The sequence below is a fragment of the Schistosoma mansoni genome, chromosome 4 (genome assembly GCF_000237925.1).
Source record: "Schistosoma mansoni strain Puerto Rico chromosome 4, complete genome".
Classification (NCBI taxonomy): Eukaryota; Metazoa; Platyhelminthes; class Trematoda; order Strigeidida; family Schistosomatidae; genus Schistosoma; species Schistosoma mansoni.
Genome location: NC_031498.1, coordinates 28,907,028 through 28,979,116, shown reverse-complemented (window position 1 = coordinate 28,979,116; position 72,089 = coordinate 28,907,028). Strand labels below are relative to the sequence as shown.

General features: G+C 36.5%; 3 protein-coding genes across 3 annotated transcripts; 1 reads left to right on the top strand and 2 right to left on the bottom strand.

Moving 5' to 3' along the window:
- Positions 1–13,342: 13,342 nt before the first annotated feature.
- Positions 13,343–21,827, bottom strand: Smp_151830 (CD92-like protein; the record flags this gene model as incomplete). Its single annotated transcript, XM_018797416.1, has 5 exons — positions 13,343–13,374; positions 15,383–15,573; positions 21,378–21,539; positions 21,569–21,708; positions 21,747–21,827. The coding sequence occupies 5 exons, from the start codon at positions 21,825–21,827 to the stop codon at positions 13,343–13,345; spliced, it is 606 nt and encodes a 201-aa protein (XP_018652460.1).
- Positions 21,828–35,239: 13,412 nt separating this feature from the next.
- Smp_055670 (putative rab-2,4,14) lies at positions 35,240–42,602 on the top strand. The gene is made up of 4 exons (XM_018797415.1): positions 35,240–35,277; positions 37,343–37,628; positions 40,168–40,349; positions 42,069–42,602. Exons 2-4 carry the CDS (start codon positions 37,427–37,429, stop codon positions 42,354–42,356), a joined length of 672 nt encoding a protein of 223 aa, XP_018652459.1. The 5' UTR covers positions 35,240–35,277; positions 37,343–37,426; the 3' UTR covers positions 42,357–42,602.
- A 2,590-nt stretch (positions 42,603–45,192) lies between these two features.
- Smp_151820 (putative microtubule-associated protein 9 (Aster-associated protein)) lies at positions 45,193–64,511 on the bottom strand (the record flags this gene model as incomplete). Its single annotated transcript, XM_018797414.1, has 9 exons — positions 45,193–45,309; positions 47,734–47,878; positions 51,824–51,969; positions 57,169–57,327; positions 58,049–58,295; positions 61,171–61,260; positions 62,795–63,017; positions 64,079–64,174; positions 64,379–64,511. 9 exons carry the CDS (start codon positions 64,509–64,511, stop codon positions 45,193–45,195), a joined length of 1,356 nt encoding a protein of 451 aa, XP_018652458.1.
- Between the last annotated feature and the right edge of the window lie 7,578 nt (positions 64,512–72,089).

The following is a 72,089-nucleotide window of genomic DNA, read 5'->3' as shown; positions in this document are numbered from 1 at the left end:
AAGCCGGTTACTACAATTGATTGAATCGTGAATACATTTCGATGCAGGTTACCTAATGTAAGCTTCCTAAACATTCTTCATTTTTTTAATTCAATAGATGAATGAGATCGCATATAGGAAACTTATATATCAATATCAAACTCTGTAGACCTCTTAATAAAACAAGAACACAGGTGAGTAATCAACCAGTTCGAAATCGTGTGCAATATGTATCTTGAATTTCACTGTTACGTAATATAGATAAATACGAAAATCACATAAGTGTAGATAACTCTAAGGTATATCCATCTGTTCATAAAGGTCAGTTATAAGTATCAAACATGAAAAAAAGAGTACAGTAATCTGTTACTGGGAACATATCAATGAAGAGCATTGTAAATATAAATGAGTATACATTATATAACTTACTAAAATAAATAAACAAATGAGTAGTATAATTGTAAATGTTGTATGACTTAATAAATGACTTTGATTGAATACATCATTTCTCCACCAATATGTATATTTCAAACTCATTATATGTATCCATAGTCGTACCATTAAAAAGATTATTAATACTATTATTCCATGGTAACATGTTATCATCATTGAAAAAAGAAAAAAAAAACAACATTTGAAGATAAACTGAGTAAACACATATGAGCAAACAGTATAAGTATCATTTTAATTTATATTTATTGATTGTTTGGACTACTCAACTGATGTTTAGGACTGATATTGATCAATCTTTTTTGGTACATGTACATTCCGTACAGTTTGACTCTATGGTGGTTAGCAGGTACATCTAACTAACAAGTCTTGAATAAGACGAGACGAGCATCCTGGACTCCACTGTTAGCCACCATCTATCTCTGCTTAAAAATATCGGTTTCCGTAAGATCTTAACCAGGCTTTGCTCTAATAAACAGTATTATTTTTATGCATAGATGAAAATATTAAACTAATCAAAGCAGTTTATAAGTTAATGAAAACAGTGGATAGTGTAATGACAGTTGTACTAGTTGTGACAAACATTATAAAGGCTTGAGTCAATGTTTTTTCTTAACAGGAAGTAGGTCAGAAACCTAGAAAAGTAGACATGGACATAATTCCTTGAAAAAAAGAAAATACTGAATTTACGTAATAACAAATGTTCAAGTAATTGTACATTGAAAAATATATTTGAAAAAGTGGTGAAGACAAATGGGGGGACAAACGGTGTGGAAAATAAGTAAAATTATTTCTAAGACTATATCGACCAAGAAAGAGATAAGATTGTTACAAATTTCTTATGGACACAAAGGCCTGGGTAGTTGGCTCGAATCCTTTCAGCTTCTGCCGTGTATAAGATACAAGATCAAACCCTGTAAGGAAATGTAGGAGATAGAAGATAAATTATTCTAAATTATTATTCTATCGACTAACTGAGGATTATCGATCAAATGCGACAGAACAAAACTGCGTATAATATTGACTAAACTCTTTGCCAATCGTAAAATGTGTCCACTAACTAACTCCTCAGGAACAGCTGACTTTGTAAATGTACATGGCTGCGGCAAAGTCAGATAATATATCCTATAGCTGAGGAATCACTATAGGTTGGTGAGAAAATGATAGACAGAAATGAAAAGATCCTTTTCATTATTTTAATCAGCCTATCTGGTATTATTCCATACACATAGTTCCCTTTATCATCTTGAAGAGAGCAGAACAAAACGAATTCATTTAATTTCTCTTTGTTCTCTTCAGCTGTTTACAATTTCTGGCATTCGAAAATCATAATTACAAACCCAGTACCTTTCGCTTCAAACGCCATCGCGTTATCCACTCGGCTACTGAGTCCTGATAGCCACTTGCTTGTGCAATGGGGTAAAGTTTAAATTTAATCTCGTAATACATAGCTGCGTCAGGAAGAGCAGTTTCACATGAGCTGTCGGTGAAACTATTTTATCAATAACTACATACAAAGATTTCTTCGAAACCCTTGAGTGTAACCCGTTTCAATAAACTCTGGTACATTGTTTATTGAGCATTTCTTCCCAGCTCTACTGCTCAAGTATCTAACAAGGTTTCTCTGGTAAAGAATGGGTAAATTCTAGAGAAATGTTTGCAATTTCATACACAATTCTACTGATATAGTTGTTCCCCTTTGATTTAACAAAACTTCAAGGACACACGATTTGTTATCAAGTTCATCCTCACATGTAAATCTCATTGCTGAGTGCACATTGTTAAATCTTCATATATTCTTACAGATATCACTAGAATATACTAGAGTTAATTCTGATGAAGATCTAGCTGGAAGCAATATTGTTCACTTATATATATATGTTGATCTAACCAAAAAACAGTGTTTGTAGGATGTTCATTTTGTTTAGTTCAGGTTAAATCTGATGCAACCAGGAACCAAAGGATTTCATGTCCCATACAAATTCAGCGTCGTATTTTTTAGAGGACTGACATCTTCTGAGGGGTCAACTGCCCTGAATTTTCGACGTAAAGGCCAAAACCACGAGGTGTTAAAGTAGCTTTAGGAGAGGGCAGTCAGTCAGTCAGCTACAACGTAGGACCAGGCACATATATGCATCGGTCCAAGTTGCCATACCTCGTTAGCACAACAAGATCAACACCGGATTCATAGTAGTTAATTTAGTGTTGGTAGTAGTATATAAATTATAGGTTGTATATAGGGATATAGTACAGGAAGGAAGAGAGATATGAAGCAATTTTAGTCTCAAGGTTTAAGGGAAGATAAAGAGTGTATACACCTACGCCATTGTGATCGATTCTGAGCCATGTCACACAGAGTCTCCAACCATTGGTTACGATAGTCACGCGGACCCCAACCAGGTAGTCTGCATCTGCCAACATGGCTCAGACTAGAAGTTAGTGACTTCAAGCACTGATGCCATGTTTTGGTTTGGCCGCCCCTAACTCTCTTCCAACCGTCCCCAATACTAGTCATCATAGCGCGTCGTGGTAATCGGTGTTCAGGCATACGTAACACATGGCCCAACCATCTCAGTCGATGAAGATTCATCACCTCATCAACTGATTTACCATCGTTCCCTAATACCCTGCGTCTAACCTCACTATTACTTACCCGGTTATCCCAGCAGATGCGAGCAATATTTCTAAGGCATCTGTGGTCAAATACTAGTAACCTACGAGTATCTTCTACTCTTAATGGCCATGTTTCACAGCCGTAAAGTAGAACAGAACGAACTGATGCGCAGTATACTCGTCCCTTAATTGATAGACGGATATCTCGTCTACGCCATAGGTGACGTAAGTTGGCAAAAGCCAAACGAGCTTTTTGAATCCGTGCAGAGATTTCGTCAGACACCAACCCATTAGGGCTGATCAGACTTCCAAGATAAGTGAAGTTGTCGACGCGTTCGACTACTTCACTCCCTATCCTTAGTTCGGGTGTTGACGCAGGCCAGTCCTGGAGTAACAATTTACATTTGGATGGGGAGAAACGCATCCCAAACATCCTGGCATTATTACTCAGTTCCAACAGAAGACTCTGCATTTTGCCAGCGTCTTCACCAAACAGGACTATGTCATCTGCGTATTCTAAGTCGCTTAGTGGTCCCCCTGGTAGGAGATCAATTCCTGTAGATTCAGTCGAAGAGAGTGTTATTTGCAGCAACAGGTCTATAATGAAGTTAAACAAAAACGGGGATAGTGGACAACCTTGACGGACACCACTTGAGGTTGTAAAATCATATGACAGTTCGCCATAAGCTCTCACTCGACTGGTAGTGTTCGAGTAAAGAGCCTTCAAAAGGTTTATGTACTTCTCAGGTACACCTTTCAATGACAGACACTGCCACAGAACCTCTCGGTCTACAGAGTCAAATGCTGCTTTCAAGTCAAGAAAAACTATCATTGTCGGACGCCGATAAGCAGTAACCGATAATCGATTTATACACACTATGTCATTTGTTCTGGAGCCCATGTACACTAATGGTTTGGTATCAGGGTTTCCCAACTATCCTGGATAAACTTTCTGTATATACCAAACCGACTAAAGTGCTGGATATCCACCATTTGTGATTTCACTTTTGATCATTCTAAGGCATTTTGGGAGCTTGAGAAGATGTACCTAAATCCATGTTGTTGTCCATACTGAGAATTGAATGAATATTCAACTAATCAAAAATTAACTTGTTAAGCCTATTTTCCAAGTATGCCTGCTATTCACTCAGACAGTATTATTTACTCGCTAATTATCAACAGTATATTCATTTATGTATTTTACAAATACCTCAATTGTGGTGTGGGCTACTTATATTCACATATGATGATGGTCAGACATAGAATGTATTTTAGCAGAAGATCGATAAGCAAAGAACAAGAACGAAGTGCAATCGATATGAAAATGCATAAACAATCAAATCAGAGATGATTTGATATTTAAAGAAAGAATGGTCAAGATTGAGTCGATTGATTGTTATTATACAAATTAACCGTTTACTGTATGGTTATCAGAATTTAGTGAGATAGTTTGTAATTTGTGCTTAAATACATTCGATTGTCCCCACCCGTGTTCTTATTCACTAGATTTGGTGTCACTGCCAACCAGGACGAGTAAGGGTGCTGTTCTGCGGATGCCGCTGTGGGTTTGGAGTTGAGGTGCTAGTTAGGGCAGTCTGGTGAGGAGAAGTGACGTCGAGTGGAGTGTTCTAGCAAGGCAGCATTGGCTGTAGCAGGAGCTATCGACGGAGAGGAGCATTGAGAAGTGCGACTACTGGGAGGACATCAGATGTAGATGGCTCAGCAGGCCGGTGGAGTGTGGGTATTGAACGTCCCAGGTGTCGGGTGGATGTCGGATGTTGGTGCCCTGGCAGGTCGACGGAGCTATGGAGGTCAGCGCGACGCAGACTCAACATTCTGATGGAGATTTTGGCACAGACTGCAGCGAAAGAAGAAAGTCGTATGGCGAGCAGAACCACCGCATGAACGAATGCTTTAAAGGGGGGACGAATGTGGTGTGGTCTACTTATATCCTCATAAGTAGTATATGGTGATGGTCAGACATATAATGTATTTTGGCAGAAGACCAACAACGAAAGAACAGAAACGAAGCTCAATCGATATGAAAATGCATGAACAATGAAATCAGAGAATTTGGACTCATATTTACAGAAGAAATGGTCAAGATTGAGTCCATTGATTGTTATTTTGCAAATGTCTGTTATTTTCCTTAGACTAAACACTTTAATTATATTAGTTTTATTAGAAAAAAAAAACAAGTTTAATTAAGCATAATATCTATGTATTTTTCCCCTTTGATGTTAACTCTCATTTTTATTGCCGACAAATTGAAAAAAAAAGAAACAAAAACAGAAACAAGACAAAACCTATCAACTAGAATCCTAGTGACATCACTTTCTGTGCATACGTTCCTCCCTCTCTCCCCCCCTCTCTCTCTTTCTCTTTCTTTGTCTTATCTGTTCTCCATACCCCTTTCCTTGTAAATAACTTTGTATTTGTACGCTGTCTAATTGTTACATATTAGAATGTAATTCTTTTTTAATATACATTTCTACTCATTATAATTCTGTATAGAAAGAAGATAATGTCTTAGTTTATCAGTATAATTTCATAGTAATAACTATTAACAGTATAGTAGGCATTGAATGTATCAAATCAATACAGCTTATAGTAACATCAACAACAACAGCAACAAAACTTATTTTATTAACTATTACACCTTATAAATGATTATTGGTTGTAACGAAATGAATATTGTGAAAGTTGTAAATTGGAAATAAGTATTGTCATTTAATAGTTGAATTCATGAGTCAAATCAAGATAGACCACCATGGAAAACTTGGAAACACTGAACGATCGTTTTGTCCTAGTACGAGACTCATCAGTAATGCGTATTCACTACCCGGCCCACGGGATTCGAACCCAGGACTCACTGGTCTCGAGGGCGAATGCTTAACCTCTAGACTATTAAGACTGTATCCGACGGTGTTAATGTCTTACTTCAACCAATCCACGATATTGTTCCACCTTCCGCTATTGTCTTCACTGAGTAACTGCCTTGACAACAGATACAATTGAACTCCAATGATCGCATACTCAGACAAAACTGCCATCTAGTGCTTCCAAGTTTACCATGAAGATCTAGCTTTAATCGACTCATAAATTCAACTATTAAAAATTACTACAATCCCCACAAACCCCTATTCCGAAAATAAATTATATATGAGTCAATTGAAGCTAGACCACCATAGAAAGCCTCGAAGCACTGGAAAGCCATTCCATCCTATTGTGGGACTCCTTAGTAGTGTTCATCCACAAGAAGTCCATGAGAGGGTGAATGAATCCATAAATAGATTTTTTCACCACAATAATATAAACCTTCTTTTTTAAAACAAACAAACAATGTCATTGTATTATATTGAACACTTTGATAACTTACATGAATAGGCAGATATTGTATAACCAAATATATATGTACAAAATCCAACTGGTACAAAACGTACAGCACCAATGACTAGAAGACTAAGAACTTTAAAAATAATAATAATAAAGGTAGAAAACATTCATTTAGAACTAATCAATCATTAATTGACAATTATCAGAACTGATATATAACAAGTTAATAAATCACTTTCATGGTGGAGAAGATTTGTAGCTCAGGTGGATGATTTTGATGGAGGTTTGTTCTCTGAGCTGGATGATTTGGTTGTAGAGCTTTCATCGTCCTCCTGAACGACATCATCAGCACAAACTTCCGGTAGAAGTGAAGTGTTTGAATTTATACACATGTGGTTCACAGCTTGTCCTTGTTCTTGTTGAACCAATCAACATCGAGGTGTACAGAACAAGCTGTGAACCACATGTGGAGAAATTCGAATACTTCACTTCTACCCGAAGACTGATCAATTTTAGTCCTAAAAATCAATGGGAATATTCAAACAAACAATACTAAGTGAATTCAAACTTTACCCCATTGCACAAGCAAGTGGCTATCAGGACTCGGTAGCTGAGTGGATAACGCGATGGCGTTTAAAGAGAAAGGTACTGAGTTCGAGTCACACAGTAAACATCAACTCTGAGATGCAGGTACATCCAGTTGACGAGTCCCAAATAGAACGAAACGCGCGTCAAACTGGATTCCACTGTTAGCCACTATCCATCTTTGCTTATAATGCTTGTGACTTAAGTCAATATCGGGGCAATACGCACAGTATGCACATATGCCAATAAGAGACTGACCAGTTGCAGTCCTAAAAATCAATGGGAAGATTCATACAAACAATAACAAGTGTATTTCTCATGATATTTTGATTTGGTCCTTAGTTGGATTGATTATACTACTGGCAAGTTAATCAACTCATTGTATTCAAGTAGTTTACTGATATTTATAAGGTCAAGAATATATAAAAGTCAAATAACTATGAATAAGAGGGTCACATGTTTGATTTCTATCTTAAATCTATTATTTGATTGGAAGGTTTTATATTAAGATGATTGAGATATTTTTATATCTTTCTGTTGATCTATTAACTTATTCTTCACAAAAGTATTTCCGATAGTATGTTCTCTACGTTTATTTGATAAGATCGTTTTGACCCCTACCCCTTTTGATGGAAATCTTGTAACCCAGTAACATAATTTTTCTGACTTCCACCTCATAGGTGATAAAGTTGTTTTAGATTTCACTGTTTCGAATCTCCATATTGTTTCCAATGCCGAAATTGTTGCACTCAAAATCTATCATCAGCCCTGATGTATTTGAACTTAACACCCTATTGTTTTTTACACATTAGCTCCTTCATTCCCATCTTATTTGATTTAAAAAATCAATTTCTCTGATCCGTAGAAACATATTCCTTTCAAGTGATAACTTGTGTACTATAGCTCAATGAGTTAATGTCCTATAACTTTCATTATTAACCTCTTCCCTTTCTTCTGGGTGGCTATTTATCATCGTGTTGATAAAATGTTTTTATACAGTCAATTAGACGTAGATTGGTACAAGCACAATGTTTGATTTCATTTTCTCTTCAGCACTTTATGGAACTACTCAAAGTTAATATTAGTTCAATAAGAGGAAACAGTAGTCTATGGAAACCCAAATTGACTACAGACTTTATACCATTTCGAAAAACCATCGATAAAAATTACAAATCTATTTTCTCTGAAGTGATCAAGTAAACTTCATGTTGAAAATAAATTTTTCAGGTACTGGACATCAACTGTAGTCCGTTTTATTAGATAGATTTATTGATCATATGTATTTTGGTGGCTTTTCAAAATAATTATTAGAATATGAATACAGTGATCTTGAGTGCTGTTAGAGGTAGGAGTGAAGTTATCACTTCCCGGTTGCCCACACCATGGAAGGGTACTTCTAGATGTAGCTGAAAATGAAATCGGGTTAGAAGTGGTCTTAATGACCTGAGAGCGTGACCGCAGTGCCCAAGGGACAACTGCTTGAGGTCGTTCACACATGACCTTTTTGTGGGTAGTTTTTGTGTTAGCTCCGTACTTGTTGGGACCTTACCACCGGAGACGGATATCCGTGGGATAAGGCGGGGTGTGCATTTTTCCAATCCCACACCTCCTTGTGGGGTTGAATATAATGAGTAGTATATAAGTAGTATGGTCGATCAAATCACTGTTGAAATAAATTCCTTGTGATATGTTTGTAAATAAAATCCATAATGTCACTTATCCAGACTGGGTTTTATAATGTTTTTTGTCAATCGGGGATATTCTCTTATGGTCAAGTCATTGTGAGATATGTCAGTTATTAATAATCCGATATTGTGAAACAGATGCTTTTAGGTTATCTGAAAGCAATGGAATATCTTCAAATCACATAGCAACTATAATGAAACCAACAAATGGAAATCTAGGAAGTTAAATATGATATTCAAATTAGTGACTGAATTCCACTTTGAGAATTTTAAGCCAATCTGGTATAAATTACAATACTATCTGTATTAACATTGTATTAAAGGAAACCTCATTTAAGTATGAGGTACACTCATTTAGTTAATGACTATCGATTTTAGTTACTAATTATAACTCCTGTTGATTTTTGTTATATCTGAAGCCGTTACGAGTTCACTTAGTCTGCGAACGGAACAAAGACTTATGACCAGAGACCAGTAAGCTAGCTATTCTGACGCGTCCCAGACCCGCTAACTAGAGTGAGAAGTCCAAGTTGGAAGTGGGGAATATATATATATATATATATATATATATATATATATATATATATTCCGTAAGCCTCCAGAAGCACAAGAAATCGCAACACGAAGAAATTAAACACATATATACAGCGAAAAATTGTCCCTGGGAAAGCGTTACAAAATAGGACACTAAATGATACAACGAACCGATAGCATTTAAGATTTCTCCAAGTAGGAAATACGACTCGGAGGTGAAGAAAGCGCTTTTGGCGCGAAAACAGCGACATTCAAACTTCCAAAATAAAATTACAAAAATAAGTCATTTATCAAGTGAGTTCTGAGGATTTAACATCCTCAACAATTTTATCCACATAATTCAGTAACTTACACATTCAGTTATTCAAATCACATTACAAACTCTACAGATTTCCTTTGACTGATTTCTTCTTTTGCTTATTCATGTGATGGTGGAGTCTAACAACTTGAATTTATTCTACTTTGATGAAGATTCTACGTCGTTATATCAACTAAACTGCAGTCTATTCAATCATAACAATAAATCAGAAAAGGCCCGCCCAACTGCTTATATGTTGTAATGAAATTTTCCTATTTTGGATTTGTTTTAATCCATTATTTTACAATCAAAATGAATAGCGCTGGGGTCGGTATATTTTTTCTCTTTGTTTAACTTGTAGGGGATGGAACGGCGATGACTTTGAATTTTTTATGGGTTAAGTAAATTTTGATAAAACAAAAAAAAACTATTGTAATGATAGATATGACCGGAAGATTTTGTGGATAATGGTGAGTGGCGGGAAAAGGTTGTTAATGTTTTCATTAAGTTAAATGACCATAAGGGAGAAAGTTTTGTTTACAAGATATTTTGTGGTGAAAATGATTTTGTTGTACCTAAACATTTGGTATGGTGGAGAAGATTTGTAACTCAGGTGGATGATTTTGATGGAGTTTTGTTCTCTGAACTCGAATGTTTGGTCATGGAGCTTTCATCATCCTCTTGAATGACATCATCAGAACAAACTTCGGGTAGAAGTGAAGTGTTTGAATTTATACACATGTGGTTCACAGCTTGTCTTGTTCACCTCGATGTCAAGGTCAACAAGAACCAATCAACATCGAGGTGTACAGAACTAGCTGTGAACCACATGTAGAGAAATTCAAACACTTCACTTCTAATCGAAGTTTGTTCTGATGATGTCGTTCACGAGGACGATGAAAGCTCCACAACCAAACCATCCAGTTCAGAGAACAAAACTCCATCAAAAACATTTGGCATTGAGTAAAACGGTTATTTTTCATAGTTGAAATCATGAGTCAATTGAAGCTAGACCACCATGGAAAACCTAGAAGCACTGGACGGCCGTTTCGTCCTATTGTCGGACTCCTCAACAGTGCGCATCCACGATCCCGCCTCGTGAGATTCGAATGGTTATTGTCATAACTAGTATACTCCTATCATTCTCAGCATCTTGACAACTCCATAATTAAATACGGCATCATACAAAAATGCCTTATTCTATTGATCTGAGATTTCTTCACCAACTTTCAACAACTTAAATAAGAAAAACCCTAAGTTTGTTCTGATGATGTCGTTCAGAAGAACGATGTAAGCTCCACGACGAAACCATTCAACTCAGAGAACAAAACTCCATAAAAAAAATCTGTATGCTTACCGCGAGACAATTTGTGTTCAACAGTTAATCTACTAAGGTTTCAGTATTTTACAAGCCTAAATTCTCAAGTAAACACACACAACATGAAACATACTACACATATATGCATATTGTTGTGATTGATGTTGCTCATTTTACATGACCGTAATTCAAACTTAATGTATTAATATACATTTTTTATGCAGTAAAACAGATGAAATAATCAGAGCATGAAATGAAAACATCTAAACAAAATTACACTACTTACAAGTAGCGAAATATATTAAATCGACAGTAGTGCCTTGAAGGTTGTCATTATTGATTTATTCCTTATATTAGTATCGATAACAGTTAGTCATTGAAGAACCTTGCTTGTTAAGTAACGGTTATACACTTAAAGTTATCAAGTTATTCATTGTTTACAATTATAATTTTACTGAACTAAGATGGCAAGTTATAAGTTAAATGAAAAGCTAACGTTACATTCTACTGTCAACAACAATAAAAGATCGTGTGTGTGTGTGTATAGTAGTAATCTTTTTCTTTCTAGTACTGTGGTGTGGAAAATTGGATTGGATCTACATTGGATTCAAAGTATTTACCAAATAAAATCATTGAAAGATGAGTATACAATATCATGGTATGGCAACTTGGACCGAGGCATATATGTGCCTGGTCCTACGTTTATTTATTTAAACACATAAATATTGGTACAAGGAAGCACCAGATACATATGCGCCGCACAAATCTCATTTGATTTGTGTGAGGGCTGTGATACTGCCCAGGTGCCCAGACTGAAACAGGTGGTTTTCTTAAGGGGCCACACCCAGAGCCTTTGACCTAAGGTCTGATCCACAAGGCAGTGGAGCATCGTAAGGAGATGCAGTCCCATGGTAGCCGGTGACCAACAGCAGGTTCATACGCCATTTGTTCCTTCAGGATACTGGAGCCCATGTACACCATTGGTTTGGAATCAGGATTTTCCAACTCCCCTAGGTGGACTCGCCGTATCCACCAACCCGGTTAAAGCACCGGACATTCACTTTTCGTCCTCTCAATTTCGTAAACAACACCGGTGCCACGAGGAGGCAGTTAGTAGGACTTCCCTGGCAGAGGTTGTATATTCGCGTGGCCATGTGAGAGCATTTGGAGAGGGAGAGTGGACTGTCCCCACTCTCGGCCGTACCAGGGCATTTGGGGGCGGTTCTACGTTGTAGATGACTGACTGATACAATATCACGAATTGATTTAATTTAAACATAGATATCTACTCATTAGTCTAAAGGTTTAACTTTCAACTCTTGACATCAAAATTATTTTAATTAGCTCTTTAGTAGAGTTGTTAATGTATTCTACTGAGGAGTTTTATACTGAGGCAAAATAATCATTCAATGTATTCTAGCTTCTAATGGTTATCTAATTAAGATCATTCTATGACATAAACTAGAAATTTATTTCGACTATAGATAACATAATTACAATACTTAACTCTGTTATAATCAGTGTTTCCTTTAGTAGTTAACAACAAAATTAATAGTATCTAGGGAATGTAGTTGAAATGTAACAAAAGTTTATGTCCTTGAACGATATATATATTACCTACTTACTTACGCCTGTTACCCCTCGTTGAGGAGCATAGGCCAAACAACAGTATTCCCCATCTAACCCCATCCTGGACAATCCTTTCAACTTCTTTCCAGTTAACATTCATCCTTTTCATATCTGCTTCTATTTCCCAAAGCAATATGTTCTTTGCCCTTCCTTCTTTCTGCTTCCCTTCAGGATTCCAAGTAAGCGATTGCCTCGTGATGCAGTTTGGTGATTTACTTAATGTGTGTCCTATCCACTTCCAACGTCTTTTCCTAATTTCATCTTCAGCTGGAATCTGGTTTGTCCTCTTCCACAGACGGCTGCTATTGATGGTATCCGGCCAGTGAATGTTGTATATTTTGCATAGACAACTGTTTATAAATACTTGTACCTTCTTGACGATGATTGTAGTAGTTCTGGAAGTTTTAACTCCATATAGTAGGACTGTTTTGACGTTCGTATTGAAGATTCTCACTTTGATGTTGGCTTGTCAACAGTTATTTTGAGTTCCATATGTTCTTCAATCGTAGAAATGCTGTCCTTGCTCTGCCAATCTTCGTCTTCACATCTGCATCCGATCCTCCTTGCTTATCAATGATGCTTCCCAAGTATGTGAATGATTTCGCTTCTTCCAGAGTTTCTCCGTCAAGTGTGAATGGGTTGGTGTTCTCTGTGTTGTATTTGAGAATCTTGCTTTTTCCTTTGTGTATGTTGAGGCCCAACTGATGCAGAAGCTGTTGCTACATTTGTTGTCTTTATCTGTATTTGTTTGCGTGTATGGGATAAGAGAGCTAAGTCATCTTCGGAGTCGAAATCATCTAATTGATTCTGACCTGTCCATTGTATACCGTGCTTCGTGTGAGATATCGAAGTTTTCATAATCCAGTCAATCACCAGATATATATATACATATACAATTATTATTCAACGTCTTGATTAATCTTTAACTTGATAAATAACTAAAGAGACTATAGATAAGTTTCAATAAAGGGCGTATTACTCTTCTTATTCTTTATTATACGTAAGTATACTCAAAAATATGTATATTATCATTGGTTATTCAAGGTTAAGTAATCATCATTCAAGGATAATAAAAATTTTTTATATAGTTGTCATAATATCATTGATAAAATATAAAGAAGAAAAAAAAGGGAAAAGAAAAACTTCCTGAAAATAATTGATTTTTCAAATTTGTACTTTAAAATGGGTTAATGTCTTAGTAACTAAATTATTCATGATAAAATTTTATTGACCAACAACTAATGAATATTCATTATTATTATTATTATTATTATTATTATTATTATTATTGATGTTAAATGGTTAAAAGAAAGGAATCTGCAAGGAATCCTTGATATTGATTCTGTGGTTTTTTACTGTTCATAGATTGGTTCATAGTTTCAAAATACTAGACAATCTCAATTGATTGATCACTGGATGGTGATCAATGTCATGTGTGTGTCAAGTGCTTCTTAGTGCTGATCGAATGCCATCGATCAAGTTGCAATGTGGTCACCAGTCTAGGTGGCTTAACACTGCATGTACTATGTTGAGATAAGATGGTGGTTGAAGGTGGTCAACAGGAAACCCTGAACCCGGATTTCCTTCTACTTGGCACTCGTCAGCAAGGTATACCTGTAATCTTGAGGAAACGGATGCCCATTGACGGATTCGATCCCGTGTCACCCAGCTTCACAGTCAGAGACGTTACCACTGAGCTATTCAGGTGAAACCGGTTGATATGGGATCGAATCCGTCTGGGAGCACCAGTTCCTACAAGATTACAGGTACACCTTACTGACGAGTGTCAAGTAGCACGAAACCCGGATCCAGGGTTTCCTGTTGACCACCTCCAACCACCATCTTATACTAGACAATCTATAGAACATTATATTGACAATTATTATGTACTCAGTAATGATTAGATTCGAGAAGAAAGTTCCAGATTTTCAAAGAGAAGTTATGACCAGAAAGTTTCAAACGTGTTGGGTGTGTTGAAGGTATTCACCGGGAAAAAATGGGAGATAGTCATACAATATTATAGATTGTTTGAATTAAGACTCATATACTTTTAGAATTCGGTTAAGTAATCTATAGGTTAAGGTTTCGCGCACAAAACATAAAGTCTTGTTTTCTATTCTAAGTTGTGGTTATTAATTGTTGTCTGAATTGAATTGGTTTATGACTTCAATAAGATTAAACAATCTCTGCAACTCCATAGTGACTACTCATATTTCTCTGAGATGTTTTTTCTATCTCTTGTTGCTAAACAACCTTTAGCTATCAAGTTGTAACTATCTTATATCTACAGCTAATTGATCACAACTTGAATAACTCAGTGGAAAAAAAAGTACCAGAATAAGAAGCTTGTTGATTTAGTTTTGAATTTCTCAACAGTTATCAGTTTTTTTAAGATTATAGGCAGGTTCTGTTGGTGAGTGGTAACTAGCTAGAAACCTGAATCAACCTGTCGATCACTTCCAATCACAATAAATTCATTTATTTATAGCCCCCAAATGCCCTGGTACGGCCGTGAGTGGGGAGAGTCCACTCTCCTTCTCGAAATTCTCTCATGTGGCCACGCGTATATAGCCTCTGCCAGAGAAGTCCTACTAACTGCCTCCTCGTGGCACCGGTGTTGTTTACGAAATTGAGAAGACGAAAGGTGAATGTCCGGTGCTTTAACCGGGTTGGTGGACACGGCGAGTCCACCTAGGGGAGTTGGAAAATCCTGATTCCAAACCAATGGTGTACATGGGCTCCAGTATCCTGAAGGAACAAATGGCGTATGAACCTGCTGTTGGTCACCGGCTACCATGGGACTGCATCTCCTTACGATGCTCCACTGCCTTGTGGATCAGACCTTAGGTCAAAGGCTCTGGGTGTGCCCCCATAAGAAAACCATCTACTTCGGTTTGGGCACCGGGGCCCATTTATTTATATCAAAAATCAAAAAAACAAAAACAATAAATTTACCTGATCCCATTAAACCACATATTATTATTTGATATAATGATAAACTGAATTCTGAATCAGCATTATATTGTAAATTAGCAAAATTGCTATGATTTATAAAATTAATTGGTATACAAACACCACCAATTGGTATAGTAGGATATAATGGTAATGTTGGACATAATGATACATTGAATATATGCGGTTGTGATCTAAATTAAAATAATTCATCATTAAATAGATTATTAAGATTGAATGCTTTGACATAGAAATTAAATCAAATATAACTGTGTATTTTGTTATTTGACATTATTATGTCAAACCTGGCAGCACTTGATGGCCGTCTCATCTTAGTACGGGACACCTCAGCAGTGTGATTCCACGATCCCGCCCCCGAAGGATTCGAACCCGTGACTTATCGGTCTTGCTTGCGAATGCTTAACGTCTAGATCACTGAGCCGGCATCTAACAGTGTTAATGTCTGACTTCAACCAATCCACGAAATTGAGCGACACACCCACCATTGTCTTCAGTGAGTTATTAACTCACAACAGACCCAGTTGAACGCCACTAGTCACTGCTTATCACTAAAACTTCAGGAAATATATCTTGAAGCCAGTCACTAGTGAGGATATGGTCATTTAGTGAAGATACTTTACATAGTATTAGGTCACATTTCCGATATGAGGATTAATGATACTAACTAGTCATATAAGCAGAAATGTATGAGATGGATTTTGAACTTCCCATTTAGTAACTAATATCTAAATGATTTGACTATTAAAGCGTATGACCTGTTCTGTAACTTCTGACTATGATGGTGAGGATTGCATTGGAACTTGGTGACAGTGGACTCACTTTACAGTTATCATTGTAATATTTATATAAAATAATGAATGTCAGTAATCTGTCGGGGTAAAAAAATAGATGGTTTCTAGTGTTTGATGAATATAATTAATTATAACTTACAATTCTACTAATGAATACTTGCTATTTATACTACTTTTAATAATAAATGTAAGTCATTCCACAACAATAAGGTTTACAGAATAGAAAAATTATATAATAAAGACAAAGAGAGTAGCTTCCACCAGGTCTTCCGAACACATTCTTGTGAGCCTATATCTGGAAGATTGTAGTATTATACAAGCGTCACCGCCTGACACCTAGCGGGTAGTTGACATAAAGTTGAACTTAGTTGTTCATTGAAGTTAAATGACGAACAACTGATATTCCATTTGTTTTCGAAATGACCCATGTTTATATAAAGATAACCTAAGAAGCTTTTCTCCACCATAGTGACTACGGTCGCAGTTGGACAATCCATTCTAACTATTTTGTCTTTTGACCCTTTATTTCATACATAATGTTATTGTTCCTCATATATTATTTTGTTTTATGTTCTATTTGTGTAGAGTAATCACATGATTATTTGCTATTTTCATAACAATTCCTTAATCAGAAAGGGGATTTTGTGGAGATCTTAGTAATTTTATATAGTTGAGATCATGAGTCAATTGAAGCTAGACCACCATGGAAAACCTGGAAGCATTGGATGGCTGAGTTCTAGTGAGAAGCAGTAACCAGTGGAGTTCAACCAGGTCTGTTAGAAGATATCAACTCACTGAAGACAATGATGAATGGTTGCCCAACTTCGTGAATCGGTTGAAGTTAGACATTAACACTATTGGATGCCGGCTCAGTGGTCTAGTGGTCAAGCGCTCGCGTGGGAAACTGAGAAGTCTTGGGTTCGAATCTCTTGAGGTGGGATCATGGATGCGCACTGCTGAGGAGTCCCACAATAGGACGAAACGGTCTTCCAGTGCTTACAAATTTTCCATGGTGGTCTAGCTTCAAATAACTCATGATCTCATCTATATAAAATTCCTTAATCATTTTTTATTAAATTTGATAATCAGTAACTTTTACATCATCATCTTTTCTATTCTGTGTTGTTACTATTCTCAACATATAAATACTATGGTTAATCATATACTTAGTATTCTTTCCTCCTTCTTCTTCTTATGATTTTTGCTTCCTTTAAGAAAGTATTCATATAAACTTCATTCACTAAAGTATGTGTAATCTTAGTGTATATTTATGTTATTCATAGTTATTTTAAGGTGTTTACAACTAATGAAAGGCTATAAAATAGAACTTTTGAAACGTCTAAACGTTTTCCCCTTGTCTTATCGTAGGACACGAGGTGACCTTATACTGGCATTTCGTATCTTTAATTATGATTTAGGCGTTAATATATCTTATCTTTTTTCTCCCTACAGCACTGGTAATCTCCGGGGTCATAGCAAGAAGGTTCACAAACCGCGATCTAATAAACTGAAGGTGGGGTTTCGTTTTTCTCATCGAGTGGTCAATGACTGGAACGCATAACCCGAACAAGTGATATCAGTCCCATCAGTGAACATTTTCAAGGAGAAGCTGAACCTTCACTGGAAGGTAATCTGTCAGGATTAACACAAGTTCATCAACCTACTATCCTTATCACTGAAGACTAGTTTCATTTTAGAGAAATCCACAATTTCAAAGACAAACTTCTACACCTAGTTGAGGCACTACACTCATTATACAAATCGTGTTCATAATTCAATAGAAACAAAATACCAATACTTGACATATATATATATGATGTTTTAGAATTCTACATAGTTTGTTCAAGGTTCGAGTCTCAGTACGAATATTATAAATGGGGTCTTGAATTATTCAGCTGATTGGTTCTGCAAACAGGATAAAGTCCATGCTTTTTATTCACCTGATAGTTATTATCCAGGATATACTGTAATTACTAACTATTCAGTAAATAACAAAAGATTATGTAAGTAGGAAAATGAATGACCGTAAAGCAACCCCACTTTTACTAGTCATATCAACAGCGTTCCAAATAGGGAGATTACTTTTTAATGAATAAATAATCCTACTTCTTCTTAAATAAGTTTCAAAGTTGCTAGTATGTTTATCTGTAAATAGGTGCATGCCTATGATCAAAACGAGTACCAATATATAAAGTGGATGATAAGCTATAGACACCTTTTTTCAGAATTACTGATACCATAAGTTTACGTATGTATGTTTTATAAACTAAGAGTTGAGGAATGAGACTTAATTGATTGGACTATTGAACTATATCTTTAAAACGATTAGGTCTTAAAAGTAAATAAGTCCATGTGAATTTCACAATTTTCAATATTCACAGGAAACACTTTGTACGACGTGACAATCACAAAAATTGAAATCGATCAAATATTCATTTTTTTAAACTTAATGAAGACCTGAATTAACATAAACCATTGATTTGTATAGTTAACTCCATCAAGAGACTGGTAGGTCCTGGGTTCAAATCCCGCGAGGCGAGGTCGTGGATGAGCACTGCTGAGGAGTCTCACAACAGGACGTAACGGCCGTCCAGTGCTTCCAGGTTTTCCCTGGTGGTCTAGCTTGAATTGACTCACGCTTTCAACTGTCAAAGATAATAACCTGGATGTAAATGTGTAGCCAGTTTCATATTATAGCTCTAATAAATGGTCAGCATGTAGACCAGTTACATGTAAGAACATAAGTTCTGTTGACGCCTTATATACAAGCGTCTACAGTTCACTTAATCATCTTAAAAATCAAAAACGATACCTCTTAGTATTTTCATACAAGATAAATGCAGAAGTATAAAACCTGTTTAAGGATTGTGATAATAGTTACCTATGAGTGATTAATTTTTACTACCTATTTCCTCTGTAAAAAAAACCAATATCTTCCTTACATAGTACTTAGTTGAATATTAATCCAGTTAGACTGTGATTGAGTACTGTGAAATTCCATTCAATGATTTGGAGATATCAAATGATAAGATTAATTTCTAAAAGAATTAAAAGTCCATTCATTCCACATTATTAAAGTCGTTTGAATAAGTTTTCTTAAGTAGGCACTTCACACCAAATTGGGTATTCACTTTTAGTTCACATAGCCCGTGATGATGTTTTATCACACAACTAAGTGGTCAACTTGCATAAATTCAATTATCATATGACGAAAGTGCAAGAAGAACTGTAGTGTTTGTATGAACTAATAATTGTACTTGATGACTGCCTGACTTCGAATTCCAAATGCAATACGCTCGTCCGTGCTCACCTAGTTATTCTTGGTTAAATCGCATTATTTCTGGGATTCCTAGTTTGTACAATAATTCAAATATTCCTAATCATCATAGAACTTTACAGCATAATCCATCTTAGTAACTGAACTCTATAATCTAAGAAAGACATATAGGGTGGGTTCACGTGAAACATTGTCGCCATTTTTAGGCCATGTCACCCAACATCTTCAGCGTCTGATTATGATTATCATGTGGATCTTAATCAGGTAACCAGCATTTAGCTATATAGCTCAGGTTAATAGTCGATAAACTAATGGACTAATGTTATATTATGGGTTTGAGGGTCTTTAAATTACTTCTAACTTACCTCTACGCCGTAAAGATGAGTGGTGGTTGGATATATGAAATATATGTCCCAACCATTTCAGTAGATGAAAATTCTAAACCTTATCAACCAGTTATCCTTTTTTAGCCATCCCTAATCTTAACTACCTCACTCTAAATGATAATAAAACTGGTTCTGAAGTAGAATTTTATACTATGAGAAAGAGAAATAAACCTCAAATATGCTTGGACAGTTACTAAATGTGTTCAGAAGACTCTGCACTATGCTAGTATTGTAGGGATGTTTCAACTAACTAAAAAAACCTAGCACATCAACTTACTTTTGAATGACAAAAATTATTGAAAGATTCGAATACTGAGTAAAGACTAATGAAATAAGGAGTTCTAGTTGTAAGTTGTATCACATATTTAAAACCTATGAAGTTGTTCTAAACACAGCATTAAATGTCTCGCATATATTTATATAGAGAGAAAACACAAAACTCTCATGAAATAGTACAGTACAGTTTTTACAACAAACATATATACCATTAAATATTTTGGTCTGAAAATATTATACATAGTAAAACGGATTCTATAAATTGTTCTGTTCATATGACTGTCCTGTATTATTTCATACCTACGTTATAATGGTCAACCGAAAAAATATCCTCCGAATAAGCAAGCCTAGAGTATCGCTCATAACCGAAATAAGCTAAGTGATGCTTAGTGAGTTTTTGCAACAAGTTGAGATGAAAATGGTTGTTATAAATATATAAATCTATAAAAATAATCAGTTTTTAAAAAGAGTAGAGGACAAAAGGTAGACAAAAACCTAGCTTTTTTGCTGTCACCACAATGCACAAATCTCACTACTAAGTAAACATACTAAGTAAACACTACCTATATCATGATAATTATGAGATGGTTTAAAATCTCGGATTGAAAACCGACTTTTAACAATGGCTAGTAGCCGTTAATCCTCGTTTATAAGCGTCTTTGATCACCTTTAGTCTTATAATGCGCTCTTTCATTGAACGATACATTTAATGTTCCAATCTTTTGTAATCGCATTATAACACTCCAAACTAAAGACGTTGGTGTTCTTTTAATTTTCCTGGATAGCTTCTTTCATGACTTTATTTTACAGAGTGAGCCACCAACCCATACCTAACCCTCTCTTTTTACTAAGGCCTGGGACCGGCAGTTACCACAGAAGGACTCCAGGTGGAGTACAAACGATAAAATATTTCAATTACTGTGACAGTTCCTCTTGAATTTCGCAACAATTAACTTTATAATAGATTGAAAGTACTTTCATAAAGACAAGTTTGTAGATGTTATGTAGATATTATATACAATTATTTGACTGAAACAAATAAAAATTGGTGACTTTATTGAAATTTTTGAAGACTTAGTAAACAGAATTTTCAACCAACATGTTGAATACGTATAACCCTGCATATACATCGTATAGATAATATGTTTTTGAAAAAAACGTTTCTAACTGATGAAGTAAGAGCAACGACTAGGTCTTACATCGAAAATTTCGTAGAAAAAATGTTAAATAAATGTTGTTCAACTTACTCATAAAGCAGAGGAGGGATCCTTGGATCACACAACAATACACCAGTTGAGTTTATAAAGTTTGCGAGCCGTTTAGAAGAGTTTATGTAGTGGTCCGGACATCTTTGAACACAAACAGGTACAGATAATACCTTGTCTTCAAAATTAGTGTGAAGCAAGTATCTATAAATAAACTATATTCTGTCCCTTACTTATACTTTGAAACGTTGAATTTCATAAACAAAAGTGGTTTGAGATTCTTTTCACTGCCACAAACGTTACCATTACAGTCGTAATTGCTGAAAAGTATTTCTAAATCTGATAATACTATCACGTAAACCCAAAGACCAATCTATTGTACGTTTGTTAAAATACAAACAAGAACCTTACTATGACGAAGCTAAGTGAGACGAATATAACACCAAATATTTTATCTGTAAATTTGGATTCAAGCGATTCCTCATTGTACATCGTATTACCGCTGCCTCATAATTGACCTTAAATTTGACCCTTCCGCAAATATGATCTATGGAAATTAGTACACAAAAAGTAGAGACTTTGAAAACTCCAAAGGATTAGTCATTAAAAACACTTTCAGAGCATACATTCTCTTATTTTAGTTCGTCGCAGATGAAAACATAGGATTCTTATTTTAATTTGAGTGGGCAAATTATCGGTATCAGTCTTCAGTCTTAGGTAAGAAAGATAGTAGGATGGTGTATCTACGTTAATCCTTACAGTTTGCTTTCCAGTGATGGTTCGGCTTCTCCCTGAAAATGTTCACTGATGTGGCTGATACCAGTTGATCGGGTAAGGGGTTGTAGTCATCGGTCACTATGAGAAAAACGGAACCCCACTTTAAGTTCATGAGATCGCGGTTTTTGAACTTTCTTGATGTGACCTCGAAGATTATTAGTGCTAGATAGAACAACAGGATAAGATATTAAAGCTTAAATCTCAGTTAAAAAAACCAAATGTCAATATAAGGTTACCTTGCGTCCTACGATACGACAACCGGAATAGGTTTAAGCGTTTTAAGTGCTAATCAAAGGGGAATTTAGAAAGACCTTTCACTAATTTTGTTCCCACACACTGAACACGCTTAGGTGAGTTAGTACCCTTAACCACACATGGGCTAGCTACTTGGGTACAGTACTGTATGTGTGGTCTTAGATGAATTTGAATGCTCGGCGAGGTGACCGTAACTCACAAAAACGCTTTACAGCTAGTGCATTGTAGTGCGTAGTTGTTTTCAAATAGTGACTCACTACTACCCCTAGGTCTTTGTGTTCCTGTGTGGATGGATTAGGTGTACCGTTGATAGTATACTGATTAATGTTTTCATATCAGATGTTCATGAGCACACTCTTTCTAGAATTAAGTTTAAGCCCCAGAATTGAGACCATCGAACCAATTTGTCTAGGTCAGCTTGAGGATCGAAACGATCAGCCCCACTTCTGACTGTTCTCCAAATTGTGACATCATCTGCACACAATAATACCGATGACTTAGGGAACAGCGGTAATTCATTGACGTAGAGAAGTAAGAGTAGGAAACCTAAGATGGTGCCTTCAATTACGCCACTTTTGACCATCTTCCATTCGGATGGCATTCCATCAACCCCCACTCTCCGTCTGTGATCACATAAGAAGTTTCCTGTTCATTCATATACGGCATATATTATTCCTAAGAGCGGTACCTTCTGTATAAGAATGAATGCTTATTTCGAAACCCGTGTTGCTTGGAGGTCAACAGATTGTATGATTCCATGTAACTTAGTAACTTAACCCGAATTATTTTTTCAAGTGACCAAACGACTATGCTGATCAGACTGACAGGTCGGTAGTTAGACAAGATTTGTCTCTGACCATCTTTAAACATCGGACCGACCGTAGAATCTATCCAATTTCTAGAGTGTTGAGTGTGGGAAAGGTAGGTGTTGAAGGGGATCGTGAGCGGTTTTGAAATAATGTCTGAGAGGGATGACAGTTCGTGGATACAACCAATCAGGGAACGACATCTTACTAGGTTTAAGGTTAGTGATCGATTGAAAAGCAATTTCCCGTATCCAAACGGTGTGATTATGATGTAGGACATCAACGTTAACGATCTATATCGAGGCCTACTCGAGTAAGACGGGGACGGTGTAAGGAACGAGCTAACTTCGAAGTCACACCTCGCAACCAGCACCTTACGTGGATTGCCTCATCGACGTATCAAGGGATCATGGATGCTCTGAAGACTGTACAACACAAAGGACGTTATTACAAAAATATATTAATTAAATTAGATACAAGCGAAAGTAGAACCACTGCCGCATGGTCAGTCCACGGTATATGATTAACTGATGCGCGTTGACTGTCCTTGACCTTGACAGGAATCGATGATCTGTTCCATATTCAGTGACCCAACTGCCGGATGATTTGGCTAGGGTTCAGTGACATTTCACTGCTCCTACAATGGCAAGTATTTCTAACAATACCAAGCCAGTAAACTTCGCCGAAATAGTTCGAAAAAGTCTTAGCTTTTGCCAAATCTGATTCATCTGGTACATCTAAATTTTCGTTTAACAGTAATGGAGAGATACCATCACTACGGTTTGTCCTTTGTTTTACTCTCGAAAACAATCGTTTCCGGCAAGTACGACTATCAAATGCCAACTATCTTTCGTAAATGGTACGTCATCTAGCTATGGCGTTTTTACACATTCCGGATTTGTCTATATTCACACTTAAATGATTCTTGTCCTTTTCATAAGAATAACACCCAAAAGTGTTTCAACAGTGTTAGTGGGATATAGATTGGATTAAAGCATGTTTTATGCATGATGGTGTTGCTGCGCGCTGATTGGCTAATTTTAAACCGATCAGCCCGGGCATATTATTGCAGAAAAATCTATAAGCTTCTTATGTATATACTATAAATATATGAACGTTATTTAAACTAGTGATTGCTGTTCACCTATCATTATTATTTTGAATACAATTTCATTCCTGTTCAACGTGTTCTGATTTGTGGGTCTTGTCGAGTGTCATTGTATAAGAATACTAAGCAATAAGAATAGCTGGGTCGTTTATTAGCAAAATACAATTATAACAAACAGCTTTCGGGTTTCCTTGTTAGTTAATAGCGGGTAATTTGATAGCCTACGTGTTGACCATAGGATAAAAGGCGATGTTACGGGATCAAATGTAGCTTCAAGCTTATCTTATTCATCTTCTATCGATCCATCAGCATCGACTGACCAGTCAGTCGAGATAGCACAGTCTCTGGTTGCCCGAATATTAGCTCGGCAGCTATTGAGATGGGGTGGAGCAGATACAAATTGTATACCATGTGTTCGAAACTTAAAGTAAAGTGCAACGTGATCACTACTCGCTATTGAGGTACGGTGCTGAATGTCAATGACACCATCACAAAGGTCTAGCAATGACGGATCATGTTCTAAGTCAATATGTATCGGTTTTGCGATGCAATGTACACCGAATAATGGTTGATAGAAGGTTGCTATCGATACATCCATCTGAAGCCGTAAGCTCTATCCAGCTGATATGCGGTGCGTTGAAGTCTTCAATGATGAGACAACATTCGTCCTTACTCCAAGAATAGATTTGGCTAAAGGTAAGGTCGTCAGCAAGACAACGTGGACGATGATATGTTCCCTCAATTGTCGCTAAACCGCGTTCAGACTGAATTGTACAGCAAGCTACCTCACATGTAGCACCAACATACTCCTCCTTTGTGATTGATTGTATACAAAAGTGATCCCTAACACATAACATTGTGCTTTCTCCTTTACTTTCTTTTGTGAACCACCGAAACCCCTTCTGGCAATACATTTCTGATGGGAGCTTCTACTAAATCAAGATCGTTTGCATGCCTTCTAGCAAGGTCATTGTCTTTCGACTCCTCCAGATCCCAAACAATTGAATTGGAACGGATTTAACTCCTTTGAAAGTTCCATTCACGGCTTTCAATAGTGACGTCATATTCTGCCTGTTAACTACTGGGAGCTCACCATTGGTTTTTCTTGAGACGGAGTCGTGTGAGTTGAGTGAATTACTCACGACAATGTTTGATGTGGACGAACGTTTTTCATCTATGATATAGTTAAATATTGTCTTACGTTAGGAATTTGGTGGGGTAATCTGCAACTCAGACTGTGTGTCCACCATGGACTTTTCGGTTGAACAGGCGCCGTCTGGGGATATCTTTCCTTCTCTTCTTTGTTCCCGAACTATCCAATACCCATCAGTTACAGTATCCACACTGGGACTACCAAGGATGTTGACGGTTTTATCTGGGTCATCAGTCGCTGCTGTAGCAATTTAATGATCATTATCAAGTGTTTCACACTTTTGCTGTTTTAAGAGATAAATCCCCATTGCACGTTTAACAGTCGGGCGTCTGGCGAGTAGCAGCACTGATAACACCGACACATTCTTCGCTATCAGCACCTATGTTACCATTGTTGGACAGAACCAGAAGCCTAATTGTCTCTTGGATATGTAATGCCTTGCTCGAACAGCGGAACATACCATGCTAATGAGTGTCGGGCTCTGGTCACCTCTTGTATACGGTGGGATTTAAGTGGGTATAAATCTTAAAGAACTTTATTATTATTATTATTCACAAACACCTTATGGGTACATAAGTGCTGTGAAGAAACCATTTCGGGTTTCTTCAAAAATGCAATAATACACAATTTTCAATAATGTTAACAATACATATGCCATGTTTGAGAAAGGAAGGAAAAGGAAAATAAAATATTAATAATAGAATAGTAATAATAAATGAGGTTCTGTGTAATTAGCAAGAATTTTGAATTGATTTTGAAGGAGGAAAGGAAGAAACTAAGGAAATAGAAATAAAGGAGACGCGGAAGACGTAAATACCTTAACGCAGAACAAGAATAAACAACTATGTATGTATAGCAAAAACGAGTAATAAAAATAAAATAAAACAGAATAAATTAATAAGTAAATGACTTATTATTGCGGTAAGATATGACGTTAGAATAAGTGTTTGTGCGAGCACAGTCATAGTTTTGGGTGATGCTCTGAAAGTTTCAATTAAGTGCAAAAGATAATCAATGTGTATGAGGTGTATATACATAGTGAAGATAAAAAGAGACTGATAAGTTGATTTCAGCGTAACACAAGTTATTGCCTTAATCCAAAGCTTCGTAATCTTAAGAATAATATTTATTTAGAAGGAAAAAAAGAGGAGAGAGTAAAGAAATGAACACATAGTGAAAGGGTTCAACCATGATCATAATAGTGTAATGGATATAGACTTTTGAAATGAACGAATAATTTTAAAATAATAATAACAATAGTAACAATAATAATAAACCTTTACTGCACTCGGATAAATACGTGTAGAATTATGTAACAGTATACAGAGTGAAACCGGGTATTAGTATAAACATTAGTGCAATAATAATAATTTAGAATGATGCTATCATAGTCATAATTAATTGCAAAGAATAATTAAATATAAATTTTTATATGTTATATGTTGTGAATATTTTGAAAAAAATTATTTGTTTAAGTGGAACATAGGGGTTTTTTGTTTTTAATTGTAGACTTTGGATAAAATATGTTTAGAAGGACAAGAAGAGATGAAATGAATATCTAATGTGTCGAAAGACCAATAATGATATTAATAACAGTAATAATTATAAATACGAACATAAGCAGACTTTGTATATTCAGATAAATATAAAATAAAGTGAAATAGACGTGAAAAGTTTCAAAGGTTTCACTTTGCTTTTCAGTCAGTTAGATAGATGACGGACCATTTTTGTATAAATCGTTGTTAAGCACGTTAATATTCAAAAGGTGACACAATCCACTTTCGGAAAGAAAGTCATCAAGAAGACTTCGGAACCGGATTATAGTTTCACTGCATCGGAGGTTCATTGGTAGTCTATTCCAGATGGTTGAGTAGCGAATAACGAAAAAATTCTGGCGTAAATTTGTGTGGGTTTTTGGAATCACTAGAATATTTTCCTTATTGCGTAGATTTTGGGACGGTATCATAGAGTATGGTGGGGTAGATAACGAAGAGTAAGAAATACCGTTAAGAAGCCGGTAGAGAAAGATAAGGTTTAGTTTGATACGCCTGATCCAGACAGGTTCTAGTTTGAGTTGTTGACATCTTTGGTGATAGTCTTTGTTGTCAGAATACCCCAAAACAGCTTCAGTGAATCTTCTTTGAACACCTTCAATTTTAATCAGGTCATTATGCCTGCAGTTACTGTAAACTAAGATACCATATTCAAGAATTGGTAAGATACATTTTCTGTATAATAATAATCTCGATTCGGTATTGTTGAAATTAATCATTATGAATCCGATGAGCTTTCTAGCTTTGGATACTTGAGATGCAATGAGTTCCGAAAAGTTCAAACTGTCGCTGTATCTTAAACCCAAGTCACGAACAGTGTTGAGAGGTTTCAGTGAATGTTTGTGTATAGCCAGATTTAAGTTAAGGCAACGGCCAATGTTAATAAATCCACTTTTGTCAACATTAAGTGGCAAATTCCACGAAATAGTCCATTCGTACAACTTGTTTATTTCTTCTTGGATTACTGTTGAAATATAGCTTTCTTTTGTGGGAGATGAGAATGAATAAACCACTTTTAGACCATCGGCAAAAAGAAAAGGTTTACCATATTGAAAGAGGGAACAAACATCATTGATAAAAAGGAGAAATAGTAATGGACCAATTACACTTCCTTGTATAACCCCACTGGTTACATTCACAGGTTTGGAGTAGCAAGATCCAAAGCGGACAATTTGGCTACGTTCTTCTAAAAATGACTTGAGCCAAGATAAAAGGGGATTCTGTATTCCATATGAAGAGAGTTTTAGGAGAAGAAGCTTGTGTAGGACGCTGTCGAAGGCCTTACTAAAGTCGAAGTACAAAATTATCACAGACTGACCAACATCTCTTCTCTGGGTAATTTGATCAAAAAATTCCAGATGCGATGTGAAACAGGAGCGTTTGGTCATAAACCCGTGTTGCGATGGGCTGATCAGATTAGCCGAAAGCAAAAATGATAATAGCTGTTTGTGGACTATTTTTTCCATAGTTCTTGACAGCACGGATGTCAAATTAATTGGTCTGTAGTTAGCAATATCACTGCGTGATCCGGTTTTGAATCTGGGAGTGATAAGAGATGTTCTCCATGCAGATGGATAGGCCCCATATTCCATAGATAGGTTGAAAAGTTTTAAACAAAATAATGGGAATTCTCTACTACCATATTTCACAAATGATGAGGGAATTCCGTCAGGTCCACCGTCATAAGACTTTTTCAAGGCAGTTATGGCCTGCTTGATGTTGGAGGGTACAAAATCAATTTTCGAAAGGTGTCTGCACGTCAGCATTGGAAATGTATTGATACAGCTTTCAGTTCTAGTGTTATAGCACTGCGAGAAATACTGACTGAATTCTTCGCAAATAATATCGGGGTCATCAATAATTCTTCCGTTAACTATGAAGAATTTGGTCACGCCAAGAGAATTTGACTTCACACGCGATTTAAAAAGCCGAAGTATTGATAATTCTGGGTTCTTATTACCTAGGGCTTTATTTTCTATATTTATAAAATACTTGCGTTTAGATGAAGCACTCTTGTCAATTAACTTAAGTATACTCTGTAGTGTATACAAGTCATTATGCTTGTGGTAACGGTGTTTTGATTTCCTCAGTTTTCTTTTAAAAGTTTTAAAATTATTCTGGCCCCTATTGGCGTTATAAGCCACATGGCTAACAATTGGAGCAGTGCAGTCGAGGCAGTGTATCAAGTTGTGGTATAGATCAGAGATCGCAATGTCAATATTATTTGTGGTAAAATAAGTTTCCCATGGCAGACAACGAATAAGACTTTCAGTCCGTTTCCAGGTTTGTTGATCAAAATGTCTACTCTTGTACATCATTCCAGCTTTAGAATTCAATTGTATGGCGTCGAAAGAATGAATGATACACAATATTACTCTGTGATCACTCTTAAAAAACTCCTGACCAATATGCACTGAGATAGAATCTATGTTGATTGTAAATAGTAAATCAAGTATATTATTCCTTCTAGTCGGTTGTCGGACCTGTTGGACCCATCCATAAAGTTCTAGCGTTTCAACTAACTTGTCATGTCGGCCTGAAACCGGAGTCGAATCCCATGTGATGTTTGGCAGATTAAAATCACCTCCGATGATTTTAAAAGTATGCGGTTGGAGTGAAGCAATGGAAAAGATGTTTGTTAGTAATCTGTCAAACCTAGAGTCTGCATGTGGTGGTCTGTATATGCATCCCACCAGTAGATAATTCCGAGATCTACAGTTTACAGTCACCCAGGTGGAGTCATCTATAGCATTAAGAGATTTATCCTCAAATTTGCAGGCCTGAATATCCGAACGGACATAGATAAGTGTACCGCCCCCTAATCCATTACATCTATCGGTTCTAAAGAAAACATAGTTATCTATATGCAGGGAGTGATCAGATACAGATGAATTGCACCACGTTTCCGTAATAAGTACAATAGTTGGATTTACAAGCAATAAAAGGGTTTTGAGGTGAGTAATTTTATTGGGCAGAGAGCGGGAATTGAACGAAAGAATAAGAAATTGAGATTTACCATGGTGAATCAGGTTGGAGTATAAATCACAATCGGTATTTACATGAATACTCGTAGGATTGGCTAAGGTGAGAGTTGTGTTGCGATCGGAAATAGATTCAACAACTTTGTCATCGTTTGAAGTATGTGTATTGTTGCCGGCAGAAAAGCCGGGGGAAGTACAAAAAAAGTCTTCTCACTATTATTGGATATAACATTTGGTAAAGGAATAGTATTAACATTAGGAGCCGGACCAAGAAGACTATCAGGTCTATGTGTGCGACCAAGTGGCCGTTTACAATTTAGATTGCTATTTATACCTGACGTATAGGGAACATGTTCTAAACTCTTATTTCCAAGGTTTGTGGTTGATTTTGGCTCCTTCGTAATTTGAGGGGGGTCGTGTGTTGTTAAAGATGCTTGAGATGGTTTGCTAGGTTCGAGTATATCGACGTTAAGAGTGTGGTCAGGCAGATAAATTTTATGACCAGTTTTCCAGTTATCCGTTGCACAGTCACTATAACTGGTTGTTGCACTAACAGCGACTTGGACTGTGTTATCCCATTCGAAATCAGTACAACTACTTAGGGTTGAATCTAAGTCAACATTCTTAAAAGGATGGGCATCACCTACATTGGGACTACTTTCTTTTGGGCTTTGAACATTAGGAGATTCAGGAGAGTTTTCCGGTGGTTGCATATTCGTAAAGTTAGATGTCCGCTTAATATCGGACTTAATTTTATGACCTTTAGGATTATGATACGCTTGGGTGTTTGATGCTGGTAGTCTGTGGTTGTCTCGGCCTGCTTTTCGTTGGCATGGTGTTCTATCTGGTAGAATCTTAATATCTTTGAAAATCTGTTTCTGTTTCAATGAATTGGAGGAATTTAAAAACTCACTAGCGTCTACAGATGAGTTGAATTTGAACAAGATCGGTGGGTGCATATCAGGGTGACTTCTTTTTAATCTTGAGCATACACATGGTACGTGTGTCATATTGCTGGCTCTAAGCAGACTAGTTTTGATATTTTTAAGGGCATATGAGTCCGGTATATTAAACACAATTGCATTGCTAGATCGCCTTATTCTTTCAAATACCTCTGATGCAACACGATCTAAGAAGTTATTTATGTCATTCATTTGATCTGGAGTTTCTGTGAGGTTAGGGTTGATGAGATACTTGAGGGGATTGAGAATGTTCATGTCAACTTGCAGCCTTTTTATATCATTCGTATGGTTGCAGTTGTGATTATCATCATTGTTTGCCAACAGAGTCTTCAACACGTCTGGAATGGAGACAACTGGTAAAAGCTTGTCTGCTTCCGGATGAACGGAGTAGCTCGTCTCATTGAAACTGTCAGTAGCAATTTTAGATTGCGTAGTTTTCCTACGTTTGGCTGGACGCCTACAAGCAGGGGCCTTTATTTTCTTTTGTTGCATGATAAAAAAGTGACGTATAGCAGGCGGATTGAACAAAATATTGGAAATAGAGATGAAAGAAAGAAAAAATCAATGCCGAGGACTGAAGTCTAATCAAAACCTATGCTTAACACAAGGGTGGATGTATCGAGAGGATCGGTGAAAGTGTAGAAAAACAATGGATAAGAATAGCAGGAAGGTATTAGTGGTGACAAAATATACTGTCATAAAAAATAAATAAATAAACGTATGACAGACTCACTGAATTGGACAGGTGATTCCAGAAATTAAGTGAGTTATATTATCCAAATACGATTTTAATGAAAGTATATGGAATAATGAGTACAGTGCTTTGTCATACACGATTATATATATTTCTAGATATTAGGTAGAGATCCGAATAGATCCTGTAAATACATAAAGTACGTGTGTTGTAGCATACAAACACGATATAATGAATAGAATACAAATATGAAATTATATTCCTCGCCGAATAAGATTATATACGGTTTTTGGAATGACAGAGGAAGGTTATATCGTATAGCCAAAATGAATATACAATTATTTGATTATGAGTTATTGTATGAATATGATCATATATACCATCAATAAGTTAAAATTAAGATCTTATCGTATAGCATAAAATTTGCAGCTTAAACGTGAACAGATCAGAATTGAGTTGTCTTCCGTAATTCCAAGGAAAGATAATCCATCCAGCTCAGTGAGAATCCTAGAAAAAAGAAAAAATGCAGACCACGGCCAAAAAGTAACGACCCCTACAAAGTCACTACTCCTTTTGAAGCGCGCGCTCTGGCTGAAGACAGTGATCTAGAGGCACCCACATCTCATGGAAAATTAAATATTCGAACTGCGAACTTGGTTAAGTAATGCTGGAAGGCTAGTGTGAATCATTGAGCTTCAGATAATAAAAGGTGAATCGAAATTCTGTCTCTATTGTTTTCGTACTTGAAGTAAAAACACGGCTGTGTGACATTTTTACCTATGATGAGACTCATTTCCTAGGTCACTCGGTAAATTCAGTCTAGTGGGTATCTAAACCGTCACTATTTAATAATGTTGTTTGAAGGAGGGTTATTCTGTGACCATTTTTATCCTGTTTCTCAGTGCTTAATAAGTTTTTTCCCTAAAAATATTTCCTTATGGGGTGATAACACCTGTTTCAACAGACGACAGCTAGGTTAGAAAATCAGAATCTTCCTCTTAGTGTATCTGATGTGGATTTTTGAAGGATGCTTCTTGGTTTTGGGACTAGATACTACAAATTTTGGGGACACTGACACCTACATCTTCAATAAGATGAGAACTTGCCGCCCGAATACAATAATTAAATTGAGGTCTGAAGACATTACATGTATACGGTACTTGCCAACACTGTCAGTAAAAACTAGTGGAACCAGAAGTTGGGGGTGAAAGGGTTTGAAAATGTCTTTCAACGATATTCAATGTGTTGAGCTGTGTTTAATCCAGCTGACTTGTCATCGCGAAGCATGCGCAACATGAAGTACTGAGGCGTGGTCTGACTGTTATGCCTGACTCAATACCTTCAGCAAATAGTGTGCCCAGTAAAACCAATGGAGCAGCACCAATCTCTGAGACTTGCAAACTATTTCTTATGAGGATTTGATTGCAGCTACAAGTCTTGTATATGTAGGGTATAAAATCAGAAATATTTACTCAAGTCATTTGTAAGCTCTACGAAGCAAATATATTTACTGTTCAAGTTAGACTGACAGATGGGTGATTAATCAACAGCTGTCTCTTTCTATTCCAACACATTGGGCCGAATATAGCACCCTCCAATTCCTTTAGAAACAGATTAAGAAAGGGACTGAAGGATCAAAACTGCGTGTTTCCTTAAGAATTTATGTGGGAGATCAGTGAAACTGGGGATGTAACCCATCAGGGCTTGATGAGAGAACACTAATAAACCCATAACTGCTTGGCGGCACATAACACCAGTAAGATGGTTAATATCTCACCAGCGTCGCTGGGCGATGTAACAACCTTAATTTCCCCTATATAGGCCTCGTTGAAGTAGTCTGTTAAACTTTGAGCGTTGGATTCATCTGACTCTAATAGCTCATGTGAATCCTTTTATAAGCGTAGGGATGAAGTCCTATCACGTCGTTTAGCTCGGCCCCTAATATGGAGAATATTTGTTCTAAACAAGTTTAAAGATGCCACAGGTATTCGGAGTTTGGGAACATCTTTACACATAACACTTTTACGATCGAAGTATACCAACCCAGTCAAATCCGAAGGCAGAAATTAAGAGGTTAGAAGATATATTTGAAAGGCTGTTGATATATTGAGAATCGTTTTATCTAGGTTGGCTAGTAGTTAAGAAAGATGCGTAGCACAGCGTACCCACTCGTGGTCTGTGCGGATGTGTGACTGAGAGCCTAGATGTGTCTAGATGAGCTAGACGTGTCCATTAAAACTAGTGAGGCCAGCATCGAATGTCGAAGAATTATATATCTCTTTATTTCGGAGATTTATTTACCGCTACAAGTTCGTTTCTCATGCATCAATTACTTTTCATAATTAGTGTGAGACGTGGCTGTGGAAATTCTGCGGATGTTTTTAACGTGATGTTTCTATGCTCCAAACCAGTTAGTACGAGTTCGAAAGTTCCACACAACCGGTTGTTATATAAGGTAAGAAATGTCGGGATTCTAGGCAATCTATTGATGCAGATAAAAGAGTATGGGTGAACTTCAATTTGTCTCGCTGGGAAACTGTGTTCAGTGGAGCCCCCCTGGGAATAGTTTTGGGGCCAGTGTTATTCCTCTTGTACCTTCCTCGTTTATTATTGTCATCGGTCTTGCTATATGTTGACGATGTCAATATATGGAGGGTAAGGATGATAGCTTAGAACTCCAAAACGACCTGGGGAAATTGTTTGAATAGTCCCAAACCTGGCAGTTGCCGATAAATACTTCCAAGTGTATTGTGATGCATATTTGTCATCAAGGTGCAGATACATACACGATGAATAACACTGAACTACCTATTGTCCAGACACACAATGACTTGGGAGTCATCGTTAGCCAAGACTTAAAGACTACTTCACACTGTCGTGCAATAGCCGCCAAAGGTTTTCGAACTTTATGTCAATAAGAAGGGCTTTTAGTCATATGGGCGCTAGAACGTTTTTGACTTTGTATACAGTGTTCGTGCGTCCTCAACTTGAGTACTGCATACAAGTGGCTAGACCCTGCTTAAAAAATGACAGTGAGCTTTTGGAAAAGGGTCCAGAGAACAGCAACTAAGCTGATTCCTGGAATAGCGAAGCTCCCGTATGATGCTAGACTGACCAAGCTAAACATGTTCCCGCTGTAATATGGAAGAATCAGAGGAGACTTGATTACAGTTTTTGAATAGCTTAGTGATAAATTTGCAGCTGATATGCACTCATTTTTCTTATCTTCACAAACAGAGCATTTACGAAGACCCTCCAAAAATCTTCACAAACCTAGAACGAATTACTTGTCAGCTGACTACCGACTTTCCCATCGAATCATCAACGAGTAGAATTCATTACCTCAGCACGTAGCTGAGGCTCCATCCGTCGACTCTTTCAAAAGAAAGTTTGATCAACTGAGAGACTATCATTGGCAGGACTAACACAGGCCATCAAGCTTCCCGTCCTTTCCAAACTGAAACTGATTTAAGAGATTCCTAAGAATTACTTGAGTTTTGTCTCTTTTTATCTAGTAACCAGGCACTGCAATTTAAATACGTATTAGAAAAGAATTATTTCACTATACCTCCTAGAGAAAGTTGAACTTTGTATTCCTGCCAACAAACATATCTGCAAGCGCGAGCGCTTGCTTGGATTTAGTTTTCCCTCAGGTGCGTACTGGGAGTGCGTGTGGTCTGAGCGTTTCCGTACGAATAATATTCCTTGACAGTAATCTGGGACTGATTTTTGTCCTTTCTAAATATTTCGCTATTATCACCTTGTTTTTAGGGATTACGGTTACTTGAACTTAGTTGATGTATATGTTACATGTTGCAATATGGGTACTGATTGTCAGTATACCGAACAAAAATTTGTAATCCTGTGGAGATTTTAAGTCAGGCTTTACCACCTCAGGGTTTTGGCTCTTATAATTAATAGCCAATGACGGAAACGCATTTCCCGAAAAAGCGCTAGCCACAATGCTTTCGACAAGAAACGGTTAAACAATACAAGAACTAAGGTAAACAGATTGACATACTGTCCTCATCCCTGTTGATTAAACGCCAAAATATCGATGCTAAAATACTGACAAAGCTATATGAAGGTGGTTGCTTCCATAAATACGCAAATAAGTCTGAGAATAATTTTTAGTAGATATAGCACGTTACCCGCAAATGAATAATAAATCCGGCAAGTAGTCGAAGACTCGCCAATCAGGACTTACCATCATTTGGGATTATATGGGTGATGATCTATCGAACTGTGGTATATTATCAACAAATAGTTACTTCCTGGTTCATATCTAGTCATATTCCACTCCCCGGTATTTTCTAATGCCAGGACTAACACAGGCCATCAAGCCTCCTGTCCTTTCCAAACCGAATGGGTTAGTATTGCTCTGTGGTTAGTTGAGTTCATTAATTAGGTATATAGTCAGAATTATTCATAGTCTGTTTTCCAATATATAATAGGTTCTATTGATTGTCCCACACTCTACCTTTTTAATGGTTAGATTCTATTGACATACGTAGGATTTCTGAATTGCTAGCCAATGAACTAACCCTTCAGACAGTCTGCTTACTATAACTTCCAATACTATAGTCCACTTTTATGTACGAAATACAATAATGTCCTTAGTGCCTTTATCCAGTTAGTATGAAATTTCGACCCACCCTGCGTCAATTTATTGTTTGGTGTATAATTGCCAGCTCAGCACCCTATTCTATATCCTAATCGCTGTTTGCTCGTGGATTTCCAATGCTTTATGAGGATTGTTGTCCAAGCCACCTTTCTAAATTTTCTGATGATATGACCCGAGGTGGGTTGTGATGGGCAAAATATACTAGGTGTCGCTTGCTATGTTGGCTAGGGCAGTAATATCCTGTAAGAAATTTTGAGTAGTTCATGGAATATTCAGTTGTTTGAGTAATCTAAACTTTTAACTACATGCTTCTGTTTCGAGTTAAGTAAGACAAAGTATTGCTAGTTAAATACTGTGGTTCGTTTCGCTCGGAATAACTTGTTACTACTGTTCTCTATTACATAATTGTTCTGTTATTTCAAACTTTTCGAACACTTTGTTCACGCTTTTATTTATTTGTAAAAAGTAACTCAGATCTATCCGTAGTTGTCCTAGACTGTTTTTATTATTTATTTACTTAAACATAAATATTGGTACAAGGAAGCATCAGATACATATGCGCCGCACAAATCTCATTCGATTTGTGTGAGGATTGTGATACTGCCCAGGTGTCCAAACTGAAGCAGATGGTTTACTTAGGGGGTCACATCCGGAGCCTTCGACCTAAAGGTCTGATCCACAAGGCAGTGGAGCATCGTGAGGAGATGCAGTCCCATGGTAGCCGGTGACCAACGATTGATTCATACACCATTTGTTCTCCCAGGATACTGGAGCCCATGTTCACCATTGGTTTGGAATCAGGGTTTTCCAACTCCCCTAGGTGGACTCGCCGTGTCCACCAACCCGGTTAAAGCACCAGGCATTCACTTTTCGTCCTCTCAATTTCGTAAACAACAGTATTGCAACGAGAAGGCAGTGAGTAGGACTTCCGTGGCAGAGTCTATATACGCGTGGCCATATGAGAGCATTTGGAGAGGGAGAGTGGACTCTTCCCACTCTGCCGTACCAGGGTATTTTGGAGTAGATTATTAACTGCTGATTACACAGCGACTACAGATCGTATAGACCAATTTCTGTTTTACCACAATTTTTAGGTTTGAAAGAAACTAATCATCTCAATAATAATTCAATTCTGTTCATGCATTGCCAATCACCTAACATATAATCATTTGTACTAGATGGATATACCAGAGAATTACAAGTATCTGTTCAAGTTTTTGATTATTGGAGCTTCAGGCTCTGGGAAAACATGCATTTTACGAAGATATACAGAAGGAAAATTTATACCTAATATGCCCCATACAATTGGAGCAGAATTTGGTAGTAAGATCATAAATGTAGATGGGACAACCGTTAAAATTCAGATATGGGATACTGCAGGTAGTTATTTTCAGATTTGTACGTTCACACTTTTATAGTATGTTTTATCACCATCAAAGTACCTGTTCAATGTGTGCCATCTTATGTTTAAACAGCAAATACTAAATACTGATTTCTATTATGTTCATATATTATATATTTGCGTTCGATTGTTAAACTTGTTCACACGATAAACATCGTATTTAAAATCAAACGGATACATGCTGTCAGACCTTGGGCCGTGTCTGTTAGAGATATCACTAAATTAATTTATTTTATTTATTTATTTAAACACATAAACATTGGTACAGAGAGACACCAAATGTATATGCGATACACAAACCAAATAATTTGTGTGAAGGCTGAGATACTTCCCGGGGGCCTAAACCGAGGCAGGAATTATTTGGTTTCTTGAGCATAACCTCAATACACCAGGGTCAGACAATACTGGCACGCAAGTTTCCTCGCAAGAGATTACCCTAAAACGAAGGGAAATCGCGATGGCTGTGATGAATAATATATTCGTTTACAGAGGTAGCGTAATGTTTCTAGACAGAGCATCCAGAGCAAATAAAATGCTCCACTGGTCACCGCGTGATCTGGTGTGGATGTCTGACTGAGCGCCTCCAGTTAGTCAGTGTGCAGTAAGATTAACAAGGTTAGCATCAATGTCAGGTACCAACCTATCTATTGTGAGCACTATTAAGTGGGGATCCGAAGACTTTATCAACTAGAGGTTTAAAACCAAAGAGTTTGACGTTGGCAAACTATCTTTTTACGGCTTAGTACATTTATTAACGTTCGGTCGTCAATCCGCACGCTAATAAGTTGTATGACAAACTCATATGTATAGGTCGAAGGAGATAGGGTTACTTTTTAAGTGTAAGGCTTTTAGTCTGTCTATTCCGAATTTTCCATCAGTCTCATTATTGTCGATAAATTGGTACTTTGAATTCCGACTCCAACGTTTTTAAGTTCGTTTGTAAACCGCATTGAGAGGTCAGCATATTGAATCAGGATGTATAAATATATGTATAACACACCGTAAGCCTGGTTATATGAAGATGTCAGTTGATTGGGGTTGGGTGGGATCAGGCTTGATTGAATGCATAGTTTGTAAATCGGCTCGCGTAGAGTCTGAGATCCGTATTCAATAGTGATGAAGGGTATATGAATGTTCCTAGAAGTCGAAGAGTTGTGACATACAAAAGTTCATTTGCAGTGAATCCAGAGTCATCTTGAAATGCATTACGAATTACGAGTAAGACAAGTGGAAGTGTGTCCGTTCATTGTGGAGTGTTTATACTTGAGATAGAAGCTTTCAACTATCTATGGAGTTGTCCTGCCATATCGATAACTTGTAAGGGGTGGACAGTTCGGAATAGTATGAGTGTAAAGAGTTTATATAGGGCATGGAGTTATTCAGATCCTAATTGGCGTCGATTGTCTGCTTTAATTGCTGATGTGTAACCTCAATGTATAATCTATCATTCGATGAGAGCGCACACCATCCCTTTAGCAGTAATGTTCTTGTTAACCACTGCTTCTGGCAATCGTGTGGAAAAAGTCACGTATGTTAGTAGGTAAGTGTCCATTCGATTCTGGTGGAGATTTACCGGATCAAGATTGATGTGATGGAAACGAGTGTCAGGATTTTCAGAAGAAAATGAGGGATATTGACTGTATGGCTACCTTTTGTCAAAACACCAAAAGGCAAGCTTCCACTCGAAAACAACTATACTGTATAGCTACCTTTAATTTTTTTACCTCTTAAATATGTTGATCATCTTATCTCATTCAGGTGTTGAACCACCATCAAGCACATCGCACAACTGTCTTGCTGACCTTCAATGAATAAGGAACTAGGCATTCCCATGTTTGAGTGAACTATACATAAATTTCCCCTAGGTTTTTTTACGACCCACGACGCTCGTTTCAACCACCTCCATCTTTGCCTTTGGGGTTATTCCGTCAGACCAATACTGTTCGATTATGTTATATCCAGATCGTCCCTATTTTGAATAGTTATACAAATGCCCAGTTTTTAACTAATAATATCGCTAGATAAACAGTGTTTTAACCTAGCAATTTAGGTATATAACAACAGACTATTAAGTTCTGATTGGTGTAAGATGATTGGAGGGATAATATACCAATAGTGTCAACATATGCATATTTTCATGTTTCAGTTAAATAAATTGCTGATCACTTGATGATGCTAAGCAATACAATGCAGCCGACTGATAATGACTCATAAGACTAAATCGACTGTGAAATGAATTGAGTTTCAAATATAAGGACATTACAGATAGTAGTATTTTTCGCCTAGCAAAACAAAACTTCATAAAGGCAGAGAATTTACATATAATATGATGTATCAGGATGTAGTAACATTTTAAGATTATTAGACATCCAGTCGGTCAGTTTTCTGTCTGTTGCGATAGTAAGCTATTTGCAAAATCTAGATGTGATTCTTTGGGAGTCCTCATATATTCTTACGTTATATTGCATCCTCTAATTAATATTTTAATTAGAACAGTACTTTCAATTTTAATTAAAGGTCAGGAACGTTTTCGATCAGTGGCTCGTTCATATTACCATGATGCTGTTGGAGCATTGCTAGTCTATGATATTACTAGTAGAGATTCGTTTAATGAACTGGCCTCCTGGTTGTCCGATGCACGAACGCTTGCTTCGCCTGATATCATGATTGTACTAGTTGGAAATAAAAAAGATTTGCAGGTAATAAACACATTTTTATTTCCTGCGTTTTTTATCATACACTATAATTCTGTGATTTGTGCATTACTTCCATAATAATCAGATCTCTCTTTTAACTAGATTGACAAATTAAGTCAGTTAAAACAAGTTACATACTATGACAGAATCATTTTATCTAACTTGTTTATTACATCCAGATTGAATAAAACAAATGATTACTATATAAACTACTCAAGGTGTATGACCGTATTACTGTTAGATATATGGGAGCTCTAGTCATTTGGCGGTTGTTCATGCCGTGGAAAGGTACTTCTTGTGATGCCTGACAAAGAAACTAGATCAGAGATAGTCCTGACTATTTGGGACGTAACCACAGGGCCCAAGTAATAACTATTTAAGTTCGGTCACACACGGCTTTTTTGTGGGTAGCTTTTGGTACATTTAATTCGTACTTACCTGACCGTCCTCACCAGTCTGTGGTTTGGGTGAAATATGTTATCTTAAGGGTCAATTTTTTTTAGTCCCTCTTGTTTCGGGAACTCAGCATCTCCAGAGATACCGTTTACGTTTGGGAAACATTACACCGTTCTCAAACCCCAGTAAAACTACTAGTATTACCCCCATTGAACCGTAAATTTGCTGCTTTTGATCCAATTGCTCTCGAAAAGACCTCCCTAGCATATAAGGACCTCAATGAACAAGTATCCGAACTTGAAAGAAGTGGCTTACATTGAGTCACTAAACGTCAGAAATACAATTTTATAGTTATTGGAATATCACAATAGAATTATTAAGTATTCCAGTTGTTATGACTTATTTATTTATTTGAACATAATTATTGGTACAAGTGGGCACCAGATATATATGCGCCACACAAAAAATGTCATTTCATTTTAATTGTGTTAGAGCTATGATACTGCCCCGGTGCCCAGACCGAAGCAGGTGGTTTTCTTAGGGGGGCACATCCGGAGCCTTTGACCTAAAGGTCTGACCCCACAGGGCAGTGGAGCATCGTGAGGAGATGCAGCCTCATGGTAGCCGGTGACCGACAATGGGTTAATACGCCATTTGTTCCCTCAGGGTACTGGAGCCCATGTGCACCATTGGTTTGGAATCAGGATTTTCCAACTCCCGTAGGTGGACTTTCTGTGTCCACCAATCCGGTTAAAGCTCCGGGCATTCGCTTTTCGTCCTCTCAATTTCGTAAACATTACCCCCACCACGAGAAGTCAGTGCGTAAGACTTCCGTAGCGGAGGCTGTATACGCGTGGTCATATGAGAGCATTTCGAGAGAGGGCGGACTCTCCCCCTCTCGGCCGTACCAAGGCATTTGGGGGCATTGTTATGAATATTGGGTCACCACAATAAACAAGCAACCCGACCATCACTTCAAAGTGACAGCGACGTTCATACCTTTTAAATCGCGTCCACTGTTTAGTTTTTCGCACTATCATTTATGCTATTGTTATTTAAATCCTATAGTGTTCAGTTTTGTTCATATCATCTCACATGCACATTTATCCTAGGCTCTGTGTCGATTATTAGTGACTCAGGACTACTAAATTCTCAATGTATGTTATTTAAATAAAACTTTGAAAACGCCTTTATCCCAGATTTGAAAATCAGTAACAATAAAATTCAGCTGATGTTGATGCATATATCTAAGTAGAATGATATGTTCCATCAAATCTTTTGATAAGCTTTTTAACATGATAGTATAATGAGTTTTTTATATTGTAGGATAGTGATGGACACGTAACCAATTGGGAGGCTAGCGCATTCGCTCAAGATAATGATCTTCATTTCTTGGAGACATCAGCACTTACTGGAGAAAATATCGAAGAAGCTTTTACTCAATGTGTCCGAAAACTTGTCTTTAAAATTAGAAATGGTGAATTAGATCTAGATCGCTTAAAATGTAATCGACAATCATCTAGTTTAACTTTTAATGAACGTCCAAAGTTTGGTTCTATTCCACAGGTTCATGTACAAAATGATTCAACACTTTCATATGAATGTAATTGTTGATTTAATTATTTTAATAAGATTTTAAAATTTTCATCTTATGCATTATTACTGCTTAAAGATCCATTCATCATTTATTCTTATATATATATGTATCAATAAACAACTGATTTCATGTATGGTTCTCTTTTATTTCGTCCTGTTTTTTTTTTTGTTTTTCAACTTTTTTGTGTATTCCAAAATCCATCCGATTAGTTTTACTTACTTTTTTCCATAATTCAACTTGCATTTCAATGATTGATTTAATGTATATTCTATAGATCTTCTGTTTAAAAGGAATTCAATCTTTAAATGACAGGTTTTCTATTTGTTCTTTATGTCATTTTGTTTTGAAACATTTGATTTAATATCATTTATTTTCATACAAAAGTCTTTATGCATAACTAATGGGTTTTAGTTGTGTTATGATTCTCTTCACTTTGGTTTCTCAGGTTTTCTTTTCTATCTCCGAGAAGCTCAGTTCTAATTTGTCTTATCTCCTTGAATAAATTAATAATTCGTAGCTATTATGCGTATTGCTTTTGTTTGGTGATACGTGTTGTGATACAAGTTGTATTTCACTTGTTAAATCATTGAGTTGCCATGTTGACACAAAATAAAACTTTTCAAAACTTTACTAATTTTCAGTCTGATAAAATTTATGTCGTTAGGACGACTAGTTATTAGTCAAGTTATTTCAAATAATCACTGATAGTGAGCTCTTACATCGTTGGGGGGTATGACAATGTAGACTAAATATCTGTCTTCTCAAAACCAAGTATGGGTCATTATATTCGGCCTCAAGCTACATTTTGTATGAAATTCGATAATAATATTCGTATGACCAAGGTGAGACAGATAGAAACGAGTTTGAACGTAGTCAGCTTAGTAGTCCATGGTTAGCAGTGGGCTAAATTATCACTAAATCAACTTAAAGTCATTAATTTAGTTTATAGATATTCTTGTCATTTTAGGCAATTTTTGTTTTGGTACTGTTTAATATTATCTAACTAAATCCACTAAAATGAATGTAACTTAATGACAGTACAATCTTCTGCATTGACATAACAGATAAGTGGCTTTATGACAGTGATTTAAGCATCTGTTTTCTGACGCCAGCTTGGTAGATTCGAACACTGATCTAACAACTTCAAACTGGACTATCGGCTGATATAGTACAAAGCAGAATATGTTATATTGTGATAATGGCGTCATGTAATTTATGAATGTTTACTTCAGTATATTTCATACGGATGGTGGGTGGTAGAGTTGAATATATAGGGGATTTAGGAGTTAGAGCTTATAGTATTTAGCGAACCTAATCAATAATGAGATGACTCGATTGTTTTAGCTATATAAAGTAGGTACAGTTTCACCTGTATTCAGGAAATTATACTAAAAAGATGAGACTTAACGAAATATTCTTAATTATGTATTTATCTTTAGTAATTCGCGTCACTTTATTGCTATTTATGTCCCGATAAGGATTATGAATGGTAACTTTTGAGAACTATTTATGGACCAATATTATATGAAGATTTCCTATTGTATAATTGCTAAGTAACTAAACTATTCGTATTCGTTTCCCTCTCATTATAGGCTTTATTTTGACTTATAAACTGTTATTATATGATTTACTATTCTTGAGTTATACCCAGTCTATTGATTACTGTTCCCCTTATTCACAGCCACATTTAGCAGAATCTTGTACAAATGTTATTTTATGGTACGATGTGGTTAGTTTGGTATATAAGCTCAGTATGTTTGAAATATTATGGTTCATACCGCAGAGGCTGAGGTACGTGTTCTGGACTTAACTGGCTTGGTTAGGCGGAAAGCAGAACCGATAAGGACTCTAGTCTGCTCTCACGGGCTTACGTGTCATTGGTCCAATCGATAATTCACTGCTCTCAAATTGGCAGTATTATCACGTTATACATTACTAGGGCAGCCACACAAGTTATGACACTGTTATCACGAAATCAATCAAGATGTAACATTTCTCCTCTTATGTATTGTATTCATGTAATTCTACTCCATCAGTTTTAATCCATCACTCATGCACAACATCTATTAGCTTAATCAAAACTTCTATATACATAATGTGTATTGCTACTTATAGGTTTGTAACTGTATAGCCTAAAATATGTTTAAAAAACAAATGTTCTCTTGAACAGTCTTTGTTCTTTAAATATTTCATAGTGATTTTTAAATTACTTATTTACACAGCATTTAGATGATCTACTAACAAACAAGCTTCCAATGGAACTTCGAATTAAGTCAGTCAGTCAGTTACAACGCAGAACTTCGCACGTACGTACGTACATCAGTTCGAGTTGCCATACCACATTAGCACACAGATGCGGCTGTCAAATTAAGGTGAAAAAATTAACTATTTCAGAAAATAATTGTATTTGATTATATGTTTATTTACACCTATGAGTTATTATTTTTTTTTTTACAAAATATGGTTAAACACTATGAAAACTACTCATGACAATATTTAAGTAGTATGTTTTGAAAAGAAGGAAATCATGTTATTTAATACAGCTCTCTTTTAAAACATTCTCCTACCATTAAATTAAGTAATTCTTGCAAAAAAATGGTGTGCTGAAAATTGTGTTCTAAAAAATATGATAACTTCTTGATCTGTTTGAGTTAGTCGACATCATATAGTAAAATAAAATTGGAAGAGTACAAGGCTTTCTTCAATGACAAGAAAACAAACGGGAAGTAGCAATGGAATTGTAGTAATGACTTTTTTTTGCTAATTCGAAAATAGACTCTTTTCACTTAAGTAGACAGATATATACACGTGATTGAAGTGCGAAATTAACAAATGGTAACGGAATGCTTATTTTTAATACATTCTATGTGCGTAATTTGGAGAGATTGTCTTCGACGGAGGCCTCCATGGTCTTCTATTTGTTTTATTTGAATGGTCGATGCTGATAACAAGATTCTCTAGTGATGCAACCTTGGTTCATGACAAGAAGACAATTATTTATCATTAGTATAGCGGCTTTATAGACATAGTTGAGTTCTCGTGGCTTCACACATAACAGATTGATCTTAGATGACCATTGAAAAGCAGGAAGCACTAGATAGCTATTTCACCTTAGTATGGTGTTCCCTGACTAGATCATGGATACGCACTTCCGGGGCGTCTCGAACTTAGACAAAACAACCGCTCAATGTTTCCCGGTTTTGAACGGTTGTCCAATTAAGATTAATCCCCAGTTTAAAAGTGTGGAAGTTATTTATTATTAATATTATTGTTACTTCTCATAATATAGTTTTGTTCAAAAGAGTGGAAACTATTACGCAAATTATCTTTGTCATATACCAGATTACTGGGTGAAATAGTTTGATGACTATTTTGTTTGTGGTTTCGATCACAGACTGACTATCAGAAAACTGCCTGACCTCCATTATACACGATCTTTCTGCTATTGGTTCTTAATGTGTTAGCTTTGTATCAGAAGTCTGTTAGGCGATTAGGTGGTGTGTTATTTATAGGGACCAACTTCTTAACTGGTTGTATTAGATGCACTGTATAAATGAGATTCAAGGAAGGGCCGGACAAATACTTTGTTTTCAGGATTCTAGTTGATATCAGGCGATAAAAAAACTATTTTTAAACTAAATAGACAAACTCTATAAACCACGATTCATTCAAAATATTTCCATGGAAAGTTTCGTAGAATTCAATTTATTTATTCTAATGAGTCACATTAGCTAATACTTATTTTCAATGTAACGATTACTAGAAATAGCCACTCAACATCATAATTGCGAATCTTTTTTTCCAATGTACAATTATGTGAAATATTTCAGTTTTTGATGTGGGTTTGTTCTCTGAGCTGGATGGTTTGGTCGTGAAGCTTTCATCGTCCTTCTGAACAACATCATCAGTGATTTAAATAGACCGACTGAATGATAAAGTTAATTTATGCACTGTTCTATGAATATTAGATAAATTAAAGGCCTGAAGTTGGTTTTCATCACGGAATGACAGCAGCTAGATGAATATTAGATACTAGGATGCAATTGACAGATGTTTCTGTTCTAGCCACAGAATCCTTATTAATGCAGAAACATGACCCTGCTGATGTTAGTCTTTGATAAAAACTAACTTCAAACGGAAGAAACTTCTCAAAAACCTCATTTCATTACTAATAGTTATGAGGTTACTAATGTTATGGGTTCCCGAAGTTCTACAGAGAAACTATGATCAGTGCAGTTCGACCATGTAAGAAGTGAGAAAAATATAAGTGTCATTAAATGGTAGTTACATAATATCACAAGTCGACTAGAGTAATAAACATAGACCACGACATTTTAAATCACTGATCAAAATGTGTAATTTTCACTGTGAAACCCAAGGGTTTAACTTAGATATCATGCGTGATCGTGGATACTCAATACTCATAAGTTCAAAAATACGACGAAATAGCTATTTACTACTGATTATTGGCTTTTAATGTTCCTTGAGCTCATATCAGTCCATAATCAAAATAACTTCTTATCGGAGTATCTGCACGAATGCTATATAGATATTAAAACTCAAGACCTGAAAATTGAGGGTTTGATCCTATATGGATTCGTGGTAAATAATAATTTCAGGCTCCAAAATAGGACGAATCAGTTGTCCAACACTCCATAGCTTTAAATGGTTGTCGGTTCTCAACTCAGACATGGTTTCGCGTAGTAGTTTGCATTTTGTTCGGATTGTTCTTCGCTGCTTCCTTCCAATAGATGGTTAGATTACTTTCGCATTTTAAGAATTCTTCTATGCTTTGACATATCGTTATAATTGAAGTATAGTATCGAGAACATTGATAAATTAGTTGGGAATACAGTGGTTAGTGTTATTTTAACTCTAAGTATTCTGTGCTCCTAGGCAATATAATCAACTGTCTGATTTGTGTGTTTTAAATTTTAATCTATGGTCAAAAGGTTTTCTATCGTATTAAAACTTTCAAACTATACTTTAGTTGGTATCGTTTTGTGATACAAACCGACTGTTGTTTAGTTCAACAACAATAATTTACATCATGGAATGGACATGGTTAAACGGCTACTTAAAACCAGGGAAACTTTCGTTTTAGTATGTGACTTCTTAGCAGTGTGTATTCACGATTCCACCGGAGGTCAATCGCTATATTGTTCAGCTCATCATACCATTGGAGAGTAGATGCCTCATTCGAGAGGCATAATTGAACTCCACTGATCATGGCTTCTCACAAGTGCTCCGGAAATCGCCTCACAAAGTTAACCACTAGTATTGAAGACAGTGTGGGGGTGAGGTCCTGTAGATTGCTGGATTTATTTGTGAGTAACTGTCAATCAACAATCTGCACAAAACGTCTATGCTAGTAATAATAAGAGAAAATAATACCTTTTTTAATTCCCATTGATGATAAGCTTCAGCTGCTTGTTCCATTTTAATACGATAAGCTTCTTCTAGTTGTTTTTCTTTTTCGGTTTGATGTTTTCTTTTACTCTGGATGCTTTGTTTTAATGCAGCATCTTTTTTGGCTTTCCTGTTGGAAAATTTAAAGAAACAATATTCATTTTTATTCTTTTATTGTTAAATGCCTTATTCAAAATGTTCAAATTAGTTATCAGTAGGCTCAATAAAATAGCACTCAATCTCAGCCAAATTATGATATTATAGTAAACTAATCGAACGGATTGTTTATCTCAACTCATCAAGGTCAACGATAGCCAACGCTAAGGATTCGATGTGTTGGATTTGAGAATTGGGGCGTACAGCTGCTCGACGGCGCCGTCCTCATCGTTTTTTATTTTTTCTATTCGTTCGATATAAATTTGTTTAAAACCTCGGTTGATTTTTAGATTGTATTGAAGTGGTGAGAGATCTTCGCCACCAGCTAATGGACCCACCGTATAATGTTACATCTCCGTTAGAATACTTAATTTAAGTAACTACGTGACCCCCACTTATCTCCATTGCTAGTTAGTAATGGCAGGTGAGATGTATATATACATGCGCATTTTATTATTCGTAGGGTCTTATACAACTTTAACAGTTTGAATTGAAACGATTTGCTGCTCCTTCTTGAAAAGTCTAATTTGCAGCAAGTATGAACTCATGAAGTTGTTTTTAAGTGAACTGAAATACATAGTAATAAATCCATTTGTTTTTCGTACAAGCAAGCATGTGTATTTAGTGTAATGCATAGGATGCTATGAATGAAGCAAGCAAAGTCATATAGTCAGTCGGAAAATTTAGACGACTCAGTATCTACGATTAAAAAAAACCTTATCTGTACGTACAAGAGGTCAGTCACCGGCCATACAGCATGATAAGTATATATTTTATTTAACCTCTTAGTGACAAGAATTTTTCAATCTTTCTAGACCTAATGAAGTTCTAGAATAGGAATCAGGCTTTAGGATTAGTCTATATATGTTTTGGTCCTAATCTTAACTCTAAAACTAAATCCTAAACCCTAGCTTTAAGTATCTAATGATGTTTACCTCATTAAAATTAACCAAACTACAGTCGTTATTAGACGCGTTAGTGTGGAATGGTTCGATAAGCATCATTTTAGAATAACGTGTGCACCATAACCTTGTGGTCACTTAGTCTATCCAAAATGTTTTGGTAGTATACTTTAGTTTTATCATGACCGATGGTGACAGATTCGAGAATTAGATCTATCATTTTGTCTTTTTGTTTTATATTATCAAATGTCATTCAGAAAAACGATTTTTACTCTTCTATTAGATATCTCAATACTGAAAATTAACGGTGGACGAAATGACTGAATTTCGCATACGCCTGAGGTCACAAATTTCACTCAAATAGTATGATTCGCGGTACGCAATGGGACTAAAACTTTCAAAACCCATTTTCAACTATGCCCCGTTTAAAAAGGTAATATGTATTATAATTTATGAAATAAGAACGTACACTGGTTGTGAAGAATGAACATGATAAACGTTTGAATTTGTTGAACACGAGAAGCTAAATGAAAATATTAACTTTGTGAATGTTAGTAGGAAGTAATAGTGAGTTTCTAGAATTTTAACAGAAAGATGAATGTTGACACTGATTAAATTATTAATTACTGTAACACAATGATCTAGTACAAGGTGATGTACTCGGTTTATTTTTGGAGTTGTTATTATCATCTGGATATCCAAACCAAAGTATATAGGATAGTAATTAAACTCAGTCAGTCGGTCAGCTACAACGTAGGACCAGGCACATATATGCATCGATCCAAGTTGCCATACCTCATTAGCACAACAAGATGAACACCGGATTCATAGAAATAGTTCATTTAGTGGTGATAGTATATAAAAGATAAGTTGTATATAAGGATATATTATAAGAAGGAAGAAAGAAAGTAATTAAACTAGTGACTAGATGTCAAATAATTTAGCAACAAAACTATTAGTGCATGAGAGCTTTATGGATAATAATACTAATAAAGTGTGGTATTAACGGTAATCAGTTATAAGCAACGTAGAATCTGACACATGTGTGCGTCAGTCCAAGTGGACGTATCATATCAGGTTAGTGTAATGAAATTATCAAGACCAATTCCCAGATTAAGTTGAAGTACTAACGGTATCATAGGTAATTGAAAAGATTTAGAATAGACAATATTATTGGAGAAAAAAAATGAACTCACAGAATAAAAAGTATGGATGATTTTAAAGTTCAAACTCTAAATGAAGGCAAAGAGTGAATGCATCTTTGCCGTTATGACCAATTTATAATCACAACACCTAAAATCTTCAACCACTAGTTACCATAATCGCGTGGATCATAACAAGGTAAACCTCATTTATCAACAGCGTTCAGTCCAGATTTCACTAACTTCATGAACTGATGTCAAATCTCGGTTCCGTCGCCCCTAGCTTCTTCAAGCCTACTACATCATACAACATCGTCCATCGAGTTAGGCTATGGTTTGGCATATATGTTACATACTCATATAATCTCAGTAGGTGAAAGCTCACTACCTCATCAACTAATTTGTCATGTTTACCTAAAAATAAAGAATACCTGCTGCTTTTCTGAATAGTCTCAACTCTAATCTATGTGTCGTAAAAGAACTTCTATAGTAGTCGATTCATCCCTACATTTCCTTCCTTCCTTTTTCAAATTTCTTAATATTTTATTTTGTTTGTTTAGCTTGTGACTATTTTAAACATTCTTCACATTCACTTGGTATTGTTTGTTTGAATCTTCCTATTGATGTTTAGAACTGATCAATTGCAGTCCTAAATAACGATGGGAAGATTCAAACAAACAATACCAAGTGAATTTTAACTTCATCACATTGCACAATCTAGCAGCTACCAGGACTCAGTAGCTGAGTGGATAACGCGATGGCATTTGAAGCTAAGGGTACTGGGTTCGAGTCCCAGAGTGAACATCAATTCTGAGATGCAGATACATCCAGTTGACGGGTCCCAATTAGGACGAAACGCGCGTCCTGGATTCCACCGCTAGTCACTATCCATCTTTGCTTACGATTCTTCACATTTTCTGTCAACTGCTATTTAATCACCATAGCACCTTCATTGTTCATTCTAGTCAAGTTTTTGTTTTTAACTTATGGTTATTATAAGTTATTTTATCTTTATCCAGTGAAATGTTTGATTCTCCATCAGTTAGCCCATTCAATTAATCGTGTTTTCTCATTTTTATTCTTGTAATTAGAATTACTTTGCAAATGTCTTTTGGTAATTACTATCCGTAATTATATTGTTTTAAATGACTTTGTTTAACATAACAGTTAAGCATAATAAGCCACCGTAGATCGGTAAATCAAGAGCAGCATATTTACAACTGAAGAACATCTGGAACTCAAAACAATTGTCAACAAACACTAAGATCAGAATTTTCAATACAAATGTCAAGATAGTTCTACTGTATGGGGCGGAGACGTGGAGAACTACGAAATCCATCATCCAGAAGATACAGGTGTTCATTAACAGTTGTCTACGCAAGATACTTCGAATCCGTTGGCCAGAAATTAAAAGCAACATTCTACTGTGAGAGAGAACAAACCAGATTCCATCCAGTGGAGGAAGAAATCAGGAAGAAGCGGTGAAAGTGGATAAGACACACATTTGGGAAATCACCCAACTGCGTCACAAGACAAGCCCTCACATGAAATCCTGAAGGTCAAAGGAAAAGAGGATGACCAAAGAACACATTACGCCGAGAAATGAAGACAGATATGAGAAAAATGAACAAAAGTTGGATAGAACTAGAAAGGAAGGCGGAGGACAGAGTGGGTTTGAGAATGCTGGTCGGCGGTCTATGCTACATTGGGAGTAACAGGCGTAAGTGAGTAAGTAATAATAAACCATACAAATGATTCATGAGTGACTTTTATGTTAATGAACTAGGATTACACTGATTAACCTATCCAATATAAACATATACAAAGTCATAGTTTCTCCCCGAGTTGTTTTCTAAAAAAAGGTATTATATTTACCAATCTTCAAATGCTTGTTGACTTAAATATTGTTTTTCATTTTGTTCTGTTTCTTTGGATTCTTTTTCACGTTTTTGTCTAGATAAATAATCACGATGTTGTTTAATGATTGATTCATCTTTATGTGCTTTCCATACATTGAATGCCTTCAACGAAAAGAATGAAGATAATATATAGATTATTAGTGCATGGGGATAAACAACAGTTTATTTATAAAATCCAGTTATTATTTTGATGAAACTAATGTTTATTAAGCACAGATGGATAGTGGATAGCAGTGGAATCCAAGACGCGCGTTTCGTCGTATTTGCGACTCGTCAGCTGGATGTACCACTGCTAGCCACTATCCATCTTTGCTGACCATGCTTGTGAATTAAGGCTATATCGAGGCAATACACACAGTATGCACATATACCAATTAGGGACTGACCAGTTGCAGTCCTAAAACATCAATGGGAAGATTCAAACAAACAATACTAAGTGAATTTAATGTTTATTAATTTTTTTTACAAGAGACAAAACGTTCGTGAATTGATTGTCTTCAGAGATTTTGTATTAGAGTGAATATCAACTGTGGGATGTAGGAGGTACATCCAGCTGATGAGTCCCAAATAAGACGAAACGTGCGTCTTGAATTCCACTGTTAGCCATCATCTATATCTGCTAAAAAATATATACAGATTGATTTTCATAATTAATAGTTTCAATATACTTTCTAAAGTGATACATTTTTTTTCTAAAGCTTTTAGGATAGGTGATTTGTGGGGGTTTACTTTCAATCATTTTATCTAATAGTGAACTAATGAAAACATAAAATACTGAATAGTTGTTCTATCTCATTTCGAGACTGTTTTTTGATGAACATCGATTGAACTAAAAACTTTCAGGTATTGTAGTGAGTATAGTCCCATTAGGCCACTAAGTTGACGTCTAATGATATATATTTCCAAATTCAGTCAATTAGCCATATTGTACGATTGTTTTTCATTGTTATCGGTTGATAGCCATTTTAACTTTGACATGATAAGATTTATTCGGTTACAATTTCTTGTTGGAACTTAGAAAATTCTTCGCAAATTCAATGACTACAGCTGATCAACTAATTGTTTTTGTTAGGCTGTGAGGTTTAGAGAGGTGACGATAGCTAAAATCACAGGGAGACTTTTTCTATACAACTAATAGAGACCAGAGAAGATTGGAAAAACGTTTCATTGCAGTCCAGATATCCTCAGCAGCGTGTATCCACAATCTTTAAACAACGAAATATAGAAAAATCCCATATCACGTAATGGAAATGTTAGCTTTAGTCAATTGAGCTGACATGTGGCGGTCCATATTTTCAGCCTTTCATTATTCAGTAGTTTTAATGGTTGTCTTTGTGATGTACAAAATCTCATTAAACCCCGCAATATTAGTAAGTAACAGTCATAAAAAACCCTGAACCTATGTTTCATATCTCCAAGTACCCGTTAACTACAGTTAATCATCACTGGATTTTCTTAAGACAGTAAATCCTAGAATTTTTAACCAGTAGTTTTCAACCATGAAACGAAGTACTCTGCCATACCATGTCACTTTATTGACAGACAGCGTTGCAAACGTTATCGATCGAACATGATAGGCACAATAGCCTATGCATAGTAAAATTACTGAATACCGAATCGTAACCCATCTTCTTTAAAAATGCTCTAAGTCACAACGATTAACCTGTGAATCATCAACATCCTAACTAAAAATCATACCAAAGTTACCAATTACTTACTTACTTACGCCTGTTACCCCTCGTGGAGGAGCATAGTCCAACCACCACAATTCTCCATCCAACCCTATCCTGGACAATCCTTTCCAGTTCTTTCCACTTACTATTCATCCTTTTCATATATGCTTCTATTTCCCGGCGTAATATATTCTTTGACCTCCCTCATTTCCGCTTTCCTTCCGGATTCCAAGTTAGGGCTTGCCTTGTAATCCACATAGGTGATTTCCTTAATGTATGTCCTATCCACTTCCAACATCTTTTCCTAATTTCCTCTTCAGCTGGAAGCTGGTTTGTCCTCTCCCATAAAACGCTGTTGCTGATAGTATCCGGCCAGTGAATGTTGAATATTTTGCGAAGACATCTGTTGATAAATACTTGTACCTTCTTGACGATGGTTGTAGTAGTTTTCCAAGTTTCAGCTCCATACAGTAGGACTGTGTTGACGTTCGTATTGAAGATTCGCACATTGAAGTTAGTTGAGAGTTGTTTTGAGTCCCATATGTTCTTCAATTGTAGAAATGCTGCCCTTGCTTTGCCAATCCTCACCTTTACATCTGCGTCAGATCTTCCTCGTTTATCAATGATGCTTCCCAGGTACGTGAAAGATTCCACCTCTTCCAGAGTTTCTCTATCAAGTGTAATTGTGTTGATGCTATCCTTGTTGTATTTGAGAATCTTGCTTTTTCCTTTGTGTATGTTGAGGCCTATTGATGCAGAGACTGCTGCTACATTTGTTGTTTTCGTCTGTATTTTTTCGTGTGAATGGGATAGGAGAGCTAGGTCATCTGTGAAGTCCAAATCATTTAATTGATTCTGAGATGTCCATTGTATTCTATGCATCCCCTCAGATGTCGAGGTTTCTATAATCCAGTCAATCACCAGAAGAAATAGGAAAAGGGAGAGTAGACAGCCTTGTCTGACTCCGGTCCTTACTGGAAAAACATCTGTTAGCTGTCTTCCATGCACGACTTTGCACTGTAGTCCGTCGTATGAGTTCTGGATAATGTAGACAATCTTCTCAGGAACTCCATATTGTCGAGGAAGTTTCCATAATGTTCTGCAGTCCACACTGTCAAGCGCCTTCTCACAGTCGGTGAAGTTGATGTATAGTGACGAGTTCCACTCAAATAATTGTTCCACGATGATCTGTAGTGTCGCAATTCGGTCTGTGCACGACCGATCCTTACGGAATCCAGCCTAGTGATCTCGAAGTCGGGCGCCTATTGCGTCTTTCATCCGGTTCAGCAACACTCCGTTGAAAACTTTTCCTGGTACTGACAACAGCTTGATGCCTCTGTAATTCTCACATTTGCTCAGATCTCCTTTCTTTGGTATCTTGATGAGCTATCCCTCTTTCCCGTCCGTTGACACTTGTTCTTCCTCCAAAATTTTCTTGAATAGAATGTGACTCATGTTTGCAGTTACTTCATTGTCTGACTTCAGTGCTTCAGCTGGTATATTATGAGATCCTGCTGCTTTCCCATTCTTGATTTGTTTGATAACAGGCCATCTTGATTTATTCGATTGTTGGTGGAGTGACAGATATAGGAAGGTCAGTGTGTGCTGCTTCAATGCCCGGTGGATTCAATGGGACTGGTCTATTCAGCAGTTCCTCGAAGTATTCTATCCATCTTTTCCTCTGTTCTTCAATCTCTGTGATTGTCTTTCCTTCTTTGTCCTTGACGGGACTCTCCAGTTTCCTACATCTCCCTGCTAGTTTCTTCGTTGTATCATATTCTCTTCTCTTGCAGCCTTTCCCTCCGTCGTTGCTAGTTCTGCTTGTCGGCTTCAATGCTCTTCTTCATTTGCTTGTTTGCATCTGTGTACTCTACTTGTGCCTTGACTTTCTCTGCTCGTGTTCGACTGATGTTAGTTGCTGTCTTTTTGTTCTTCCTTTCTGTAAGGATCTTGTCCAAAGTTCTCATAAAGACCCGTTCCTTACGATGATGCTACTTATGACCCAGAACCTCCTAACACATTGAAGTCGATACTTTTTTGGTCCTTTTCCAGTTGTCTTCCATCATAGCCTCTTCTTATTTGAGTAGATCCTGTAAAGCTTAGAACCTGTTGTTGAGAGTTATCTTGAATTGGTTGAGTTTTTTAGTATCTCGAAGGAAGGCTGTATTGAACCTTTGTAATGCTGTTCCCCCAGTTATCCAGTGTTTCTTTAGCATCAGTTTCATATTGACCACAATCAGGTGGTGATCTAAAGCTACGTCAGCTCCTCTCCTGGTTCTCACATCTTCCATTGACCTTCGGAATTTTTTGTTGATACAAATATGATCTATCTGGTTCTCTGTGGTGTGGTCCAATGAGATCCATGTAGCTTTGTGTATGCATTTGTGTGGAAATATTGTGCCACCTATAACCAATTTGTTGAATGCACATAGATTTGCAAATCTCTCCACATTTTCATTTCTCTCTCCTAGTTCATGTCGTCCAATTATATCTTCATATCCTGTGTTGTCCACTCCAACTTTAGCATTTAGATCTCCCATCAGGATGGTGAGATCCTTTCTTGAGCACTTAGCTTTGATTGATTGCAGCCTTTCATAGAACTGATCTTTATCGTCGTCACTATCATTGGTGGGTGCATAACATTGGATAATATTCACTGTGATCCCCTCCTTCTTTGTTTTCAATGATGATTTGATCATAGATCCATGAGATTCCCATCCTATAAGTCTATCTCGTGCTTCTCTAGACAGCATCAGAGCAAGTCCCTGAGTGTGTGGAGCATTTTCCTCTTCGTGACCGGAGTAAAGCAGCATCTCTGATGTAACTAGCCTTTGCTGTTCAGCTTGGGTCCAATGGGTTTTGCTGATTCCAAGTACTGCCAATTTGTATCTCCTCATTTCCGTTGCTATTTGACTGGTCTTACAGGTCTCCCACATTGTTCGGACGTTCCATGTACCTATTAAAATTGTTGCTTTGGTTGTTAGAAGGGACATCGGCCTCGTGACTTCCGAAAAATCCCGGCTTTCATCCTAAGGCATCAGAATTGTTCCTTCGACTTGGAGGGCAAAGTTTAAACGGTTTAATTTGTTTATTCTGGTCGGCGTTTTTTTAGTAAGATTTTTTTCTACGGGATGGGGTTGCTGACTTCATGCCCAACCCTCCTCCTTTACCCGGGCTTGGAACCGGCAGTAACTGTAGAAGAGCTACAGGCGGAGTTAAAATTACCGATTGACTTTCAAGTAATCCACATTCGATATAAAAAAACCATTTTTATGATCAAGCTGATGTAATCTTTGTCCAGTTCTTAAGTAATGATCAAATGCTCTCTACTAAGTTGCAATGTGGCTACTAGTCTAAGCGGTTTGACGCTGAGTTCATGTAACCATGATTTAGAGTTTAAATTGTTACTAAAAAAGTGTTCGACATGCGTTCCGCTCTAGATTGTAAAACTGAGTAGTGTAGGTTAGGATCTCACAAGGCACATTACTTCCCTCAAGATTGAGACATGATTTGCTGACGAGCGCCCATTACGATAGAACTAAGATTCACAGTTTGCTGTTGACTAAACCCAACCACCTAACATGTATATAACCGACTTCACCTTTAGAAGCACACTAAATAATCATACCTTTTCTGAGTTCAGTTTACGTTCCTGTTCTTCTTCAAGCTTCTTTTTCTGTGCCAATTCTTCTGCTTTACGTTTTTTAATTGTATCGATTAAAAGTTGATGTTTACTTTGCTTCCATGCTTGAAAACAGATTTCATTTGATTTCATTCTTTCCAATTTCTATTTTAAAGAAAATATATAATGAAATTTAACAAACTGAAGGTTTACAATCAAACAGATTTATCTAACAGTATGTTGTTTGTAAATATACAAGCTATTATGAACAATCATTTGAAAAAATATGGATAGTGGCCAGCAGTGGAATCCAGGACGCACGTTTCGTTCTATTTGGGACTCGTCAGTTGGATGTACCTGCACCTCAGAATTGATGTTCACTCTGAGACTCGAACTCAGTAACTTTCGCTTCAAACGCCATCACGTTATCCACTCATCTACTTAGTCCTGATAAATACTAGCTTGTGCAATGTGGTGAAGTTTAAATTCACTTGGTATTGTTTGTTTGAATCTTCCCATCGTTATTTAGGAATGCAACTGGTCAGTCTCCAATTGGCATATATGCATACTGTGCGTATTGCCTCGATATAGCCTTAATTTACAAGCATTGTAAGCAAGAGACTGACCAGTCGCAGTCCTAAACATCAATGAGAAAATTCAAACAAACAATACCAAGTGAGATCAACACAATATTTGTTCAGTCACTTAGTATTATTCAAATTCAGTCGGTCAAATTTCCAATGTGGATACTGGTTTGAGTAACTCCATAATGCATACACCTTGTTTTGTTATTAGGTAATTAGAGGTAATCTTTTATAAGTATAGATTATAAATAAATAAATCAAAATACAAAACAATAATCATTTAAATTGGTAACATGTTTTACCTCTTTCTCTTTTTTTGTTTCATCAATTTCATTACGTAAATTTGACATACGTTCAATACGTGCACTTTTAACTAACCGATTTCGCCATGATTGATAAGCTAAATCACGTAAAACAACTGCATTCAATGGACAATCATTATTTTTTGAATATAATTGATGGGTAGATTTGTTAGATACTTTTGAATTAGCTAAATGATATAAACTATTTGATCGTTTAATTGATGATAATCTTGGTGATGATTTAATACTATCATTTGATTGATAAGTTGATTTTATAATTATATCATGGGTTTCTGTATTATTATTATTATTATTATCATTGTTGATTATATTTTGTTGTTCTTTTGAGGTAATTACCACTGTATTAACAAGTGATTGATTATTTTGGTCAGTCAAAGTAATATCACAAGTTGTTGGTAAGCTTGATGAAAAAGAAGTAGGAAAAACAACATAGATGGCTGATTGTTTCATGACCAATCTGGAAAATACACTACTTCGACCAATAATTGAGAGACTTTATCTATATAATATATATGGATAACATAGATGAGTTTAACATTCAATCAGTCTAAGGCAACATAGAACCCAGCAAATGTGTGCATCGGTTCAAGTTAGTACACCATATCAGTATGGTGAAATGCAATTACCAATGTAAGTCCCAGAGTAGTAGAAGTGGTAATAGTATTAGTAGTAAATTTACTTAGTATTATTCGTTTGTATCTTCCCATTGATGTTTAGGACTGCAACTGGTCAGTCTCTTATTGGCCATATGTGGCCATATGTATTAGTAGTAGTAAAAATGATTAGGAATAGACAATATTATTTGAAAGGAAAGAATTAATTTGTGGAATAAAATGCTTAAAATCGTTTTAAAACTCAAGATGTGCGTGAACACAAGGAGAAAATGTATCTACACTATTGTGATCGGTTCTGAACAACATTGATATCTTCAACCATTGGTTCAAATCCTCGTGAGGACCTCAACCTGGCATTCTGGACCTATCTAAACGGTTCAGTCAACTAGCTAATCTACTCTTACATTAGCAAAAACCGCCCTCTGAGATAGGCAGTGATTAGGTTTAAAAAAGGGAAGGTAAGTCAATTAGTTTGTGTACGATATAGATTAGAAATGGATTATTAATTAAGAAGCTAACAGAAAGGCATCACAGTATTTTCATGGTATACCAAAACTACTGAGATCAATGAATCATCAAACTTCTGGGGGAAATCCAAGTGATGAAAAAATATTTCTCCTGATCAAATGTTAGACTGTTATTAAAATAGTTAATTAGTTTTGAACCTCTGAGTTTTACTGATGAATAAAGAAAGTTGACCTCTCTTTCAACTGATACTGCTACAAAATATGCTATCGTGTACCATCTGATCCTAGTCTCAATCCAATTCTTTATTTTGTAACATATAGGTTAGAATGGAACACAACTCAACTCAAAGTGAGTGAGAGGGGTGACAGAGACTGCAAATAAAGACCCAGTTCACACTCAAATACTAATTTTCAAATAATGTCTCAATACAGTCATTTATATGTATGTTTACGTTACAGTGCTTTTTGATAAAGTTTAAAGTAACTATCGCTTTAATATATATTGCGGTGCAGTAATCAGTAACTGAGATTGTTAAAATGCAACCGAATATTATACAAAATGAATATCATCGTAAACTTAATCGATTGTCTCAACTTTGATCTCTTCATGATATGATCACTCTAATCCAACTAACGAGAAGATTTAAGTTTGAGGATAACCGTCCTTTTATCACTGTCCAATAAAAGTGAAATATATTATTCACGAGTATTTCTTCGTTGATTTAGTGGTTGAGTACAGCATATAAGAACATAATTTTCATTAAAAATTTCTTTTCCATCCTCTAAAGTTATCTATATATGTCTTTCAGGAACATCCTACTGTAGTGCATCCCAAATTACAAAATGAAGAATGAAAACGTATGAAAAGTTAGGGCTTGAAATGAAATCCCCAGTAAGGACTATTCTCCTCTATGTATCATCCATCCACTAACTGGATGGAAAAATACCCGATAATGTTTAATACTGCAAACACATTGAAAATATACGCTACAAGTTCTATTTGATGATATCTAAAATGGTATTGAAAGTTTCATAATTGAACTATCATTTCTTCAGGTTAGAAAACGTATCACATTAGCTACACATTCTTCTGTCATTTTAAGATTTCAACTAAACAAATACATATTTTCTTAAAAACCATGACAAAACATCAGTGTTGGTGAACATATTAGTCTGAAAGTTAACACTTTGTTTATTAGACCTAAAGATTTCTAGCTTTACTCCTATGGGGTTTAAGAGGATATTTAAAAGAAAATCACAAAACTAATGGTAATGAGAAGTTCAATAAACATTATTTTTACTTATTGTTGTTATATTCTAAGATTACATCAGATTATATTTATTTATTTAAACACATAAATATTAGTACAAGGAAGCACCAGATACATATGCGCCCCACAAATCTCATTTGATTTGTGTGAGGGCTGTGATACTGTCCAGGTGCCCAAACCGGAGCAGGTGGTTTTCTTAGGGGAACACGCTCGGAGCCTTTGACCTGAAGGTCTGATCCACAAGGCAGTGGGGCATCGTAAGAAGATGCAGTCCCATGGTAGCCGGTGACCAACGATTGATTCATACGCCATTTGGTTTGGAATCAGGGTTTTCCAACTCCCCTAGATGGACTTTCCGTGTCCAACAACGCGGTTTAAGCTCCAGGCCTTCGCTTTTCGTCCTCTCAATTTCGTAAACAACACCCCCGCCACGAGAAGGCAGTGAGTAGGTCTTCCCTGGCAGAGGCTATATATTCGCTGGCCATGTGAGAGCATTTAGGGAGGAAGAGCGGACTCTCCCCACTCTCGGCCGTACCAGGGCATTTGGGGGCGATTACATCAGAAGCTATTTTAAAACGTTTTAATTAATTTTTTTTATCTTTTAATAAATAAAACCTATATATTGGATGAAACCACAGATTATCAATAAGTATAAGTTACTTTTAATAAATAAATATTCTGAAACTTTCAAATAAGGCACAATATTTGTGTTAAAAAGAATCCGATTATAAGAGCAATATTTAGCTTACTTTGAACTAAGAATATGTCTTCTAGTGCGTATAGTAGGTTTTATAACAGGTTCTATTTCATCTGATGGTCTTGCGTTATCATTTTCCCTCCTAAAAGTGTTGTGAATCACATCATAGAACCGTATAACATCATTTAAAGTTTAGTAAAAATTGGTTCAAATTTGATACTGAACAAGAACAATAGTGATAAAATACAATAAAATGTTCAAACATACTATAAATCATCATCACCGAACAAGACATTAAAAGTAGTGCATATTCCAGTCTCTATGGCTCTATCGTAAGCCCATCAAATTTCCGCTTTTTCTATTCAGTTCAGTAATATTGATAAGTACGGAAGCCATTGAAATAATGATTTCCAAAAGCATAGACGTCTAGGAGTAATCAGTGACTCATAAGTTGAATGAAATGGATCCTGGAATATCTTGAGACAGTTAGTATTTGTCAACTCCAAAGTTGATCACCACTGAGCACGCAGAGAGTCCCATACATACCGGCTATCGACTGTTGAGACTACTATGAAAAACTTAATGTTGATTAAATTAACAAGTTTACTTGTCTATCGTTTTCTTAGTAAAGCTAAGTTGATTATCATTGGTTAACAAAAGTGAGCCAATAACTAAGTAATATATGGCCATTTTATAGAATTTTCAATTTCTAATCTATTAAAAAGATTTTGGTTTTGATTGACTAACCCTGTAAATAGCAATCTCAGTGACGAAGTCTAAAAATGTCTCACTGTTCACTGTCTTATTATTGAGAACGACAAATATGTGGGACGAACACAGAAGAATTCTGATTTAAATGACGTTTTACTGATCAAATTTCGATTTATCGCTAGATTTTGAAATGATATTATAATCCTCAACACTTTGTTGCAACCACATTTTTTAAAATCCTGAATGTAAGCAAACGGGACTTGGAGGTCTTCTACTCATGGATTCATCCCTAAGTAGTTGAGTAACGTATTTAAAGGTTCATTAAAAATTGATCCGAGACAGTCAGCGTATCGTCATGAACAAAATATATGAGCCACTAGATCATCAACTGTTTCCATCTTACGAACAGAATGTGATTATTATTGGTGGTTGAAACAATTATCCAGGAGTTTAGTCATTCATGTCTTCAAAGAATCTCCTGCATGTGTAGAAACTGGTGGTAATAACTAAGATTACAAAGCGAAATCAAAATTTGTCGCTCATTCAAGCGACCAAAAATGAAAACATTGTTTTCATTTAAGCACAAAACTTATACGCTCTGATAAACACTGTCAACTGCTTCTTACTTGTTTAGATAATTGTGTAGTACAAAGAGATTGTAAATATTCACATATTACAGAAGTTGAAACAGACTGAGGGTTCGGTCAATGAATCTTTCAGAAATGCATCTTGTCTGTTTCTTTTATAATTGATGTTTCTGTGCCTTAACAAGTGATAATATTCTTTGGAATTACAAAGACTATTTGCTTTTTGAGGTAACGTGCCGTACATGAACGTCCATAGAAGAACATGCAAATATAGTCAAAATTATCTCAAATTGGTCCGTGATAAGACCAGGTGTTTAAAGTTAATGAATGCATAGGCGAAAAATCAAGCTGAAATCGATCAACTTTCACTAAACTCACTCTGTAATTTCAATGCATGTGAGACTACTATCTTTCACACTATTCATACTTGTCGGTGCAACACTTGTTTCATTTGTTTGATGAAATAATTTGCCTTGTGTATTACTGTTTAGTTTTCTATTCTCTTCACTTAATTTCTTGCCATTATTTTCAGTTCCAGAACATTCCGCGTTCAGATGTTCATCGTCGGTTATTTGATTATTTTCACACGTCTTTGACTCATCTAATAGAACGAAAACCTTTTTCAGATTCAATTTTATGAAGTTATGTGGTTATACTTTGAGCAAAACTGTTTACAGTTATTTAGACACTGAATTTCAACCTGTAATGACTGAATGTGCTCATCTGTGGCAGAGTAATTTTTCAGCTTAATTTTATCATTACTAACGCCTCGTTAGTTAGATAGATATATTCTTAGTTTGACAGAATAACTATATTTAACGGTACATAACAAGAGTTTGTATAATAAAGGTTCAATATATTGTAAAATTACCAAAGAAGAGTTTTGAAAATCTTTGAATTTCATAACTACACTATGGACCGATTTTAGTGATATAACTATCGAAAACAGAACTGTTTCGTTCTAGCACGAGGATCCCTATCACTGCTGGTCCACAACCCTACGAAGGTTGGACAAAGAACCTACAGGTTTCCCTAAACATCATAACGTTGGTGCAATACGCGAAAAGAACGAATGTTTGAGCTTTTTGGAACTCAATGGTCGCCTAACCACAACTAGTTCATGATGTAAACAACAATGTTAAGTTCGGTTAGTCTTTTGGATGAATAGACCGTAGTGTTAGATAACAGTCCTTTTTTGCTTAATAATTCAGTGAATTGATTTCGTGTAAAGCACATCAGAAGGTGCTATCACAATCAAATGTTCTTAAAACATGAGAAAATTTAAATTCACAGTCCTTGGAATATGAATCATACAGTTTTAACTACAGACTTTCTTACAGTAATCAGAGGCTTTAAATATTCGCCTCGAGATACGTCGACAGGATCCTTTTGAAATACTTTCGAACGAATTTGGACAGAATGTCAAATCATCACCTCCATAACTCATTTAAACTGTCCAGTTTGAACGTAGTTGACTGGATTTCTCAATATAAAACCAGAGGTTAAACATCATCCTAAATACTATTAAGTGATTTGGAATTTCCACAGCAAGGAAACAAGATCACGAATCTGACACATCACTATTTTAGCCAATGGATGAATGTCTAATACTTTTTCAATGATTATTACTCATTACGAGTATGTATAAATGAAAAAGCTAACTTTTGTGCGTATATATGTTTTCCATAATACGCTCAGTCGAGTTGCGTTCCCAATCCGTATGTGGAGATTCGAGTTGTATCTTAGGAGCTTCAGATTCTGGCGTGAAGACACAAAGTTATTAAAACTAAAGGATTTACCTGGAGAGCTCAGTTGTTCATTTCTATATTCAGAGGTCGTTCGAACAACCATGGAGGAATTATTCGAGCCCTCTTTATAACTCCAGTTTTCAGGAAATAGTTTGTCAGTCATATGAACTAATAACGAAAGTAATAGGAAATCAATTATTTTTCATAAACAAACTTTGGGGAACATTATCTTCATGTTGATGATTTTTTGCTTCTCTTCTGTTGATTTTCTCATTTTTCTTCTCAGCTGTTGCTGGGAAAAGCTCTGAATAGTCTTCGTCAAGCAGTTCAAGTGGCGAGAAAGGCATTTTCAATCAAGTCATCACATAGTTTAAAAAGCGTGCACGCGTTGTTATGACAGCATCATAATCAAATGCAAACGATAAGTTGAGCAAATATGATGATAAATTGAGATAAACATAAAGTGAATATTACTGAAAGTGGTAGAATTGCGACTCTTACTGAGATACTTGTAGTCATAGTTATTACTAATAATGTCTGGTATGCTCAGAAACATATCATTGGGTCCCAGAATAATCATTAAGGAAGTAGATCAATGAATGTCAAATAGTTTTTCCAGCCTCATCAATGTCATGGCCAACCAACACGTATGAAAAGTTACATGTAATGGAGTAGCTCGTGATATCGAGTTTGCACTCAGTATTTCCTTAATCTCTTTCTACCAACACATTTCTTCCCTACCAGCACGATTGTCTCATATAGTTAACAAAGTAAATGATGTACCTGGATACCACAAAAGCGTAATTTACTTCGGGTTTTAGATGCGAGTCAGATTTCGACGTAAACTGAGAGGTCGTAATAATTCCACTCATCTAGAGTAAACTTTAATCATCGATACAGATCGTCAACATTGGTTATCTACACAATGCTTAGGAAAGACCTAACTGAACTTAAAAGCGCTTATTAATACTGATAAACTGTTGCTTTCGGGATAGGAACTCAGCTTTCGGACTGACGAGGTTAAGATTTCAGTTACAGGATGAATGATAATAACTACCACAACAATAAAATCATTTTTCAGCTTGATTTACTTTTATTAGTTAGACTGTATAAAAAAGATCCCCAAAAATTGTTGCAATGTGCTTTCTGTAATATGGATCTTTACAAGGAAGAGAATGAACTGTAGTGGTGAGCAATTAGCTAAACTATAGTTTAGTAGTTATTTCTATCTGAAGAGGTCCGGTTTAACATCGCCACTAGATCGGAGCATAACCTGAATTGAAGTCTTTTTCCTGGTACGTATAATCATTTTTGAAGTTATTGAGGCCCGAATCTAAAAGCGCCAGTCTGCAGATATTCGTTAATGTGCTAATCTCAATCACTTATTGGAGAGCCAAAAACTGAATATTGAAATCCGAAACCATATTAGAGACTTCGTTGGATTTTAGTGTGAGTGAAGAATAATTTGCTGATTTCTGTAGATGTTTGTGAACTTTTGTAAGTGCTTTATATGTCCTTCAGTTTGATTTTAGCCATTTCTATTTCAATAGATGGCCATGTAGAAAATAGCCACTTATTGTCTTAAAGTCAGTATCGGAATTAAGACCATAGAAACTAATTTCGTTTATCACATACTGATGAAAGCAACATGTAAAAATATCTATATGATCAAGAGGATGTATGTCAGCTAGATTGGAACTTGGGACAAACTCATGGTTTTAATTACCTTCTTTTAGACATACTTATCTCCATGATTTGTGCAAAAGAATATTATACAAAGTTAAGGTTAATGTTTATTTCAAACAGAGCATTTTCCCAGCTTTTATCTAAAATTGACAGCAGTGATTTGCAGAGGACGACTTAAGTAATTTTTGCACAACACCCCTAACTGAAGTTATCAGAGAGCCCACAGAAACATGTTCGTTGGTGCAGACTCAAATTCGACAGAGCGGGCCTGCCTATTTCGTTCCGTAAGAATGGGATCTAGTTTGACACCTAAGATCCATGGTATTGTTGAATATACCTTTTCCTACTGCATATAAACAATGTCTGAAGAAGCAAACACTTTGTGTGTAAAGTACACTACTTTTGAAAAATTGTGGTTATGATGGTAAAATTATGGCGAGTGAGAATCGTATTCCACCGCTACTTATTGTAGCGTTGCATGATAGTACCAGGTTGTTCTATTGACAGAACACCAATATACTTTCACCTTATATGAAATTCTGTTCCTCATAGGTGAAAAAACGTGTGTTATAAACACTTTCCCATCAAAATCTGACTTCTTGGGAATACTATTATCCAAATATTTTATCTAAGGACGAGTGTATCTAGGGTCCGTGCTGTCCACAATCCATTTGTACTTGATGATGTAATAGAGAATGATCAAACACGTTAATCGCCGGTATAGTTTAATTCAAACAGACCTTAGGGATCAACCACACCGAAATGGTCTTTGAAAGTGATAAAAAAGGGAGAACATGGAATTTTTCAATTATTTTTAAAGCATGGAAATAATGTGAATGTTAAAAATGGATAAAAATATGTGCAATGATGTCTTTGACACAGACACTTAAGACATACCGATACTTAAGTAAAGATCATTGTGATTGATGATACCATAATGCTCCTTCATCTTTGTGCATGTGGAACACTGAGCAACAAACAGATATGCAGAAGAACACGTATCATAAGTTGCTGATTTAAACGACATAGAATTCTTTATAGGTCGTGAATCAAAGACCACATGTTCCTGGGATTTGTTATAAATCAAAGGGATTGAAACAGTTAGTGACTTAACTGCTCGATTTGCATAAAAGTAGACCATACACGAAAACAAATATTTTAAATTTCTGTCTCCACTCTGGCATGACTGAAAAGAATTTAATCTCATCGAATATTATTTTGAGTAATTTACTGGAGTCAAACGACTCCAATCTCTAAATTAGACAGGCGCGCAATTTGGAGAAGCTCGGGTAATATATCCGTGGTATCTTACCAGATAAATCTAGAGGAGTTCAGGTAAAAAAATCGGTTAGAATACGCAAGAGGACTGACGAGTGTTCAATCCGACCATATAGGCTCTTTAAGATAATCCCAGGGTCGGAGAAGCAACGTGATCTCCTGTTAAGTAGCGCTCGTAGTGACGACAATACTGATGTTTGAATAAGGCCTGATATGTCTCTTGAAGACAGGATTAAAAGGAAGACGGCACTAGCTGGACTAGAAACCCGTCATCAAACATTCAGGCAGGTCTCCGATTAGTGGGTCTTCCAATAGTCGGGTTTGGTAGTGAATTCTTCCAAGGCCTGTGTGGATAGGAGTTTTATATGCCAACACTAGTAGTCCAATATATAAATTCTATGATCTAGGAGCATTATTGAACGAATTAAGGCCACTCATTGTAGCTGTGACGGAAACATGGTTAGTCCATGACTTTGACATTACTCCAGAATTATCCGGATACCACTACCTAAGAAGTGACAGACATAGATGCAAGAAAGGAGGCGGCATTCCTTTACACATAACCAATAATATAAATATCCGCTCCTCTCTTTGCAAGTTCCATGATAGCAGAACTTGTGAAGGCATTAGTTATGAGCTCACTATCGGGTGTTATACGTTTATATTCGGTGTCATATATAGATCCAGTTATTGTAAGATTAGGGATGCTTGTAAAGAGTTGATAAGTAAGACCAGATGACCATATAATAAAACAAATAATTAGGGATTGTAAATATAGTCCGAAACAGTTATTCTCGTATATAAAAAGACGAACTCAAAGAAGTGATGGAATCCTATCTCTTTTAGGACAAGAAAATCCGTTAATATTGGCAAGGAACGATGCGGAAAAGCTGAAGCTTTATCAGAATATTTCAGTAAAGTATTTTCTATTAGTAGTAAGGAACGACCAACGATTAATTGTCATTGTGGCGGCTTGTTGATTCGCCCTGTAGTTATTAAGAAAGGTGCTGTCTTAAGACTACATCTGTATTTCAAACCTGATAAGTTCAGTGGTCTCGATGATATTCATCCTAGGATTATGAAAGTCTTATTAGATGTAGTCAAGACTGCTCAGAGACTGGATTATGTCTACCATTCTGATCTTAAATTAAAACTGGAAACATTTAGAATCAATTATACGGTCGTAGACTGGATAAGTGACTTTCTGCATGACAGGAGACAAAGAGTAAGTGTAAACGGAGCTCTCTCATCGTGGGAACCTGTAAGAAATGGAGTTCCCTAAGGCACAATCCTTGGTGCTCTTCTCTTTTTACTCTGTGTAAATGAATTACCAACTGCAGCTAAATCATCCGTTCTACCCTTCACCGACAACATAAAGATTTGGAGACTCATATGTCAGATAGAATAGTATTACAGGATGATCTCGACTAATTGGTGACATGGATGGATGGGTGGTTACTAGAAGTGAATCTCAACAAGAGTATGGTGATGTAGTTAAATAACTTTGATGATTTGTATCGCTACACAACATGTGGATTTACTTTACTCAAAGTAAGAAACTGTAGAGATTCAGGAGTCATGCTAAGCAGTGATCTCAAAACTACCAGTCACTGTAAGGCTGCTGCTACAAAAGGCTATAGGGTATTATAGTCTGTTCGTAGGTTTTTCCAGCATTTTGATGAAGAAATGTTCGGATTATTATACCACATTTAGAACATGAGATTGAAGCAACGAGTCGTTGTTTCAAATGTGAGGCGGATAAGCTAATGCGAGTTCAACGTCGAGGGACTAATATGGCAGAAGGTCTATCTGGCCTAGCTTATGAATACAAACTTAGACACCTTAACTTATTTCCGTTATCATACCGCAGAATACGAGATGATCTGATATTGGTTTATCGTACATTAAACGACGACCTTAGCATTATTGTCTTATCTTTTCCTTCCGTCTAGGATTGATCATTTGAGAGGACATTGGAAGAAAGTTCAAAAGCCGAGATCAAATCTTCTACGTCTGGATTTTCGTTTCTCTCACCGAGTAGTGAAATACTATAATCTATCTGTAGCCCAGGATAGTTTACCAAAAGACTGGAAGAACTCCATAGTAAGTCCTGTCTTCGAAGCAGGTACGAAACATAAACCTGAGAATTACCGGTCCATTAGCCTGACTAGTTTAGTTGTCAAAATCTTGGAAAAGATTACTCAGAAGGAGCAGTTTAAGTATCTCGACGAAAACCGGAAGAAGCAGCACGGTTTTAGAACAGGTTATCCCTGTCTCACTAGCTTATAGTGGCTCGTCAAGGCTGGTGCGCTTTTAAAGACCAAAAGTTACTTATAGACGTAGCGTATATTGATTTCAGTTAAGCTTTCGACAAAGTTCCTGACAACCGGCTGTTATATAAGCTAAGAAATGTTGGGATTCGGGGCTATCTATTGATGTGGATAATGACTTCTCAGTTGGACGTCAACAAGGCGTACGGGTGAACTCTAAGTTGTCAAACTGGGAAACTGTGTTCAGTGGAGTCCCCCTGGGAACAGTTTTGGGGCCAGTGTCATTCCTTTTGTACTTAAATGACTTCCCTCGTCTACTATCGTCATCGGTCTTGCTATATGTTGACGAGGTCAAGATATCGAGAACAATAAAAAGTAAGGATGATAGCTTAGAACTCCAAAATGACCCGGGGCAATTATCTGAATGGTCCCAAACCTGACAGTTGCCGATAAATACTTCCAGGTGTATTGTGATGCAGATTTGTCGTCAAGGTACAGATACATACACGATGGATAACACTGAACTACCTATTGTCCAAACACACAATGACTTGGGACTCATCATTAGCCAAGACTTAAAGACTACTGCACACTGCCGTGTAATAGCCACCAAAGGTTTTCGAACTTTATGGTCAATATGTAGGGCTTTAGTCATATGGAAGCTAAAACATTTTTTGACTTTGTATACAGTGTTCGTGCGTCCTCAACTTGAGTGCTGCATACAAGCGGCTAGACTTTGCTTAAAAAATGACAGTGAACCTTTGGAAAAGGTACAGAGAACAGCAACTAAGCCGATTCCTGGAATAGCGAAGCTCCCGTATGATGATAGACTGACCAAGCTAAACCTATTCCCGCTGCCATATGGAAGAACCAGAGGAGACTTGATTCCCATCGAATCATCAACGAGTGGGACTCATAACCTCAGCACGTGGTTGAGGCTCCGTCCGTCGACTCTTTCAAAAGAAAGTTGGGTCAACTGAGAGACCATCATTGGCAGGACTAACACAGGTTATCAAGCCTTCCGTTCTCCCCGAGCTTCAGTCTTCAGTCTTCAGTAATAGGGATAGTAGGCTTATGAACCTGTGTTAATCCTGACAGATTTCCTTACAGTGAAGGTCCAGCTTCTCTTTGAAATGGTTCACTGATGGTACTGATGCCATTTGTTCGGGTAATGCGTTCCAGTCATTGACCACTCGATGAGATAAATGGGACCCCACCTTTAGTTTATTAGATTGCGGTTTGTGAACCTTCTTGCTATGGCCTCGGAGATTATCAGTGCTGGAGGGAGCAAAAAGATAAGACATGTTGACACCAAATCATAATTAAAGATACGAAATGCCAGTATAAGGTCACCTCGTGTCCTACGATAAGATAAGGGGAAAAGGTTTAGACGTTTCAAACGCTCATCGTAAGAGAGTTTAGGAAGACCCTTCACTAATTTTGTCCCCACACGCTGGAAACGCTCAAGTGAATTAGTATCTTTCATCAGACATGGGCTAGTTGCTTGGATACAGTATTCTAAGTGTGACCTTACATAGGTGGGATATGAAATTCGAAATATCTCCACGTCAAAGCGAAGCGACAATAGCGCAGGATAATCTTTGGAAGAAGCCGCGCTGCAGCGCGTAGTAGTTTTCAAGTCGTGACTTAGAGTTACTCCTAAGTCTTTATGCTCTTGAACGCATGGAAGGGATTTACCATTAATGGTATAATGGTAACTAATATCGTGCCCGATGTACATGAACATGCTCTTCCTGGAATTAACTTCCATGCCCCAATCATGAGCCCATCTAACTAATTTGTCTGAATCAGCTTGCAGATGACAACGATCAGTCTCACTTCTTATTGTTATCCAGATTTTAACATCATCCGCAAACAATAATGTCGAAGACTTAAGTAATAAAGGTAGTTCATCAACATACAGAAGGAAAAACAAAGGGCCTAAGATGGTGCCTTGGGGTACACCACTTTTGACCGGTTTCCATTCGGATAGCGTTCCATTGACCCTCACTCTCTGTCTGCGGTCACATAAGAAGCTTCCTATCCATTTCTGTATAGCACCTGCTATTCCAAAGCTCGAGAGCTTCTGCATAAGACCTAAAAGTGAAACCTTGTCAAACGTTTTTCTAAAATCTATGAATATCACTTCGACAGACAGGCCGTTGTCTAGGGCAGCTGTCCAATCCTATCTCGCAATGAGTAAGTTAGTTAAGCATGAACGCTTGTTACGAAACCCACGTTACTCGGGAGTTAACAGATTATACGAATCTATGTGAAAGTGAAGTGAAACTGAGAACACGTAACACCAACACTTTCTGTCGATATTTTCAAAACGTGATTGTACCTCCCTATTGTTACAAACTGAAAGGACTGATATATGTCACTTACTGAAGTCCGATGGGAACGTAAGAATACTGCCCGACATACCGTATTCTGAACGAAATCTCATCCGGAACATCCCTAAGGAATCTCGCGAGGCGTTTTTCCGTGGACGAAATATCATTGTGCAAGGTGTGCCGGAAAATATGGACCCAACTCAAGCAAACTCTGATATTCGGGAATGGAAACTCATCAAGCATTCCTTAAAACTCAAGAACATATTGACCCAACAGGTAATGCGACTGGCCAAGAGAGACGGAGACTCTAGGCCCCGGCTGCTGAAGATAACCTTCCCCTCCTCCCACATGGCGG

What these genes read in the sequence shown, in the direction of transcription:
- Smp_055670 (XM_018797415.1), top strand. Translation starts at nt 37,427, where the DNA reads ATGGATATACCAGAGAATTACAAGTATCTGTTCAAGTTTTTGATTATT. An exon ending in TCAGATATGGGATACTGCAG is followed by an intron (nt 37,629 to 40,167) that starts GTAGTTATTTTC and finishes TTTTAATTAAAG; the next exon opens with GTCAGGAACGTTTTCGATCA. An exon ending in GAAATAAAAAAGATTTGCAG is followed by an intron (nt 40,350 to 42,068) that starts GTAATAAACACA and finishes TTTATATTGTAG; the next exon opens with GATAGTGATGGACACGTAAC.